This window comes from Uloborus diversus, chromosome 9 (genome assembly GCF_026930045.1).
Source record: "Uloborus diversus isolate 005 chromosome 9, Udiv.v.3.1, whole genome shotgun sequence".
Lineage (NCBI taxonomy): Eukaryota > Metazoa > Arthropoda > Arachnida > Araneae > Uloboridae > Uloborus > Uloborus diversus.
This window is the reverse complement of record NC_072739.1, coordinates 62,539,593-62,611,681: the sequence shown is the minus strand read 5'-3', so window position 1 is coordinate 62,611,681 and position 72,089 is coordinate 62,539,593.

The window sequence follows — 72,089 nt, the reverse complement described above, 5'->3', positions numbered from 1 at the left end:
AAACTATTTGCGTGAGCTAATGAAAACATTTCTTCTCACAATAAAAAGTATTAGAAAATTAACAATGATAATTGCTATATGGAGATACTAATCACGAGATTTTACTTCTATTCTATTTAGAGATATTTCGTGTTAAACTGCTGCTGTAGAAAATGTTATCAAAATTTTAAAATTTAGTTGATTCAATCAACTAAATACTAAAATTAAGAGAGAAAAATAGTTATAAAAGGCTAAAATGCACAAACTTGCAACTGTAGACATGTGTTTCGGGATTAAAAGGACCTTCCTTTTCATTGAATTTCATTTTCATTTTCATTCGAAATAAATGAGCTCAAGGATGAAAAAGCACATCCAACAAACACAAAAGCACACATTTATTTACTATTTCTTAATATTAAGAGTGTGTTGTTTGTGTGCGTGTTTGAAGAATGTTCAACTGTATGGTTACGAAAATTAAAAATAACGTTCTATTAAGCAAAACTGCCAGATTACTGCAGTACGGCATACACGTGTTTCCTCGTTACAAGGAACGCTTTTTTCAATGCAAAAGAATTGAGCTTATGGATGAAAAGATATCCGGCAAAAGCGGCTGATAACTGTTTGCAACAGGCGGTAAGATTTCACATGGTAACCATGCATCCAGAGGCGTAGCTAGACCCGACTTTCGGGGGGGGGGGGGGGTTACGTCTTTTATTTTTTATATGTATATATATATATATATATATATATATATACATATATATATATGTGTGTGTGTGTGTGAACTTTTACATACTTTGGAATGGGGTGCCCCAAGTTCGATACTTGTGTCAAACAAAACAAAATCAAAGAATTTTTTTTTTAAATTTATTTTTTGTAATGTTTTGGAAAATTTAACTTTTTTTTTTCCTTTTTCTCCATTTAATTTAAAGTGAAACTTTCTAGCAACAGGTCTAGTCAAAACCAGTCTATCCAAATCAGGGGGAAAATCAAATATCTGATGAGCGTGTTCCGTTCATTTCAGTGTGACTGCTTAATTTAGAGGCTAACACACATCTACAAAAGCTGGCATCCCTGAAAGCTAATAGATGGATCCATTTCCGCCTGTGAACTGGATGTTCGACTTTCAATCTCATCGGTGGTCAGACTATTTTTACAAACTTGGTTCGCACTAAACGCATGAAATAAAATAAAAAAAAACTTCTTGATTATAACCTGCAAAAAATGAAATGACTTTTCATATCGTTATATTTATATGTTGCTTTTTATATGTATTTACATTTATGCTAGTTCTAAAGCAATTAATAAAATTTGAATTAAAAAAGAGGGAAGAAATATAGGCGGTAGAAAGTTATTTGCACAAAGCTGCATACCATCTGTTCTCCTTTCAAGTTTTTATTTTTAATTTTATTACCTGCTTTAGAATTTATATAAATATCTATTTGAGAGAGCAACAGCAATTTTCGAGTGTTATAAACAGAAATCTTGTTTATTTTCTACTTTTTAATGCGAACCAAGCTAACAGAAATAGTACAGAACAGTCTAGATTCATTTCGTTTTTAAACATTTTATTCCTGTAATGCTATGCAGTTTTTCTTTTAAATTAAAATAAAATTTCCTTCAGAAGGGTTCGATGGAATTAATGCTGCTTCAGCACTTCGTACTCGTTTTCTTCAGAGGACGTTATCTTTCTCTTTTTAGAGCAACCATTTTCGTCATTTACATTTTTTTTGGGGGGGGGGGGGGGTTTAAAAAGCTTGTTATCGGTTTTGCTCTCTTCATTATACAACAACGTTCACTTAGAATATACTATTCTAAATAGTTGACTAAACGTTTTTAAAAGAATACGCAGTAAATATTGGCTGACATTTTCGACAAATCGATGTGATTGCGGTGGATTTTCTGGTTAGCAAAGGCCGTTTTGACTATCACAGCACAACGCCAACAAAAACCTTATGTCACGAATTCCGGCTATGCTATCATTTTCGGATTCGAAGCCCAATGATCTTCAAAGCAGCAAGCAAAAGCATTTTCTTCAACTCGAAACAGAAAGGGCTGAGGGGGCAAAAAAAAGGAGAAATGCGTTCCACGAATAGGTTTTTTAGGAAAATTAACGAAAGGACAGTCGTTTCGAGCACTTTCTTGGAAGAAGAGTAAAGGGGTGAAATTCACAGGTTGAGTATTAGTTGCATTATGGATGAGCATTTCAAGTTCATGGTTAAAGGTCATTCAAGTTAAAAGCCATTTTGCTCTGTTATCTGGTTTAGTACTGTTCTGTGATCGCTCTCTTTCTTAAAATTATGATTCCTTAAAGAAAACCAAGATTATAGGAGGGAAGTTTAAGATTTTTTCAAGTAAAGAAAAAAGGAAAATCCTAGAATATTGGCCAGGTTAGATTTGCAGCAATTGCTAACCTCAAGAGGATAAATAATTAATCAAAAAACAAGAAAAAGAAAAAATCAGGCACCAAAAAGCAATAAAAGACGTTTTCTTCAAAAAGATATGCTCAAAGTTTCTTTAAACTGGCAGTAAAGCACATAATAATGTAATAATAGAACAAAGACCTAACAAAACTAATACAGAGGAATTTTGATCAAGAGCCCATGTTCTCTATAGTATCGATTTCAAATTTTCACCATCATATTCCAAATATCTATAAAGTTTCTTAAAGCCCCCGTATCTTAAAACCTCTTTATCTCGATTTTTTTCCTTCCTGTGAAATTCGAAACGTACAGATTCAACTGTATGTAATATTCCCACTGCGCTGCTCATAAAATTAAACATACTTAACAATTTTCAGAATCTATGACGAAAAAAGACTACATATTCGTAGATTTAACAAATCAATCTCATTTCTAAAGAGAAGTGTGAAATGTCACTCAATTATCAAAAAAATGTTGCAGCACAGTGAGGAGTGAGGCGTCTTTACGCTTGAGGGTCACTCATTGAGCTGATTTTCAATGGCACTGGAGGGGGGGGAGGAGAACGAAGTGAAATTTTGACCACTGTTATTCAGGAAAAAAAAATTTTATATTTTTTTTTCTTTTCTTTTCTCTTCTCTTTTTTTTCTCTTCTCTTTTCTTTCTCTTCTCTTTTTCTTTCTTTCTCTTTCTCTCTCCTTTTTTTTGGGACAAACATTTCGGGGGGGGGGGGTTGTCCCCAAACCCCCCCCCTTAGCTACGCCCCTGCATGCATCACCAAACATAAGCAATAAAATCATATTACTTGTACAATCACGATAGTCGTGATAGCTTTTGCTTTGCATTAAAAAACGTTTTCCGTGATATTTATTGTAAATTTTAATTTCTTTAGGGAGTCTACTCATTTAGCAGATTTTTTTTTTACATGCGCCATGTGCTATAGTAACCGAATTACAGTTTTCTCTTTTAAGCATAATGAATTAATATAAGTTATTGAAACTTTAAAGTTAGAGATCAAGAAGTTTTGGTTCCTTTTAATGCTTATCATTAGTGGAGAGATAAGAATTAGTTCTCTTAGCATTGAAGATATCATTAAAACTAGAAAAAGAAATATATCAGGGGGGGGATTGAAATAAAGTTAATACATATTTCTTCAGAGTCTTTTACATTGCAGTAAAAAAAATCTTAGCGCAATAAAAGGAAGCAGATTAAAGCATATAAAATTACTATTATTGTTATTTGGTTGAAAATTGTTATTGTTGTAACAGTTCTGGATTAAAATCTCTAAGTGCCAAACTTTTGGTTCTTTAGTTTTAGAAATCTCACTAGATCGCTTGGAAATAAAAACAAGCATCTCATAGCATTTTGATAGTGTGTACAGTACATACCTTCTCCAAACAGTGAATCAATGTGTACTTTAAGAGATGTAGGCAGCATAATCATAATAATCATAATAATAATAACAGTAACAATTAAGAAAAGTGAAGAAGAACAAAATTACCGTAAAATTTGCAAGTAAAAGATAGAAGCAAAGTTAATTCCTGTGAATTATGAAAGAAAATAGGTGCATAACACAAATAAACGCCATATAGCATAGCAGTTGCAGTAAAAAAAAAAAAAAAAGTCCTATAAGAAGTAGCAAAAATATTTGAAAATTGTTATTCTGATCTGTATCACATCATGTATGATACACATTTATTTCATATGCCCTAAACTCCCCAGTTATTAAATATTTGTACTTTCTACAAAAATTTAAATTAATCACAAAAATCGTACTTTTTTATACTGTGCTTTGGGAGAGGAGATTTCGTATCACACAAAATAAATAGTACTAAAATAATTCTTCTGGCTGTTATAAAATTCACTTGCAAAATTTTCCCTAATTTATGATATACTTATATATATTCCCAGAGAAAAGAAAGATAAGTTGGAAATTCAAGATGGTTGTCAATTCATTATAGCAAGATATGAAAGAGCCCAATTTCATGTTTTCAATCTATAGAAAATAATATATGCATTGAAATAAAGTTGAATTCCAAGAATTAAACAAAGTAATTTGATTGTTTTCTTGGTCTCGTTTATTATCTGAAAATTGAGATTTTGAAAATCACAAGTTTGGGACACGTTGCAACAGATGATCAAGGATCAACCGTGAGAAAAACGCGAATACAGTAATATACTCAAGCTTCCGAACTCTGAAAAACCAAGGACATTAAGATGACACTTCACATATGGAAGTGGTGTAAATGTCAATAGACATGTCTTGGGGCGACCGCTAAAATCAAAGGAAGAAGCAAATCTCCGTTTCCCTCCCCCCTCTCGCCTCTCATTACCTTGCTCAAACCTTTTTCTTGTAAATTGGTATTTGTATATTGTGGAGAGGCAGGAAGTATTTAAAAGAGAGATAATGCCGTTCGATTAATAAAGGTAGATGCACTGCAGCCAACTTTTTTCTTTTCCCGTACTTGATATTTTTCAGTGACATTTTATTTTAATGATATAACACAAATGGTTTTTAACATTTTAAAGTGTTTTACTTCTTTAAAAATAAAAATCAAACGTTATTCATAAAATCAAGCCTAGGTAAACAATAAAATTTGTAAGGGTTGGTTTACCTCTTTTTAGAACAGTTCGTTTTTGAAACCTTATACGAATATTTTGAAGCAATAATAATAACTTCTGGAGTTATTTTTCATCTTGGACATTGGTAATAACCAAAAGTTCATTATTATTTTCTAAAAAGGGCTTTAAATTTTATTAACGATTATATTTTTTAAAAAATCACATAGGTTTCTTACTTACCTCATAATAAAGTGGGTCACCCCACTTTTATTTAAATTTAAATCAAGCATACCTGCACACCTACTAAAGTGGTAATTTTTTTTTTTGGTAAATTTAACCTTTTATGAGATATTTACTACCATTTAAACCTGTATGATGGAGAATTATAAAACGAAAAACAAAACAGTTACATCTATGAAATTTATTGAAAGCATGTAAGTATATAATTAACTTTTACATAAAAAGTGTGTTAAATGAACATAATACAGTTGATTGAGATTAATTTTTGTAAATTAGCCAAAATTAGAAGTAAAAAAAGGAATTGGAGACACTAAATGGCGACGTCTATTTAAAGTTGGATAAGCGTGCACCATTATCACTTCACCCTCAGTAATAATTTCAACGTCATTTGCATCAGGCCAATAAAAAATTTCGCTATTTTTATCCGTTCTTGTAAATTCAGCAGTATTTTTTTTTCTTTGCATAATCAACTTCCAACATTAGAGCTATATAATACTTTATGGTTTTCTTTGATGGAAGTTTCATTAAATACATGTTCATTATCTGTAGCAGTTTTTGTAGCTAAACTATCACTTCCTACTAGGTCTTCATAGTTGTTTATTATTTCATAAAGAGACTTAATTTCATCAGAATTGCTTTTGATGTCAAAATTGTCACTATTAGGGGAGGACGCACTTACCCCACAGTGAGGGGACCAGCTTACCCTTTATAGGAAAAATCACGGGGTAAGTGGGACCCCCTCCTCTCAAGTACTTATTAAAAATATTTGATGCAAAAATTCATAATGTAGAATGCATTTTAGGTTAAATTATATGCACGAAAGTTTAATGATCAAAACAATTACAAAAAGTAACAGGGAAACACTTCTTTGAAAAATGTTGCTTAAACTAACTAAAATATGTATTTGTAAGACACGTTTTTTGACATATGAGTTCTATGAGTTAGAAAAAAGTTCCATGAAGCCTAAATATATGTAAAATCAATCGTACCATGAAGCGTAAATATATGTAAAATCAATCACTGTGATGAAATGTGACATGGTAAGTGTAAAAAAATATAAAAGTCATATCTATATTTGTTTTAGGGTACCCACTTATTCCAACCAACCCTACATTTTTAAACAAAAGAATAAATACAGCGTTAATAAAGGTATCATCCATTTCTTCACAACTGAAAATGTTTATTATGATTCTAATGATCAAAAAAATTTTGAAAAAAAAATAGAACCGACTTCAAAATTGCTCTAAAAAGTGAAAAATAATTTTATTCTTTAAACACCTTCGATAATACTTTTAAACATAATTTTTGAAGTTGGCGCAAAAACGATCGATAAAATCATTCACAGCCATAACTCAACTACAAGTATAAATTTAACCAGGTCCAGTTTCTTCATTACCACATGCATTACGCATTGATGACAGCATATTTGAGTAACGATATAAATGTTTCGTTCCTAAGTTTGGATGATTTTTTGATAAAAATATGAACGAAGCATGGTTACAATGGATTTTACTTTTTGTTTTTGCGTCAACTTCAAAAATTATGTTTAAAAGTATTATCGAAGGTGTTTAAAGAATAAAATTATTTTTCACTTTTTAGAGCAATTTTGAACTCGGTTCTATTTTTTTTTTTTTTCAAAATTCTTTTATTTCATTCTTTTTAGTGTAAATGTAGATATTTCAGTAAAAGTAAGAAGTTACCTAGTAAGAAGTGCGGCTCTATATCACTGTATTGCTTTAGAAAAGCCTTTATTCAAAATTATCATTACAATTACTATTAATGTTACAGTTATATGGCACCAAACTTTTATAACAATGAGTTTCATATTGTCGCGTAGATGAAGATAGTGAAGACAATGTGAAAGCCAATTGAAGCGAATACTCGTAAGTCTCAACTCGAGATCTTTATTCAGAACCACGAATGAACGTTACATCTCCTTATATACAACTTGAAAAAGTGCTGGAACTTTCCAGACTTGAAAAGATACAGAAAATAACAGAACATTCGAGAAAATACGGGAAACAGTGGAAACGAAATTTTAGTAAAATTCACTTTGTCATAGTCGGGATTTGAACCCGGGTTGCTCGTGTGGGAGACGAGAATTCTACCACTGAGCCACCGTTATCCACGGATGAAAAGAGCGAACTTCACTACAATATGATTTTAATCATTTAATAGGGAAATTTACTGTTTTTTGCCCATAACTTTTTATCTAAAGAACAAATATGGTCAAACAAAGTAATGGGACCTAAGTTGAGCCACCCTCTATCCATTAAAAAAAGAATCATCAAAATCGGTTCACTAGGTGAGACGCTATGAGTGGAGAAACAAAAAAAAAAAAAACATACATACGGTATGAACTGATAACCGCCTCCTTTTTGAAGTCGGTTAAAAACTAAATCTTAGTCTCATTAAATCGCAAAAAATATTTTTCTTCGCGGATTCACTACAATAAAAGTAAGCTTAAACATCAATCCACTTTTTTCTTTATTATATCTTAATAACTTCCCTTAAATAATTCTTAAGACCATTACAAGAGCGGAACTTTTGACAATTGAAATTTGGAGCTTCCTCCTTTTTACATCAAGCCCTTTAATTGCAATTTCAAGCCATCTCAGCTGACGTTCGGGCTCCGTTGATCCCACACGAAATTTGTTTGAAGTTAAAATCTAACGCTACTCACTGTTTAAATTTTGCAGGCGTTGTTGTCAAACCTTTAAGAGTCATTTGCATCCCTTTGCTTCTCAGTGCCTCATGTACTTGTGATAAATATGTATCATAAAATAAGGTGTCGTCAAATTTTGCCTGGTTGCAATAAAAAGTAAATATCAAAAGTATCAATCATTTCAAATGTAATAGTAACGTAAGCAGTGGTTGGAAGTAGCGCGCTACAAGTAGCGACGCTACTGTAGTAGCTAAATTTTTGAGTAGTTTGTAGTGTAGCGCACTATATTTTTCAAAAAGTAATGTAGTGAGTAGTTAACTACAAAAAATAGTAGTTTGTAGCGATTTCTGGAAACTACTTTTAAATAAACTGAAAAAAAAAAAGGTTCAAACGAATTTGACGAGCGCAAATTTTACACAAGTACATCAGCGGATGCAATAAGAAATAAGACTCATAAAAATACGAGCTGACCTCAGGCATTTCATTTTGACGCCATACGTTCTATCTGTTTGACGCGATTAGTTTTTTTGCCGTCCCGTCATAATTTTCATATTTTACCAATATTCATATTGCAAAAAGCACTTACTTTCGCGAAATGTATATGTCGGTGATTTCGCGAGTTGAAAATTTGGTGAATTTTATATGAACAGACCGAAGATTTAAAAACAAATATTTTAGCGAGGCTTAAATTTTCGACAGTATTCACCAAAAAAAAAAAAAAGGAAGCTACTGAAAATGCTATAGAAAAGGATGAAATTGAACTGTTCTGGACTACTTAACAATAAATACGAGCATTACAGTGTGTGTGAGTATATGATAACGGACAGTTTTCTTAATGTCTTCTGATGAGCTAATTTATCAATCTTTTTTTGTTCAATCCTCTTACGGTGTGTGTGTGTGTGTGTGTGTATTACGGTGTCCTCCCCCCCCCCCCCCAAAATCGAAAGTTGATTTTTCAAGTTGCACACTGTCTTATATTTTGTCCTTCTACGTCAAAAAAAAAAAAATCATATAATTTGAACAACGGCAGCAAGTGCCGATTATGTCTGAAAGTATGAACCAGCACTTGTGTAATGCTAGGCCAAATTAAAATAAATTTTTTTTTTTATAAATTCAGAATTAAAAACCATTTAGATATCCCACACGTGCCTAACATTTATAATTTTCTTCAAAAAATTAAGTTTTTGATACATATTTTCAGAAATGTAAGATTTTACGAATTATCATGCTGAAAAATATAAACAGTAAAGTAGAAAAGTAGGTAATTAGCGTTAAATAGAAAATTTTGCTTTCCTGCAATTTTTAAGTCTCCCACATAGTACTCAAAGATCTGGTTTTTTTCCAGGTTGAGTTAAATTTTTCATTCAAAATATATTATTTTTTTATTATTCGTTTGTAATTGTTGATCTGTAAATATGTTCGGCAGTAATTTTTGAACTTGATATTCAACTTAAATTTATATGCAATGTTTTAAAAGATAACTGAATGATTGGAAAAAAAAAAATCAATTTTTTAAAGAAAATTATAAATTTTATGTCAAGTGTGGCATATCTAAATGTTTTTTAATTTGAATAAATGTTCTTGTGGCACATATGGGGTGTTGGGTACAGGGGCAACGTTTTATCAACAGAAATTTCGAGATTCTAAAAAAAGTTTTTTTTTTTCCCCCGATGTAGCCATACAAGTACTGTTTTACACTTTCAGATGCAAGTCGGTAAGGGTTGCCGTTGTGCAAATTATATGAAACTTTTTCTCACGATTGTTTTGACGCAAGAAGAAGAATACAAGAGTGTATGCGACTTGAAAAAATGACTTTCATTTTTTGAGGGACAACCAATTGTGTATGCCTTTTATTTACTTATTTTTTGAAAAGTAGCGAAGTAGCGACTACATTTCAAAAGTAGTTTGTAGTTGCTACATTTTGAAAAAAGTAGTTGTAGTTAACTACATTTGTAACAAAGTAGTTGTAGTTCGCTACAAAACAAAATGTAGTTTTTCCAACCACTGAACGTAAGCATAATGTTCAGCTTGGAGTAATATACAAGTTGTTAAAGACACTTGTATATTACTCCACACATCTACACACATTTACTCACTCCTACCAGTTTGTTTGGCACTCTTGGCTTTCTTAAGAGGTTTTCCACCTCCAGCTCAGTTAGTCCTATGCCGGGCTGATGAGTGCTAATAAGCACGAAACTGCAGTCCTCGGCTGGAATTGACTGAGCTGGCGGTGTATTTCATGTAAGATGTTAAAGTGTTTACAATTTTAAAATTCTTTTACTCTTCTTGATATTTACGCCTTTCTGTAGTGCGATATGAAATTAATTGATTTTTTAAAAATTTTCCTGCAGATTTGGTACCCCATGTGCCTATGCCTTAATCTGATTAGGTAGGGAAAGGGCGGGGAGGGGGGTGCTTATGATGGCAGCGTAAAATTTTCTTGCTACCAGTCCCTGATGTCTCTCTAGACTTGCAGAGAGGAAGGGTACATATATATGCATATGCATCAAATATTTTCCCATCGTTGAGCTACCTCTAAGTATTGTTAGAATCAAATTGCCAAAACTTGCCTGTTTTTTTTTTTTTTTTTTTTTTTTTTCACAAAAAGGAACCAAATTAGGGGGTGAGAAGACTTCAAAAATAAGCTCCACCCTGCAGTACAGTGTTATGAAAGGTTTTTTTGCTAAGAAAGCTTGGCTAAGGAAGCTTTGGCTTAAGGAAAATTGGCCAAGGAAACTGGCTAAAAATTTTATTTAATTATATTCTGAAAAATATCTAAGTTGCACTCTTGTAAAGCTGTTACAGCAGCTAATCTCATTTGTATTGTTAATAAGTTCTTCCCCATGGCTAATTACTCCACAGTCAAAACACACATACTATAATCTGCCAAATCTCAAAATCAAGTCTCTTTCAGCATCTCTAATTGATTAATATTTACGTGGTGCAGAAATGAGGTCATTCTCCGTTCTTTACGATGTACAGCAGGCTTGGAGTCAATTATGAAGGAATGTAATCGATTACGATTATGATTACGGGCACAATAAAAGGGGGATTACAATTACGATTACGATTATAATCCTCTGGCAAAACACAATTACGATTACAGCAACTATCCGATTATGTAGAAAATGTAATCGATTACGATTATAATATGCCGATTATGATTTTGATTATGATTACAGACTTATATTATAATGTATATATATCACTCATTTGCATCAACAACGTGATAGTTGAAAATTATGATTTTTGATTTGATATTAAAGAGATAATTGCAACTACCATATAGTATTAACTTAGAGATTATTTATTTTGTATTATTGCGCTGTTGCAGGGAAAGAGCAATAAATGAAAGACAAAAAAAAATTTAGGAAATTCAAATTACGTACATGACACAATGCTACAATGACTGTACAGGTATAGACACATTCTTATTCAAATCGATACACCGTGCATATTGTTTTTGACTCGGCTGTTCATTATTATTTTGCCATTGCAGTAGTTCTGCCTTAGCCCTGGCTTAAGGACAATGACTTACTGCTAAACTGCTCAACATTTTATAGCTTATTATTTCTGAAAATTGTGTGGCATTTCAGCATTGTATTCTCAATTATTTAGTATATTATCAGTTAATTTAATTTAATATGCAGCTATAAAAAAAAAAAAAACCTCATATTGATCTTCATGCAGAAAAACTGCAATGTAATAACAGAAAGTGTAACTAAAAAATACGGAACTAAACAATTAAAAATTTAAAAAAAAGAAAGAAATTAAATGCACTTAAGTGTAATTAATACTTTAAAGATGTCTGTTTTTTTTTTCTCATCTTTTGAGAAATGAAAAAATTTCCAGCAATGCTAAACAATCGTTGAACTGGAGCAGATGATGCAGAGGTGAAAAAATAATTGGGTAGTATTATTTTTAGCAAAAGGATACTTATGAGTGTTTGACCTCTACAACTCTTTTTACAGGATCAATTTTATGATCATTTGATAAGCTATTTGCATATGCTTTGATTTCATTTTTGAATCACTCACGTGCTATATAAAGTGCACTTTTAACAAGTGCTACAAGGTTTCAATTTAACACTCATAAAGAATAAGATTGGACATAACATGTTTTGCTATGATTTCCACTTTTTTGTCATACAGCTTTGTTTTTTGTTTTTGTTTTTTCATAAATGAGTATTATATAATGATATTTATACATAACAGTTTTAATGCAACAGTGAAGTGCAATTTTTCTCACTATAAAAATGTAGCTTAAAAGATAATTAAAGTTCAAAATTTGTCTTAATTCCTTGACACAATAAAACAAAAACAAATTTTATAAAATCTGTCCATGCAAACTTTTTACTTTCATACATACTCATTAATTAGAGATAATATCAGTTGTAAACATATAAACACACATTTAAGATGAGACTATGGGAGATTCTTATTCACCAGGGTTTAGATTAGATGTCATATAGCAAAAAATAAATGCAATACGTGTAAAGGCAAGAATACTTAAAAGAATCACTGAAACACAAATGCGAATTCGGCTTTCTTTTGACAAAATCTTTTTTCAGTCATTCACTACTTTCTCATAAAAGTATAAAAAAACCAAAAGCTTTTTGTTGCGCAAAACTTAGTTGTACTTTTGATATCATTGTACTTTTCTGCTAAAATACGATTTTAATGTGGCGATGTGCTTCGCTTGATTCCCTAACATTGACAGATGAAAGGGAAACTGATGAATGACCAATTGTAAGGATTTGGGAAGACAATCCTAAGAATCCCTGAAACGCAAAAGCGCCCACAGGGTACTAATTGTACTAAACACTTAAGATGGGGCTCGATTTATGACTCTCGTTTGCAAACAGGGACGAGTGGGGACGAGCACTGAATAGTTAAAGAAAGAAGTTGTTTTCAATGTTACTATTGAACTATGTTATCTTTTCATACATTAATGAAAGGGAGGCTTAAGTGCTTTCGCTTTTAGAAAGTCAAGATTACACGATTACAAGGGGAAATTACGTATTATTTTAATTAGATTACAATTACGATTACGCATGAAAATCCTGATTATGATTTCGATTACGATTATGGCAGTATCCCATCGACAGATTACGATTATGATTATGATTACACAAAAACGTAATCGATTACCCAGATTACAATTACGTAATCGGCGATTACTCCAAGCCTGATGTACAGTAATAGCATTCGAAAAATTGTTGAAAAGCATTATGTTAAAATAAATTAGAGGAAGAAAAACGGATCATATTTTTTTTTCTTTCAAACTTTAAAACATCTGCAAACAGTGAGGTCAACGCCAAAAACTGCTGTGATACTCAAACATGTCCCAAAATATTTGTGAGATGCTGGGTAATACCGCACTCTTTACCCCTGTAGAAAAAACACCTCGTATTAAAAAAATATATGTATCCTTTTCTATCAAGTGTTTCTCATTCAAAAATATATGAAGCACTTTTTCGTGAAGATCTCATTTGAAAATTTACCACGTTTCCCAACCCCTCCCCTCATTTTGATTTTGAACAGTTCCACTGAATTTCAAAACTCGGTGTTACCGTCTTTAATATAATGAAAAAAACCTGGAGGGTGCAGCATGTAATCCTTTGCTGCAATCTTTGGGTATGCCATTGCTGTCCTGTACCGACTTTTTATTTTCTTCCGCAGTTAAGTTATATTTCTTTCTGTGGTCAACTCTTTTCGGAAATCTTATTTTGCATGGGTATAATTAAACTGCTTTAGACACATTTATATGAGAAAAATAGAATAACTACTCTTAAGAATTTTTGACTACTGGAAGAGGCAGTATTCATTTTCAAGAAATGGCTTTCCATGGGTAGTCCAATTTTTCTTTTCCTTATAACATGCAAAATATTTGACAAAATAGTTTCTTCAGTTAAAAGATTCGATAAACACCTGAAAAAGACAGTAATGTACATTTTATTAAGAAAAGCACTAGCTTTTCGTATTTATTGGATTTATGGATATTTTTTTTATTTTTTATGGATTTATTATTTTATGGATTTATCTGCAACTAACGTCCCAAAAACTGACGAGAGCACTAATTACTCGCAACCATTTTTCCTATCACTCAATGCGATACAATAAAACAACACGCAGTTTTTATGTCATCATAGTCGGGGGGCTACGGGGGAAGAAACTGCAAATTGTGATAAAATTATGAAACTCGGCATGCTTATAGACATTGTATCAACAAAAAATTTAAGAAGGGGAGGCATTCCAAAATCCCCCCCAAAACCCCCCGGGCGGCCATTTTTGGTCCAAAAACAAAAACGGCGATTCTTTTTTAATTTTCGTTGTTATAATATTTTAAATCATTGGTTGTGTCATTCCATGGATGTTTATTAAATTTTTTACAATTTAAAGCTCCAAAAAATGCCTAATTTGAGAAATAACTTCACAAAAAGGGATTTTTAAAAAAAATCGACATTTTTAAATTGTGAGTTCCCTGAAATGAATTCCCCCCTCCCCATAACTGAATTACAGGTTTCTGAATTCTAAGATACATTACATTAGTGTTATATCAAAGTAGGATTCCAGTTATCCGAACTCTAGTTGCTCGAACTGTCCAATTATCCGGTCATGATGTCCCTCGTTTTAAATGACTAAGCACGCATAATTGAAACTATTTGCGAAGGGTATAATAAAATAAGGACTTGAAGAAAAAAGGGAGAAATTAATTTCAAGAAAACATAATTCTAATAGAAAGAAATTTAAAGTTGAATTTTAAATTTCTGTTCATTGTTGTTATTACTATTGTTGCTGTTGTTAATTCTCCGTCACCCAATTGATCATCAGTAAGCTTTTTCTCATTTTATAAAAAAAATAAAAAAAAGCACATATATATTAATATATATATATTAATATATATATATATATATATATATATATATATATATATATATATATATATATATATATATATATATATATATACATTTACATATATGTATATATATAAACAAATTCAAGTTTTGGAGCACCGTATTAAAGCTAGTGCTTTTAAAATTAAAGTTTATTAGATCATAGATTTCAACCATCTTTAGTATCTTTGCTGAAACTTTCAAGGAGTTAATTTTGTGTGTGTGTGTGTGTGTCGTTTTTTTTTTTTTCATTTTATTGCTATACGCTATACATATACATTGGTAACTATGCTGGATGGTTACCTGTTTTAATTCAAACAATCTTTTTCTTTAACCCACAAACCTTCCAGACGTACACAAAGCCTTTGAAAAAGAAACGTTTGTTGTAAAAAAGACAATGAACGTATTTTCTGTAATTGGATCGCACCATGCTTAGCAAAACAATGCGATAGTGAAAGGAGATGGTGGGGCTATTGGTCTTTCACAGATCCAACTGAGGTAAGAAGATGGGTGTTGGATGGTCTTCAAATTATCGATTTAATTACACAGTTTGAAAAAGTTACCTCTGCTGATTTTAAGAAACGCTGTATATGCGCAATGAAGAAATGTTAAGTTTCCAAAGCATGTTTTCAAGAAAAGTTTTGAAGAGAAATAGTTAAACATAAGAATCTATTTCTAGAGTCATCGAAAGAATTGTTCTCATTGGAGACAAATGTAGCAGTAGACGAAGAATATGTGAAACAACTGATGAAGATTGGGTAAGTTGAGGAAAAAAAAAAACAGTGCAAAAAAATTTATAGAGAAGAGAGTTGTGGCTCAAAAGTCATTTTATGTTTACGGGTAGAAAAACATAACTTTGTAGCATTTCATTTTCCCAGAAAAATAAGTCTGCTCTTTTACTGAAAATATTAAAATCCGTTACAGATTCGTTTTCAAAGTTTTTTATTATTTGCAATACCGTAAATTTCAACCTAGTTGAATTTCTCCTCTATGAAAATTAACCTCACCCTCCATCGACTTCAATAAATGGAGCTCTTTGAATTGGAAATAAGTCTGGTCAATAACATTCTTGCTCAGTGAGTTAAATTATAGTATTCCTACTGATAAAAACAACTCGAGAGAAGAAGAAAACGAGTTAATATGGGATGATGAAGATGCAAATGATGAATGCTAATTTTAAAAAAAGTGCAATGGAGATACATTGTGACGTCATTGTCTATGATGGTTCTTTCATCGTTCACATAAAACGACCTAGGACAGAAAATTTTTCGGTGGAGTATCTGCATTCTTTTCCGGATAGAACAAGTAAGAGAAATAAGAGAAATATATCATTTTAGAGAAAATGTTTTGCTTTCTAAGAACTGGTTCAGTTTCTACGAAACGCAGATAAGGCAGAATTTTTTTCCATGATTGCACTAGCTATATGATCTTATGTTTGCTCTTAATGATGTGACGGTGATTTTCATCCAATAAGACATCTCTAGTGCCATAAAATCCCTTGGAAGCTAATTTCTGGATCTTCATTCATGTTTTGCATGCTGCAATAAGAGGACACATGAGCATATTCGTTGCAACTGTTGACAACGATGCTTCCATCAGCTGTACAAAAAGGGGATAACGAAGATTTTGGAGCTGGAAAGCACTTTGGACTTATACTAGTCCAAGACTATACTAGTCCAAGACAATATATATATATATATATATATATATATATATATATATATATATATATATATATATATATATATATATATATATATATATATATAACTTTAAAAAATGCATGCCAACCTAAATAAAAATTTCAAATGTCTTAGCGATTTATTCATCTTTGCTACTACTCGTCTGCATGCAACTTGCCATCAGTAAATGAAGCTGGAAACTGTTTTTCCACCAGCGAACAATAATCAATGAATAACTTACCACCCACAGCTGAAGCCCTAAGGCAAGTTATTTAGTGCTTATCAAGGTGGACATCAGTGGGGCAGTATGTCCAAAAATTTAGCCATAACTTCAATTAATGATTGGGATTTTACAGAAGCTGATGAAAAGCACGTTCTTATTTGTTTGAGTTTGCCTAAAGTTTCAAGTTCTTTGCTGAAAGCGAATTTACGTTATGCAAGTGTAAAAAAAAACTGCTCTCAAATAACTTGTGAGTGCTTCAAAAATGGACTTATCTAAACAGCAATGTGTAAATACTGCAATGGAAAATGTTATGCACTTGTGTAAATTACTTGTAAATTCAAACGTTTTAAATTGCCTTCTATATAATCGTTGTATGCATCACTTAATTAGATTTGTATTGCAATTTAGTTGTAGTTTTTGTAGCAGCAAATTATATTTCAATAAATAACAATTTTATTAATAGTAAAAATATTGCTAGCTTTATTAACGTAGCACTAAACTTCTTAATACGCCGTAGTAATTAAATATTTCTTCCTCTTACATCGTTTAAAACATAGAACAAACGCCTCAAATCGTCTAATGAGAAAAAACTTGAAATTTGTTTGAAAGCGTTTTTGTTTATGGTTTTTAAATACTAGTTTTATTATTAGTTTTGTAATCAATTTTTATTAGTAAACTTTAAAACATAGGTTCGGATTTTCTGATGTTTCGGATTTCTGGGGTTCGGATTATTGGGTTCTACTGTAAATGGATTGATTTTCAGTAACACAGTGCTTTAAAATGCATAAAAAAGCATTTCTCAAACGTCCCCTCAAGAAATGTTAAAGACTTTGATTAGTTAAATTTTCAGTTAAAAAAATCAAATTTTTAAAATTAATTTAAAAATTAGGAGGTTTATAGATATTTTGATGACTTTTTACGCTTTCGTAAGCATAATTGAACTCCCAAAAGAAGATACAGTGGGTATTTTTCAAAAAATAAAAAAGAAAAATAGTTTGGGATTTTTGACCAAAAATGGCTGCCAGGGGGGTTTTGGGGGGATTTTGAATTGCCTCCCCTTCTAAAAATGTTTGTTAGTACATTGTCTACATGCATGCCAAGTTTCATGATTTTATCACAAAATACAGTTTTCGGCTATATTTTCTACCATAGCCCCTCTACTATCACTTTTGATCGAATGTAAAAGGAATAAGTCAAATCGATATACTGAGAAGTTTTACAGCTAGCAAAACAGAAAGTATCTAACATTTTTTAAAAACTTAACGTAGCAGCATAAAGTGGCGAAAAATGATTCGCCGTTCTGGCAATAAAATTATTTTTCTTGACTCAAAATGGAAAAAAAAAAAATGACTGGGTAACTTATGATTATTAAGAATCAACTAAAAAAAGAATAAGCAAATTCGGTTTATTCAAAGAAAAGTCTCATAATAAACTTTCATGCGGAGCTTTGCGTTATTTGTGTTAATGTTCAAGTCGTCGGGTTATCTATTATGAAAGCATTTTATGAAATTAATATACATATAAAAGACATTTGAGTTTTGAAAAAATATTTTTTGGAAAATAAAAAAAAGAACATTTAAATGTCAAAAGAAACTTTTCGGGGGGGGGGGAGGTTTGAAAACTAAGAACCCCCCCCCCCCCTCTGTATGCGACCCTGACTGGAAATAACAAGCTTGTACGAGGGTTTTAACCACAGTTAAAAAAATCTTATTGGAAAGTAACGTAAGTAAAAGAAAATGAAAAACTTACTGCTAAATGAAAAACTTCTTTTTAAAATATGGTAGGCCATCGTTTTACGCGGGGGTTAAGTTGCATGAAAATACCGCGTAAATTAAGACTTAATGGTAGCGTTAAAATAGGAGTTAGGTTCCTAGGTAATAAATAAATAAATACTTTTAGTGATAGAAACATAATAAGTTGAATGTGTGCTTATTTCGATACATATGCACAACGTGCGTAAAGATGACATGAAATAACTTAGTCTTTATAAAAAAAGAGCTATGATAGTTTTTTAGCACTCATTATTTCTCTCTGTAGATCTATGTAGGCTATTAAGGCATCCATAATCATTTGTCTCACATCCATGACTGGGTTTTTCTTCACTAAAAAATCAGAAAGATAATTTGTCGTAGTCAAAGAATGGCTCAAGATTTTTAAATATAAAGTTTTTCTTGGGTGTCAACGATGTTGGTGCCCTTGTTGGTTTCGACCTGCTTTGTCACTTCTAAAAGCTTTTCTTCCAGTGAGCTCCGAGCTGTGTGGGTTTAATAACTTTACTTCTAGAAAGAGCTCTGGAACCAATTGCCAAACGTGTTTCCAGTGACCCCAGCACGCTTCTTAGCACTCCAAAATGTAGTTTGTTGCATGTTATTTGTAATTTCAAGGAAATTTGGGTTTTGAAGGAGGGGAAGCATATGTTTCTAATGTTTCTTAATGGGAGCATATATTTCTAATTAAAACTCATCCGGTTAAAACAAAATTAAGCCGTGAAATTTTAAAGAGTGTACAGTCGAATCCGCGTTAAATGAGGGTCCATTGTAAAGCATTTTTTACCACAAATTTTCAAATAATATCCACACAAGTTTCTTGACTACATAAAACTGTTTTATCAATGATGCCAAAAGTTGCGATCTTCTAGGCTCATCACATAAGTAATCCATCATTTTTAAGTAATGGAATATAAGTAAAATAAGCTAACTAAAGTAAACGTTTAAATAAAATTATGAATCAGAATCTAAAATAAATCTAAAATGAATCAAATCAAAAATATAAAGAGTAAAGTTGAATTCCAGTGGTAACGAAAGGACAGTTTTACAAAAAAAAATCCACGCATTTCTGTCTGCGAGCCTATGAAAACAAATATTTTCACAAAAAACGATGCATAGACTTTTATGCGCATCATAATAAGTTGCTAAAAAGCCAAAGCCGAGAATTTTTTCTGAGTAACTTTTTTTTTTTTAATCAAATTTAAAAAACGGTAACGGAAGGAAATTTTTGCGATATGATTTTTAAGTTTGTCATGTTTTCCCCAAAAGATCAACTAAACTATAAAAGGGAAAATGCCTCTTTGTACGCAGCTTTCACAAAGTTCTTCATTATTCCCAGCAGAATGAGCATAAGTGTAATTAGAAATGAGTGGATCTACCAAGAGGTTCATCTTGGGCATTTCTCTTCCCAGAATTTAAATTTCTCGAAGTCCATTGCGGTTTTCATGTAGTACGATTTTCTATCAAAACCTGGGGTCGAAGTTAAGAAGACAGTCAGTCCCTTGAGGGGTGTTTCCATCTGCCAGGAAAAAAGAGCAATAGTGAGTTTACTCTCCTAGTTGGCTCTCTATCTTGAAAATTAGAGCTAATTTTAACTTTTTATGGTGATTTTCGTACTTAGCGATGCAAAATGCTTCCGAAATAGCTATTTTTTGAGCCGGATGCATTTTTGGTGATAACTAGTGTTATTAGCCTGCACGAAAATATTTTTTTACAGATTTTTTTTATTTTTTAAAGATACTTCGAAACGGGATTTTTTTTTTTTTTTTTTTTTTTTTTTTTTTTGACTGCTTACATTTCTTTTTATCGCATCTTAAGACGTCCTTTAATATGTGATCAGAATTCGACTTAGCCACGTTTTCAGAATTTTCCAGGTATTGCAGTAAGATATTCGCAAAATATGATTCTTGCTATTAGTTGGAGGTTGTAAAAAAGGCAAAAAGTAGCCCAATAAGCTACCCTGTACGCAATCTTGGAACACTTAGCTTTAAAGAGCACTATTGCAAATAAATTATCTCTCTCCATACAAGCTGATCAGCAAAAAAAATGAGTTAAAAGGAAAAAAAAACTTTTTTTTCCCGATTGGCCGCATTTTTAGCAAAAAATAAATAAATAAATAAATAAAATCAAAACTTTCGCAAAAATTTCGACTTAAGAAGAGTACATTCGAAATATAGACAACATGGTTTTGAAAACGCCGATTTATTTTGAGAATTTTGGAAAACTTCGAGATAAAGGAATATTTAAGTTATAAGGCTTCGATTTATCGTTAGTCTGCAGTAATGGGAAAATGTAGTGAATAAAGGTTTTTATGTGAAAAATTTGCAATTTATGTTTATTTCATAGCTATAAGAAAATGTGTGTTCATTTTTCGCCTTCCACATGCGTAATTTCTTAAGTATACACAAAAATCGTCTATTTAGTATGCAAATTGTAAAATAATCAGTGTAACTTCTTCATTATTATATTTGTTGAAGCATATACATTTATAAAAATATAAAATTTTATGAAAATTGTTGTGCCACACGTTATGCGTACATTACTCACATTAAACCTAGGGCATTTTTTAAAAATTTTCCTCAGTTTTGCACTTACTGTGTATCAGAGAAGTTGTCAATTTAATAAATGGCATAAATCGTATAAAGATTTTAAAAAATGGAATAATCATACTTTTAATGCATTTGAGACAGCGCTGTTGAATTCGTTTTTCTGTAAGCATAATTTTGCTTTGCAATGTGGTTTTTTTTATGCATGTCCAATGACTTTTGTTCTTCTTACTGTAACTGATATGATAAAATCTTTTTTTTTTTTGCCTGAAGAAGTCTTCTACCTCTTTTTGTTAACGAAAAAGAAGCTTCGGACATTTTTGGAGCGAAATTGAGAGCGAAGAAGTCCGTGCTTAAGCAGAACACACTACAATGCAGAACTTAAAGTGATGGCGTGATATTGAAATGGTAAAATTTTGTAAAACTGGTTAGACATTCTAGTCTTGGTCTGGAACCACTTAGACCTTTGAGATTACCTATTGGGTTTCGAAAACGTGGGTAAAATGCTAACTATATTTCTCAATGAGCGCAACTTTTAGAGCCATTTTTTAATCAGCATAACTCAACAAATTACTGTAGAATTTGAAAAAAAAAAAAAAAAACACTTATCCATGAATCAGTGCGCTTGTGGGTGAAAGAAAAAAAAATGTACCAAAAGATTTCAAGCAGAAGGTAAAAAATTAAAATCGACCACTATTCAAATCCCTACGAAAATTAGTGTAGCTCTGACGAAACTTCTTCCGTGGAAGGTCACAGACACGTGGTTTCCCCTCACTTTCACCACATCCAATTTCTTCCCAAGTTCCTCTCCCTCGAGACGTCACCTGTCAGATTAACTATTGTACGCACTTCCTTTGTCAAACGAAACAAACTTTAAAAGCAGGTACAATGTGTCCGCCATTACTGATCACGTAAAATTGTAGATCTCTTTATAGACGCTCGCCAAAAGAAGAAGAATAACAGGCCAAATTGTTGCAATCCTTCCAAAAGAAGGTCCAGTGTTCTCTCTTCGCAGTTCTCCGAAAATTCTTGGAAACCGTGAAACTGCCCTTTGCAAGTCAACGGGTGGTAGAAAAGAAATAAGAGATGAGTCACAGCATTCAGTATATAGTCGTTCTCGCTCATTTTATTTTTTAATTTAAGATTTATTTCTTAACATACCTTCTCTGTCATAATGCACGTTTTTTCGAAAAACATTACAAAATAATAGTAATTTTAAAATTAAAGTTTAGCTAATAATTTTAACAAATTAATATCGATGATTAAACTTTTCAAATGATGCAGGTTTTTGAGCTTTCTATGATTCAAATCAAATAATAAGTTCAAAAGCGCTTTTAACAGTTTTTTTTTTTTTTTTCAGTATAATTGTTAAAAATGGTTTTTGAATTCGAGCTTAAAAAGTTGCAATGTTTAGAGCAGATAATGGGAAACATAAGCTATTCTCTCTTTAAGCTATTCTCTTTCCCAGAGGCAACCGAAGATATTAATCAACAAAATTTTGCACACATACTAACAATAACATAAGGCATCTTTTACGCACTATTGGAAATTCGATATCAATAAAAAGTTTTTTTCAACGCACCATAATATGCAAAGTTATGTCACAAATTGTCGAAAGTTCCAATGTAAATGCTGGGACAGGAAGGAATGTAAATGAAATAGTATTAGGTTGTGTTGATCTTTTCTGCGTATTTTTGTTTTTATTTCTGCTTTGCTTATTTCAGGTGCATTTCTGAAATCGGCTATGTGTTTCCAGTTCACTCGCAGAGAAATACATTAATGATATTTGTTTATACACAAATTACCACATTAAGATATTCGCAATGCATTGAACTTATGTTGTACTATGAAATGTAAATAAGGCAAAACGCTTTTTAAGTTTACAATGCTATTTATGGAAGAGTTTATTGTTTAAGCAAATACGGTGCCCGCCACTTATAAAATCAGCCGCTTTGTAAAATCAAATCTGGAAGAACAGAATCATTACTATATCAAAACATGTTAGAATTATCCTTTAATAAAATCATCCTCGCCGTTTTATAAAATCAAACTTTTGGAGAGCATATGTTAATTCTTCTCTGAATAGAACCAATATTTTATTTTTTCTTTCAAGAATTTAAAACAGTGCAGCACTAATAAAATAACAAATTCCACATAAACAAACAAAAAAAAAAAAGATGAAAGTTGTACGTTTATTTTCTTATGGTGTTGAATGGAAAAAATAAAGAATGAAGCAGCCACAAGAGAGCTGTTTTAGAGCCATATATTTAATTAGTGCTGCCTGTTACCACTTCGCAGATCTGTTTCGACTTGCAGCCCTGCTCACTGACCACTGAGTTTCAATCAGCTCGTGCTCATTCAGCTATCTACAGGGATTGACTGTTAGTTCATTTTCACAATTGAGTTAAAATTGTTAGCTAGCAAGTCGTGACGACTTGAATGTGGAAGATTAATTCGAAATTTTGAATAAGTATGACAAGTTTCCTAAATGTAGTTAGTTTGATGCTGCAATTAAATTAGGGATTTCTCAATCTTTACTTTTAACCCATTAATGCCTGACATTATTTTTTTCAAAGATTTTTTGTTTACAGGTTGCAAATAGTGTTTAATAGACAGGAAAAAAAATTAAAAAAATCTAATGCAAAAAATAAATGTTTTATTAAAAACAGAAAAATCGTCCCTAAAAAGGGACGCTAGGCATCAGAGGGTACATGCTTTTTCAACGACAAATATTTTTTTTGCCGACGATTTAATACTTGGAAAAAAAAAAAACATTTTATAAGATAAAATAAGAACAGAAATTAACATAAATCGTAAATTGAGTTTAAATGACAATTAAATATTGGTTTCATTTAGTATGAAAGTCAACAAAGCATTTTGTCGTGTAAATCTAGATTGCATTTGCTGCATTTCCTATAGACTTTTTTGCCGCAATAAGCACATCTTACTTGAGTTTTGAAAAAATGTTTATTGAAACTAAATATCCTGAAAGTCTTAGCAAATACATCTTGGGGTGCTGATAAAGAGTCTCTGTTGAGAATTTACAGGGCTCTTATACGCTCAAAACTTGATTATGGATGTCAAATTTATGGCTCTGCAGCGAAGAGCTATCTGAAAGCCTTGGATCCAATACATAATCAGGCACTGCGCATTTGCACAGGAGCCTTCCGAACCTCACCTATCAACAGTCTTCATATTCTAGCACATGAACAGTCTCTTAACAATAGACGTCTCAAACTTTCTTTAAATTATTACTTCAAAACAAAACCTTACACTAATCACCCACTACACCTTCATATTTTTAATCCATCAAATGTTCTGTTATTTCTACACCGTCCTTCGATGATCCCAACATTTGGGATCCGAATGCGTCGGATGCTGTCAGACCTGCAGCTATTAGATTTCAAAACCTTCAACACATTAAAACCAATTGAACCATGGTGTGAAGTAAATACATCTACTATCAATGACCTCGCTAAATTCCCTAAAGAGACTACACCAAATACAGCTTACCAGCAAATATTTTATGACACAAAATGCAAATATTCGGAATATAAAGATATTTTTACCGATGGATCAAAAGCAAACGATCACGTCGGCTTTTCTACAATAGTTGATGGTCACGTTATGGCAGAAAAATTAAACCCATCTTGCTCTGTATTTACTTCAGAAATAAAAGCCATATTTATATCTCTTCAGTCAATAGCCCAATCCAACTACAAAAAGTGGGTGATATACACTGACTCAAAGAGTTCAGTGGAAGCAATCACTCACTGCAATAATAATAGCCACCCTATAGCCATTCAGTCCTATCATTTGTTAAAAAATCTTATGCAAAACAATTTTAAAGTCCTCTTTTGTTGGATCCCTGGTCATGTAGGCATTGTAGGCAATGAGGCAGCCGATTCGGCTGCCAGAACTGCAAGTATTCTGGTTGACGACCGTGTTCCTTACGCTGACATCAAAAACGCCATTTCTGAATCTCTTAATACGCATTGGCAGCGGTCTTGGCACTCAGAAACCCAAAACAAACTGCGTTCAATTCAGCCCTCAACTAAAGGCTTTACATCATTGCCTCTCACCAGGAGAGAACAAGTTTTATTAGATCGACTTCGCATTGGTCATACTAGGTTCACACATAAATACCTTTTATGCCGTGAACCAGCTCCAATGTGCATAACTTGTAATGTCATTCAGACAATGTTACATATTTTAAGTAACTGCCCAAATTTTAATCAAATACGTTTCAAATATTTTAATGATTTTAACCCTACTTTGAAGGAGTTGCTTGGGGACCAACCCCATCGCAATTTACACCCCTTCCTCCGGGAGATTGGTTTCTCCCTTTTAATTTAGTGTTTGTGTCGTCATTATGTGATTTCGTCCTTTTTATATTTTTCAAGATATTGTTTTATCCATTATTTCTTAATATGTTTTTAGCATTTATGTTTTTAAGGTGTTCCGTTTTTAATACTACAACTTGAAGGTTTATGCTTTTACTTCAAAAAATACTTTGTTTTACTTTTTTGATTCATTCTTAAATGAAAACTAAATAAAATATAACAAAACATCGTTTGGCGCAGTATAGCCCTTAAGGGCTGTTGCGCCATAAAAAATCAACTAACCAACCAACAACTTACTTGAGTTTTATTTACAACAACATAATGACTTTCTCCATCATATCTAACTAAATCCGGTACCCTTGAGTTTAATTTCCCTGGTTTACCAACAGGTCTTCCGGGTTTAAAATTACGATCTGCATTATATTTTTTAAAGTACGCCAAACATATTTCTCTTTGGAATTGCAGCAGCTGCAATGGGTTTACATTTGATGAAGGACAGTCTCTATACAACTGCCATGCATTCTGCACAGCAGCTTCTAAACCAAAAATGAATAGAGGCCGTCACCATTTTTTAGATCGGATGGAACAACGGTAATTGCCAATATTTTGATCCATGCGATCTGTCCCCCCCCCCCCCATGCAATGCAACGATTGTACTGGGCAATTATATTTGGTTGATCTATTTCAATTATTTTCTTTTTGCTATTTGACCATCGCTTGGCCTTTACTATAGGGTAAACACCATAAACATTCGATGCAATAGTTACGACGTTGTTGTAATTCCACCTAACCAGCATGACATTATTTTGTTTCGCATCAAACATGTATTCAAAACTTCCTTTCTTTTCCTTTTTGAACAAAGAAACTTTTGTTAATGGGCATTTTTCAATCCGATTCTTCCGTACTGTCCCGGTGACATTGAAACCTTTTTGTGACAAATGATCAATTAGTGCAGGAGAAGTAAATAAATTGTCACAGTAGAGATCAAAGTTGGAATGCTCAGGTAACTCTGAAATCAAATCTACAACAACTGAACTCCCCATCCCCAAATTTTCAATAATAGGCACAGTTCCTGCTCCTTGGTAAGGTTCAAAAAGAATATCTCAATAGAAAATCTCAATGAGTTATTGAAAATTATTAATGTCAAAAAATAACTCAGGTTTCAAATAATTTAATTTTTTGAAATAGTTAGCTTTTCAAATTTACCTAAGTATTTTTCGAAATTGCAGAAAAAATTATTACTGAAATATCTTTAAAAAAAGGTAGTTTTATTATTAATTAGTCTTTTTAATTTTTAAAAATAAAACATATTGCCTGTTTTTTAGTCTAAAAACATTTAATAACTTCTTTTGAGGCCAATTATGAATTCTAAGCAAGAAACTAGCAACGATTCAACAATGCAGCCTTTACTGCCAAACGTCCCTTTTTAGGGACGCTCTTAAATTGCTATAAAATCCATAAAATTTTTAAAATCTACAAAAATGCAAGAAAAGGTAAACTGAAATATTGATCAAAGTAAAATATGTATCAAATACAAATTGATTTACTTGTTAAAAAATTTAAAAACTTACTTTTTTGTTCTTGACATTGTGAACAATGAAATTCTTCACGAAGATCATAACAAAATGGTTACAGAACACACTTTATAACGATTATGCGCTGCCATTTGTTTGTAACGAATTGAAAGAATACTAAAGTAATAAATGAATACAATTATTGAGTTGAAATGTTTACTTTTGGGAAATTGAGACACAATTTTTGGATTGTCCCTAAAAAGGGACGCTAGACATTAATGGGTTTTTAAATTCTCTTACTCAAACAACAATAAGTCAATATTTTAAGACCCTTTTAAAATTTTAAAAATGTACCTTATGTAAGTTAAAATGTCAACTGTATTTTGCAACTGAGCTAAAAAATACAATACAACTAGACTGAAAATAAAATACAATTAATCGTAATTTATTTCTTTTTTAGAGTATTTATACTTAAAAACCTTTTCTTTTTTTCAGTGCATAAGTGCCGGTTTATAAAATCAGCAGCTTTATAAATCAAATGTCCTCAGAACGAGTGCGATTTTAATAAGCGGCGGGCACTGTATTATCGACTGAGTAAATTTACCGAACTCCGTCATCGTCAATTTAACTGTCTCTCTCATTGTCCGATCGAAGCATTTAAAATCGATTGAAACAAAAACGATGCACTGTACTAAAAGGTGGAAAACAATTAATGAAACAAAAGTTTTCTATATATAACCAACTCTCGATAGCCCTGAGTTCCAAGGGACCTGAAAAAAAAAAAAAAAAAAACCATCGAGTAATCGGTAGTTCTAGTTATTAGAAGTATCCTTCCACCAAGAATGTTTTATTTTATAAAAATAGTGCATAATGGGCAGGGTTGTTTGGTTTAAAATAAGTGGTTAAAAAAAAAACATTTTATTGTTTTCCCCCAAATGTTTTCATCAATTTGATATATTACTGCAAAGAGTGAAATCTAATTAATACAAAGTAACTAGCAAAGCTTTATAGATAAATTACAGATTTAATAAATTTAGAAACTTATATTTTTTAAGGTAATGAAAGTTTTCTGAAAGCTGAATAGTTTCCATTTTCTTATTTCTTTTTTAACCTATGTAACTTTTCTATTACTTACATAAATATACAGGGCAGACCATGTAAGTTTTTCTAAAATTACATGGGAAAAAATCCAAATAGCTCAGTTACAATTTTTATTTATCATTATTTTTCAGTCTTTTGCATTTCAGAATAGTCCAAAAAGCATATTTCAACCAAATCTTCATATACTACCTAATTTGCTTGATTACTTAAAATTTATTGAGATATGCTATGAACCATTGAGGCGATGCATAGTGTAAAAATATCTTAACAGTTGAATACTTAACAAGAGAGAAAGGATAACTATGAGAGCACTTAGAGTAGGCATAAAAATGCGCTTATACCTGCACACTTTTTGCATCCGTGATAGACGATGCAGTCAAAGCAGGAAAATAAAATGTATAAAATTACAAAAACAGAAAATATTAATGCAACTCTGTGTTATTAAAAAAAAAAAATAATGCCATATTTTCACCTTTCAAAGAACTTTTTTTTAAATCCCAATGTAATAAAAGAAGTCTCGTGTACTCAGAATGGTGGAAGAATCAATAAACATTGATTTTTATGAGTCTTCATTATTAAAATATGTTTAAAGAGTATTTTCATTTATGTTTGAGGCTTTTAATTAAGATGATTTTTTTCCTTGGTTACGTGCATTAAACCAGGAGAAATAATGTCTACAATGGAAAACATAATGATTTTCTGAAAACTTACTTGTCCTGTTTCTATAATTGTTGTTACTGATACATTAGGTAAAATCTTTAAACAAAATATGCGTTGATTTTTAAAGTTGTATGATGTACATCAGACTTATGATTCATTTGTAGATACTACAAAATACTTTCCATGTTTTAGAATGCGTGATTTTAATTTTACTTTTTTATTTATAGTAGATAGCTACGATTATGAGGATATTAATTTGCTAGAATTTATTCTTGGTTATTTGCAATTAATAATGTATGAACTATTACAGTAAATTATTAATTTGATTATTTATACGAAGACCCACTTACGTATTGTATTTTTTATAACAGTTACAGAGTTTCAAACAATATTCTCCTATAGAAATCTCCAAGTATGAGAAAATGAAATTACAGGATTTTACTCTTAATTATTTAATTAATTACATAGGAAATCAGGTACAAATATGAATATAACACATTCCTTAACAATTAATAACAAAACCTTCATGATTTTCCTAAAATAAAATTGTTTTTCTTACAAATATTAATAAAAACCAAATAAACCCGGTTTAAACCAAAAAAACCTGATTTAATCAAGTTTATTTAAGATTTGATTAAGTTTCCGAAAACTCTGATTATAAATTAGGTTCAACAAGTAACACTTAAAAAAGTAAGACTACTAGAAGGTAGAAATTTTGCTAAACATTTTACAACCTTCTAATATTTGAAAATATCTTATTACTGTTAAGAATGGGGTTGCATGGTTAGAAGATACCTTCAGCATTAATAAATAAATTAATGTTTTTGTGCAATATAGTGCTTTATAAAAGTGTTTTCCCTATATTACTGGGGGAAAAAAAACCGAAAAAAAAGGGACAAATTTTCTAAATCTCAAAGAAAAGCTGAAATTCTCAATTTTTTCGATATTTTAGGCCTGTTTCTAAATTAGAAGGTATTATTGTATTTCAACATTTCTTTTTAATTTCTGAAGGCATTCATTCATTTGCAATTTTTGTCTTAGAGCATTAAAAACATCATAGACACAAATTTTTTCAAAAATTCGAAAGAAAAACATAAAATTTTCCATTTTTCTGAATTTTTAGGCATTTTTGAAACACTGTTTAGCTAAATTTTCTGTTAAGTTTATCTGAATCTTCTAAAAATATTCCATTGTAACTCTAAGCTGTTTTTAAAGATGAATATCTCTTAATAATTTTCAGTGAAAACTACCTGAAAATGTGTTTTAATTGTGCATGACAGAATGAGCTTTCTGAATTATGTAACTATTCAAAAACAACAAACATCTACAATTTTTACCCAATGATCTTGCAAACTATAAACCTGTCTCGGATTTAAACATTTAGAAAAGTCATCCATTGATATTGAGCAAACATGTAGTTGCAGAGTACCTGTGCACCTGGAAAGTCAGTGAAAATCATCATGGATATAAAAAATGAACATGGAAACTGACAATTTGGATTTGTGGATTTTATGTTCTAGAACAAATATATGTACCGAATTTTACAGATTAGGTGTAAAAAATTAGCATCTTTGCCGTTTCATACGTTTTGAGGCGTCAATTCTGGTGTTATACGTGTTTCAAAATCTGATTGCAATTGCTTTTGTAAAACTTACTCGATTTTCTTCACTGAATGTTTCTACATTAATAATTTTGTTTTTTGCATTCTTTCACACCCTTCTTGTATGTCTTACAATATACTTAAGGACTTGTACACTTCTACCTTTTTCGAAATTTTAATTCATTTGTGTCCAAGCTGAATGACTAACCAAGTTTAATTTACAGTTTGATTTGCACATCGTTTTATTTTGAGTTAGTCCTACCTACTAACAAACTCAAAATAAAACAATGTGCTCATCAAACAGTACATCAAGCAGTTATGGCAAAAAAAAAGTGTCATATTGAGGCCTTACATTCGGAAAAATACTATGAAATGGCCCCTTTATTATTTTTTTAAAAAATATATTAATTAAAAATTTTTTAAAAGTTGAAAAAATAAAATCTGCTTAGCCATTCGCTATTTACCAGTACTTTTACTTTATTATTGCTAAAAGTTTTGAAGATTCTTTTATTTTGAAAAATCATTTTAAAATTAGAAAAGAGAAAATTTTCACGACAATTTTATGTCAGTTTTCTAATGCAGGACCAGTACACCTTGTTTCCTCTTTTGGAATGAAAATATGCAGTACAAATAATAGTTATATGTCCAGGAATTTTTCTTTTTCTAGTAGATTGAATAAATATTACGTCCGCCATTTTGAAATCGTGTGCACACGTGCTACCTATTCTTAATTTTCACACCCACTTGTTTATGGGTGGGCAACCCCTTAAGACGATAAGAAATCGCAAACTTCATTTTCAGAGGAAAAACAGTTTTGTATTCTCAAACCCCTTTCTCTGCGAGAGGCATCTGGAGTGAATCAGCTAACAATAAGCGCTTTGTTAGCTCCCCCTATTCCCCCGGGTCTGAGGAAGAAATTGGACTCCGTTTGGACGGCAGGGGAAAAAATGAGATGTCCAGCATTATCGAACTTCTGTCGCAGAAGAGTGAAGTGTATTGTGAAGGAATTTGCTTCAGGAAATGGAAACAGATACCATTAACGTAACCAGCAGATTATCAGCCACAAATCAATCAAGTGCATTGACAAAGAATTCTGTCCATTCAACTTGAAACTGAAAGTAAATAGTACCTTTAGAATTAAGAAAGAGCTCAAAACATATCTGCTTTCATTTGACAGCAGAGCCCCAGCGCCCCATCTTTTAAGAATACCTATAGAACTTTACAATACTACAAATAAGACACTCATTCCAGGAAGCAAAGAACAGAAGGGGCCCCTTGGGTTAGTCCTTGAAGGTGCGATACCGGGACGGCTTTCTTCCGTCTTGGCTTCTCGTTTTTTTTTTTTTTTTTTTTTTTTTTTTTTTTTTTTTTTTTTTTTGCGCCTCTTCCCTTTCAATTCCTCTACGTTCTTTAACGTTAGTGGCCTTAAGAAAGATCTTACCGACACACGGTGATTCAATTTTCCAAACCTAGACCTAGCTGGACCAAAATACTTAAGTTTGTCAAACCAAAGTAGTAGTTTCAATATGGTCGTTATATTGACAGTAAACATAAAACAACACAAAATAAAAGGATCAGTCACTAAAATCTTCGACATCTTCATTAGAACTACTGCTTGAGAAACTAGTCCTATAATTTGATTGTTTTTCAGTAGCAACAAAGCCAGTGGTGCAACCAAAGGGGGGGGGGCACAGGTCATCCCCTCCAGAATGTCGAGTTGAATGATTTTCAAAACTGTTCTTTATTATTGAAGAGAAGAAAATACTACTTTTTGGGGGGAAAAGTGATTTAAAATATATATATATATATATATATATATATATATATATATATATATATATATATATATATATATATATATATATATATATATATATATATACTGTCAGGGGACAAAATCTTAGCATTTCAAAAATTCAATAGTTACAGCGAAATTAGTCAGCTAAAACCAACTTTCCTCGTTCTAATGTCTTTCCTTTTTTTTTTCTAATTCGTCTGAAAATAAGAAAGTCTTCATAATGCTGCTCTTCCGGGCAGTCTCCCCCTCTCCTTCCCCCACACACCGACAGCATTATGGAGCATATGAAATTTTGTTTCCAGATTTTCAATTTTGCAAGAATTCGATGGGAAACTCCCCAAATACCTAACAACATCGAATACTGCGTTTTTGGAGCTTTAATTTCGTTGGCCCTAATGCTAATAATATATTCTTACAATCACGTTTTCAAGACTTGAGTTTCAGAAAATATTCCGAAAAAGTCCCCGCAACCGTCTTCCTCTAATGTCATATATATAAAAAAAAAAGATTTCTTATGCTACACTAACAAAAAAAAAAAAATAATAATAAATAAATAAATAAATAAATAAGTAGAATAGCCCTTAAATATAAATATTGCCCAACTTTTTAGGACCATAATTTTGAAAAAAAGAAAGAAAAAAAAACAGGGGAAGAGCTGTAGTATCCACTTCCCATAAAATATTCAAAGTTTGTCTGTAATTGAGTTTTTGAAACTTCAAATCCGGAAAATTGGAGGAAGGAGGAGAAATTGTTTACAATATATATTTTAAAAAATAATGGGGGACAGTCCCTGAGCTCCATACTTACCCTAACATCAATAAATATGGCCTATAAGCGCATAAAAGTTTCAATTTTCTCAAATTTCCCCTGAAACTCCTATACCTTTCTCCCCCTTAATATTAGTAAAAAAAGTCTAAAAATTGCGTTTTGAAAACTACAAGTTTCAGAATTTTTTTCGGAGGAGAACCCACCGGATACCCCTCTAATAAATATCAAATCAAAATTTTTCCTAAATTCTGATCTGAAGAAATCCTAAAAGAATTCCAAGCATAGAAACCAATGAATTCAATCGTTAGCAAAAAAAAAAATGAAACAGCTAAAGAAACCTTCAAATTACTACAGTAAAATCTCATTACAGCGAATAAAAATACGAATAAATATCCGTTACAACGCAGGGGCGGATCTAGAGGGGGGCCATGGCCCCTCCCAAAGCCTTGTGTGATTGTAGAAATTTTTTTAAGGAAAAAAAAAAAGAAAAAAATATTTTTAGAAGATAACAAAATTCAACACATCTATTTTACTGAAAAAGAAGTATAGCCCTTAATTGGGAGCTAAATTTATATCCCTATCCTCAAAACAAAACTAAATGGAGCTAAATTCGGCCCTGGGGAATTGGTTCAAAAATTTCGGATGGCCCCTCCCAAAACAATCGGCTGGATCCGCCACTGTTACAACGAAATAAATATTCAGTCCCGTGTTGAATTGACATTGCAGTGCGCTAGCTTTGCAAGGAAATTCCCGTCACAACGTCCAAAATTTTACGGTTCATTGATGCTCGTTGTAACGGAATTCAACAAAAACGAAATACTTTACTATCCAGTGGGTATTAATGTGTGTTTAAGGGGGCGGGATCTAAAAGTTCTTCTGGTTCGCACTTTGAGTTCGCCCATTGCGGGCAGATACAGACAAAGGGTTTACCACAGGAGACCCCAGTCCTGCAAGAGAGACCATCCGCATGAGGGGTGTTTCAAGGTTCTTTTTAGTTCAACGGGACACCCCTTTTTACCTACTTTTCTAAGTCAACTGATTTCAAAAGGTTATGGTCGACTTTAATCTCTTTGTCCACAACTGTTCAGTTAAGTTACAATTATTCAGCGTAACTTTGACTCATTCCGATTTACTTTACGCAACTTCAGATTTTTTAACAGTGAAATTCCGTAGAGCGAATTGCGAGGGACCGCGTGTTTTTTCGTTGTAAAAGGAATTTCTTTGTAACGGAATTCAGTAGAAAATTATAAATTAATTAAAAAAAAAAGCAACGTAAAATTAGTTATAGAGTTGAACCTCTCCATAGCGAACCAAGGATATAACAGGGTTGCCACTCAATTCTGGTGGAAAAATTCCCTGTATTTTCCTTGTAAGAGCATGCAGCATAACAAAGGAGCAAACTGTAAAATTTGAAAAAGAGCATTAATAACCTGATGGCTTCCTCAGGAGAGGGAATGGCGGACTAATAAACAAATAATATGATAAGAAATAAAGAATTCATTATAACTGAAATAATTTCATGGCGATTGTATTGATTTCACTTTTTAATTAAAAAAAACTTCTCTTTATCTATCATTCATTTCTTAGATCTTAAAAGATAAAAAAAAAATCAAAAATTAAGCAGAAAAATTAATATTGATCACTTATTTCATCTCTCTACAAAAAATTAATCTAAAAGTCAAGATGCATGTCAAATGAAACTATACATAATCTTCGTTTTTGTGGTAGACATTTTTATTTTTACTTAAACAAAAGAAAACACTGAACGTAAAATTACAATTTTATTACATTTTATTTATGATTTTTTGCTTTTTTTCTTTTGTAGTTCAGAAATTTCGCATTAACTTTTGCAACTTAAAAATTTAAAAAAAAAATAAATAAATAAAATTCCCTGCATTTTCCAGGTTTTCGAAGAAATTTTCAAAATTCCCTGTATTTTCCCTGTTTTTTTTTTTTTTTTTTTGTTGATTTTTGCATTCCTGGTATTTTTCCTGTTTTTTCAGGTTTCTCTGTGGCGTGGCAACGCTGTATAACGACTCCCCGGTTGTAGTGAATCTTCATAATGGACAGACAACCCTATTTTTATGCCCAATTTCATTCGCTTGTAACGATCCGATCCACATAAACTAGATAATCGGCAATAACAATACAAAAGTTTTATATTCTGAAATCCTTATGCTATGGAGTTGCTTACAGTTGCACAAAATTTGGTTGGATGGAAGACGCCATTCTTGAAAGAATGGTTCTAACTTTTCGCAAGGCATCTGAAAAGACATGAAAGCCAGCTGATCTATGAAACTGTAAAGCATGCTATCGATAATGAAACTATCATTTGCCTACCGCCTAATACGAGTCATACCATACAACCACTAGACAACGCCAGAGCTGACTAAATAAATTGAAAACCAGTCTGATCAAACTCCCATTCCCTCACCCCCCACCCCTAAGCTTATGTTCAAGTACAATATCTACAGGAGATTGGGTGCCAGTTGAATACAGTGTTAAGAAATTTAAAAAGTATTTCATTGCTCAAGTTCCAGAACCTTTATATACATGTGCTTATGTTGTAAAAATTTTTAAGAAATCTTTGATGGAAATTTTTTTACCTTCTCCAATAAAGTGAAAATGAAGATTGAAGAAGAACAGATGTTCAAAACGTATGTTAGCCAATCCTCAATAAATGTGGACATTATACCTTTAATTGCAGTGAAATTACAGACAAATAGATTTTTACCCTTATATTAATATATTTTTGTGAAAAAATAAAAAATAAATTCATGTTTTCACTCTGAAATTTTAGTTTAAAACAATACTACCCATTTCACTCCACCCCATGGGGTGGAATGGGTATAAAAACAGACTTTGAAATAATAACTTTTTTATTAAATGATAAAATTATTTCAGTAACTATAACTATGGATATGTGAAATGTATTGATGAAATGCAAAAACTCAGTTGAGGTTTTTTAATTGTTGGATATCAAATTTGAAGAGTGTAATAATGATTTCAAAAATATCCATTTTTATACCCATTCCACCCCACATTCACCCTACTGGTTTCTTGAGTGATTGACGTTCGTTTTCTTTTTTATATTATTAATATTTATAAATTGTTTTCTTCTAATATTAAGTTTCGCTGTGGGGGGGGGGGGGGATGAAAATGAGTTACGAGCGAAAAAGGCTGAATGATTTTAAATAAAAGAAACATGCTAAATTAAAAACCAAAGGACGAAAAAGAGTCTTTAAAAATTTTTTCAACGTGATATATTTTTATTTTTTCAAAATGATTTTGTGCCTCCTTTATACATTTAATTATGTAAATAAATATACACATTGTAAAAATTAATTAAATTGGTCTTATGTGAATCGTTTAATAACCTGCCCAAGAGCAGTATTTTAGCCATGATCCCCCGATGTACAAAATTAAGTAATATAAACAGAGGCGCATCGAACCAAAACTTTTGAGAGGTGAAAATTCTAATTTTACCAAATGATAAAACACGAGCTTACTCGCGTATCATACATCCGTACATAATATTTAATAAGAGGGAATGTTAGGCATCATTAAAAAACAATTAAAAAAAGAAAGAATCTCTTTGTTGCTATCTCCAAACTTGCCAAACCTTCAGCACAATTCGTCGAATAAGGAATTTTTTAGGAGATCACTGTGACCTTTTATCGAGGCACCTTTGAATGTGAAACGTCATCATTTATTCATAAGCTTTACAGTTTAAATTTCGGGAACAATTTTTGCGTGTTTTTGAGTCCAGGAAATTTCGCTTCTTAAATGGGGGAAGGGGCGGCAGATTTCAAATCTGCCTAGGGTGGCATAGTAGCGCTAAATCGACCCTGTTCATGAGCTACTACGCAAACCATTTTCAACACAGATGATTAAATAAAATTATGCATAAAAAATAAGAAAATAAAATCAATTTTTACATATTTGGTGAATTTTCAAGGGCCTGACCGGGAGTCTAAATATGTTTTGATTCCCCAAAAAAATTTTAATACAAAAAACAGATGTCATTACATAACTTTTTGCACCACACAGGCGATTTAAAAGAATTATACATTAGAATATTTTCAATTTTTTTAAAATGTCGAATGGGGAAAAAAAATCTTAAATTTTATTTTCAAGTAGAAAAAAAAAGACTACTCGAAAATGTTGTTACCCCTAAAAATTTGCCGTCCTCATTTGGAAATTCGGCCCTGTTTTTCAGGAGTTATTAGATTTCGCGCACACTATGCATGCAGAGTCATATAGAACTAAATCAAACCCGCAACATATAATTAATATGCGGGATTAACAGTCATTCTTCGACAATGCCCCCCAAATACTTGCAGTTCTTTTCAACATTAATGCAATCGGTAATTTCGATGTAATATTTTGTGCTTTAAGTAGTACTAAAACATAAAACATTTACGTTAAACTAAAAGCATGCATGGGTTTATGCATTTTTTCCTAAAAAAGCTGTAAATTTTACTAGCTGCAAAATGCTGGTATTCAGCATTACGTTTATTACGTCAAGGTAGTTGAATTATCTTTATTTTTATATTATTATTGATTTTTATTTAAATGCATTCTCATTTAAGTTTCAACAATGAAATAATTACAGCAGTTTTTTAATTGCATATCAGATCTCAAATCTATCAATTGCTCTTAAGCAGAAAATGAATTATAAGCATCTAATGTTTTAAAGCTCTTTTTTTGGTTGACATACTGTGCAACTTTTCTTTATAAAGTAAAAACTGTACATAAAAATATAGTTTTGGAATACAAGTGTAAAAAAAAGATAAAAAAGATTTCATCACTTAATCTTGGCACAAATGTCGTATCTACACTTTTTGCGAAAATTGAGTTATTGTCATCAGGTGGTTCTTTCTCACATATTTTACGCGAATACAATATTTTATGGTCATTTGTGGATAGGAAACATTTTTTTTTTAAATTCTGATCTCTTACAGTGTGTGGTACACATTTTTAAAAATTTTTGACAACAGTGCATAAAATGCATAAAACATCATTTTCCCATTCTAAATACATTGAAATATTTTGCAAAAAGATCGTTCTTTTTGATTAAAATGAAGAGTACTTTGTATAAACTATTTTAATGCTTCATTTTGAGCTATATTGAAACATTTTTTAAACAGCCTACTAAAAAGAAATAAAATATTCCATTTCAGGTAAAACACGAACTTATGTTATGTTTATTTATCAAGCCAAACAGACTGAAAACTTTTTGACACTGTAAATGCCTTGAATTGTAATAATTTAATCAGTTTTACAAAACTGTTTCGGTAATGTTTTCTGTAGGTTCTTTCTTTCAAGGATTCTGAGTTATTTATTTTTTTTTTACGAACTTATTTCGTAATTATTTACTTATATATCTTCTTCAAACATAAAAATTAAAACTTTATTAATTTTCCTCCCTTTTCATTATTTATTTAAGGTGTTTAAATAATGATTCGAAAGGGAAAAAAATGGAGTAAATCGGTTCATTAAACAAATAGTTATGAAATCAAGATGCATTTTTGTGCGAACCTCAGAGGGATATTATTTTAAATATTGGAGTTCTTTTTACATTAATAAACTCCTCGGTATCTTGAGCAAAGCAGAGTCCCCTAACCTGATTGTCTTGCCGTCTAGACTCCTGTCAAACGGTGAGGAGGAATAAAAGAGCTTTTTTCGGACTGCGCGTTTTCAATGTTCCTCGGCCTCCTGCCGTTCATGCGTTTTTTTCGCTTCTAAGTTTTTAATTTTATCGCTGATAATCCTGTGAACTTCGCAGTAACCATGGCTAGACTGGGTAAGCGAAATTCGTTTTCTGTACAGGAAAGAGTTTAAGGTATGTTCGGTAATTGGAAAGCGTGCAAAAGTCAATCTTCTCAATTTGCTGGGAATTTTCCCTTCCTAAAAATCTACTCTGTGTGAAAGAGTTGTTATTCCATCAAAAAAGAAAAGAAAAAGAAAACCAACATTTTATTTTTTATACTTTGCTTATTATTAAGCAAAATATAATTGCAGCCAATATTTCACTCCTTTGCCATGATTACTAATAGAAATATCGTGTGAGGGAAGGTGTTCATTATAGAAGTCTTTTGTGGAACTCTGTGTTTCTTTTTAAAAATCTGCTGTTTTTTCTAGACAACCCGTTGATGCGTTAGATCAGCGGTTCCCAATCGGTGGTTCGCGAACTCCGGGGGGTTCGCGAAAAAAACATTGTAATGGCGGAGTTTTAACATGCCTGTTTCAGATGAAATCTCATGTTCAAGCGGTTTCAAGAAAATTATGCTCCTTTTTTATTCGTTTAGGTTTCACACATTCGATACTCTTAGCATGAAAATATTTGCATACTTTCTGACATATTTTACATTTAAAGAATTTAAGCCTGTCATTGCAAAGCGCTTTCATTGAGGATGATAGTCCAGAATAAGTCATGCTGTAAAACTTTACTTGTGAATATAATGTCCTCAGATGAAAGAATTTGAAAGCGTTCATTTCCTCAGAAGTTTTTGATCGGAAAAGTTGATTAAACTTGATGAAAACATTACATGGAGCATATGCAAGCGTCTCGAATACTTTGAAGTTTAGTTTCTTAACTATTTGAGTCCGACGAAGAGTTATCGCTCTTCCTGTGTGTTGAGTGAAAAATACAAAGATGTGATTAAGCTGTTTGTTGCTATGAATTTCTTCAATACATAGACTACAATTTTTTTCCAGCTTTATTGTCGGAAAAGAAAAAGAATGGCTTGCAACCACGCGAAGTATAGAAAATTAATTACTTCAGAAAAATGTCGTGGCTGAAAGTTTGGTAGTGTGAGGTTTTGGAGTAAAAATAAAATCAACGGAATTTAACCATGCAACTTAATTTGCGCTATATTTAATCAAGAAATTTATGAGATTTGTGCAGAAAATTTCACTTGTAATAAGTGAGCTTAAAATATTTGTTTAGTTAAAATTTACCTTTTGCGCAAAAATTAGAGTAAATGCGAAAATTTGAAAAAAAAAATAGACGCTTCGATTATTTTTCAATATACGCATTTTACTCTGCACTTATAGCGTGGTTACAAGAAAAATCTTCAGCAGTCAAACGATTAATGTGCGCAGTATATCCTTATCAAACAGCTAGACTCGTAGTTCTTTCCAAGAAAACTTAAACCTAGAGATCTTTCTCATTTTATCGGAAGAAAAAGTTCATTTAGTTAATCTGAGACCCCTGGATGGTATTTTAAAGATCATTCTTTATTCACTTCTGATTTAGTGATAGAGATAAATATTCCTGCAGGCCGCCTCAAAGTCGGCGAGGGGGTGTACCTGGGCGGAACGGGTGAAGAACGTCGGGAGAGTAATCTCCTGGTAGGGTCACCCAAGGCGTGAAGGCCGTTCCATTTAAAGCCTTTTAGCCATTCCATTTAAAGGCTTTAGTTCCATTATGCTCAGCTAAGGTTTGCAGGCAAAGGAGCAAAGCCAGACTTCTACCCTTGGGTGCTCCGGGTTCCTAGTACTAACAGGGGCTGCTCTCTACCTTCTTCATGACCGGATAACTGTTCGGTATTCAGAAGTGAATTAATCGCCATAAATGAAGAATTAAATACCATCCTTCACGACACTAAATATGGTGACATTTGGATCCTTACTGATAGTCGGAGCTCGATTCAATACCTACAGAACTGGAGCAGTGTGTGCGACCTTGTGGGTATTCAGAATATCACCCATCTCAAAAATCTAACCAAGGGAAGGGAAGTCCACTTTCAGTGGATTCCCTCTCATGTAAACATCCATGGCAATGAAGCCTCAGACATCTTGGCGAAAAGAGGTTGTTCAGAGTTGCCCAACAAGGACTTCACATTAACTTATAAGGAAATTTTCTCTATGAAGAAACAAGGAGACAGGCAAGTCTAGATCACCCCTCCCGCCCATCCCTGGTACTGCAGGAAGAACCCGGGAGGCTCGTTAGATTTCGAGGGTGACAGACATGATCAAACGGTCGTCTCGAGACTCATTAAGTGGTTATCTGAAGAACATGATTTTCGACTCTGTGTGTAAGATCTTCTCTTTGTGCAGCAAATGCAATCTGAAACCGGCATCCCCCGACCACATCCTTGATTGTTTGGGGTTCACTCTGGCAGATGTCTGTGCTAGCCCACTACTGGTGCTTGACTTCGCTAGGGTTCATGGCATCATGAATGTGATCTAGCTGTCGCTGGATCAATGAAGGATTGTAAACAACAACAACAACAACAGATAAATATACCCTTGTGTTAGAAAAATTTCAGTCAAACTTTGAGCCTCTTTGTACCACAAATATTCCATTAAAAATATTTTTCAAAGTTGATTAAAGCTCAACACCAAATAATCACTGTGTTTATTTTTTGGTGAATTCGTTTTGTATTCATGTTTTATGATCATTTCAGTTCGTAGCAATATTTGTAATTCTGTATTTTGCAATTATGTTTTCGTTCTTGTTATAAAGTATAATCAAGGAGTAAAGCAGTATCAAACTAAAAAAAATTCCCAAGTGTCATCCGCAAGTGCATAGTTTACTGATTCATGGATAAGTGTTTTTTTTTTTTTTTTTTTTTTCAATTTATACAGTTAGTTTTTGAGTTATGCCGATTTAAAAATGGCTCTAAAAGTAGCGCTCATTGAGAAATACAGTAAGCATTTCACACACGTTTTCGAAACAAAGTAAATAGAAGCAAAGTAGAGTTCCTTACACTGAATGGAAATGTCTCTATTTTTTTCTCTTTCCTTTTATAGTGCAAGATAGTTTTTTTTTACTAATTCATTTACTATATCACGCCTACTGGAAATGAATAAAATATAAAATTTCTGAAAATGGTGTTAAAAGTTTTAAAAGGTAACGTATTTCAAACTAATTTTTAGCCTATCTTTCTCGTAAAAGTTTTCTTTTTTTTTTTGTTTAAGAAAATTAATGAAATGAATAAAGTTTTTCATCTACTGTAAAAACAACCATAAAAACACAAAGGAAATTCTCAAAATAAATAAATTGAATGATGGGGGAGGGGGGGGGGGACTTTAGAACGAAGAACTGCAATTTTTCCTCCCAAATTTGGGTGTTTAAACCTTGTTTATAGTTTTACTTTTCAGCAAAAGGTTTTTCTTTTTATTTTTTTTCAAATTCGATTGTTGAATAACAGAGAAAATTTTAGAAATTCTAAACATTTTTAATACTATGTGTTCGGAATTCGAAAAAAGTTCTTTGTGAAATCCGGACTGTAATTTTCCATCGACTTCACAAGTTAGAGGCTGGCTGATTTTAGAGAAGTGCATTCATTGCGCACATAATTTTTTTGCGTGTAAAAGCGGTTGGTGAAATAGAAAAAGTGTTAATATTGTTTTATCGGACAGAGAAAAAAAAAATGGTTTTGATAAAATAATTTTGATTATTTTATCAAACATTAACAATTATTTTATCAAATTATCCTCTACCCTCCAATATAAATGCAATAAGGCATGTTGAAGAGTCGAAATCTCTCGTGGAATAGAGACATATAGGAAGAAAACGCCAAAATTCTAAATAGTCGGGGGGCTACGGAGAAGAAACTGCAAATTGTGATAAAATTATGAAACTCGGCATGCTTGTAGAAATTGTATAAAAAAAAGTTTTAGGAAGGGGAGGCATTCCAGAATCCTCCCCAAAACTCCCCCCTGGCAGCCATTTTTGGTCCAAAACTAAAAACGGCGATCCTTTTTAAATTTTCGTTATTATAATTTTTTAAATCATTGGTGGTGTCATTCCATGGATGTTTATTACATTTTTTACTATTGAAAACTCTAAAAAATGTTTAATTTCAGAAATAACTTCACAAAAAGTGGTTTTTTAAAAAAAAATCGATATTTTTAAATTGTGAGCTCCCTGAAGTGAATTTTCCCCCCATAACAGAATTACAGGTTTCTGAATTTGAAGATACATTACATTAGTGTTATATCAAAGTAAGGTTCCAGTTATCCGAACTCTAATTGCCCGAACTGTCCAATTATCCGGTCATGATGCCCCTCCTTTTAAATGACTGAGCACGCATAATTGAAGCTATTTGCGAAGAGTATAATAGAATAAGGACTTGAAGAAAAAAGGGAGAAATTAATTTCAAGACAACATAATTATAATAGAAAGAAATTTAAAGTTGAATTTTAAATTTCTGTTCATTATTATTATTACTATTGTTGCTGTTGTTAATTCTCCGTCACCCAATTAATCATCAGTAAGCTTTTTCTCATTTTATATATAAAAATAAATAAATAAATAAATACATAAAAAAAACATTTATATAAACAAATTCAAGTTTTGGAGCACCGTATTAAATCTGGTGCTTTTAAAATTAAAGTTTATTAGATCATAGATTTCAACCAACTTTAGTATCTTTGCTGAAACTTTGAAGGAGTTGATTTTGTGTGTGTGTGGTTTTTTTTCATTTTATTGCTATGCATATACTTTAGTAACTATGCTGGATGGTTACCAGTTATTATTCAAAATCTTTTTCTTTAACCCACAAACCTTCCAGACGTACACAAAGCCTTTGAAAAAGTAACGTTTGTTGTAAAAAAGACAATGAACGTGTTTTTTGTAATTGAATAGGACCATGCTTAGCAAAACAATGCGATAGTGAAAGGAGATGGTGGGACTATTGATCTTTCACAGATCCAACTGCGTTAAGAAGATGGGAGTTGGCTGGTCTTCAAATTATCGATTTAATTACACAGTTTGAAAAAGTTACCTCTGCTGATTTAAAGAAATGCTGTATATGCGCAATGAAGAAATGTTAAGTTTCCAAATCATGTTTTCAAGAAAGGTCTTGAAGAGAAATAGCTAAACATGAGAAACCATTTTTAGAGTCATCGAAAGAATTGTTCTCATTGGAGACGAATGTAGCAGTGGACGAAGAATATGTGGAGCAACTGATAAAGATTGGGCAAGTTGAGGAAAAAAAACAGTGCAACAAATTTATAGAGAAAAGAGTTGTGACTCAAAAGTCACTTTATGTTCACGGGTAGAAAAACAATAACTTTTTAGCATTTCATTTTTCCAGAAAAATCAGTTAAGTCTGCTCTTTTACTGAAAAGATTAAAATCCGTTACAGATTCGTTTTCAAAATTTTCATTATTCGCAATACCGTAAATTTCAACCTAGTTGAATTTCTCCTCTATGAAAATCAACCTCACCCTCCATCGATTTCAATAAATGGAGCTCTTTGAACGGGAAATAAGTCTGGTCAATAACATTCTTGCTCAGTGAGTTAAATTATAGTATTCCTACTGATAAAAACAACTCGAGAGAAGAAGAAAACGAGTTAAGATGGGATGATGAAGATGCAAATGATGAATGGTAATTTTAAAATAAATGCAATGGAGATACATTGTGACGCCATTGTCTATGATAGTTCTTTCATCGTTCACATAAAACGACCTAGGACAGAAAATTTTTCGGTGGAGTATCGGCATTCTTTTCAAGATACAACAAGTAAGACATATAAGAGGAATAAGAGAAAGATATCATTTTAGAGAAAATGGTTTGCTTTCTAAGAACTGGTTCAGTTTCTACGAAACGCAGATAAGACAGAATTGTTTTCCATGATTGCACTAGCTATATGATCTTATGTTTGCTCTTAATGATGTGACGGTGATTTTCATCGAATAAGACATCTCTAGTGTCATAAATGAAGCTAATTTCTGGATCTTCGTTCATGTTTTGCATGCTACAATAAGAGGACACATGAGCATATTCGTTGGAACTGTTGACAACGATGCTTCCATCAGCTGTACAAAAAGGGTATAAAGAAGATTTTGGAGCTGGAACACACTTTCGATTTATACTAGTCTAAGACTTAGCGTACAAATTCGGTCATCAAAAATCAGTTGTTCTAAGAGAATTCCACTCATTCTCAGCGGAACTCTCATGGTTACCTCTTTTCTTGCAGGTCGGAAAAAAGGGACGATGTGTAAATGATGAAAGACTATCCCGATGTTATTGATGTATTTTCATATATATATCCTAACCTAAAAAATGCACACCTAATTAAAAATTTCAAATATCTTAGCGATTCATTAATCTTTGCTACTACTCGCCTGCATGCAACTTGCCGTCCGTAAATGAAGCTGGAAACTTTTTCCACCAGCGAACAATGATCAATTAATAACTTACCACCCACAGCTGAAGCCCTAAAGCAAGTTATTTAGTGCTCATCAAGGTGGACATCAGTGGGGCAGTATGTCCAAAAATTTAGCCTTAACTTCAATTTATGATTGGGGTTTTACAGTAACTGATGAAAAGCACGTTCTTATTTGTTTGCGTTTGCCCGAAGTTTCAAGTTCTTGCTGAAAGCGAATTTACGTTATGCAAGTGTAAAAAAAAACTCCTCTCAAATAACTTGTGGGTGCTTCAAAAATGGACTTACCTAAACACCTATGTGTAAATACTGCAATGGAAAATGTTATGCACTTGTGTAAATTACTTGTAAATTCAAACGTTTTAAATTGCCTTCTATATAATCGTTGTATGCATCACTTAAACAGATTTGTATTTCCATTTAGTTGTAGTTTTTGTAACAGTGAATTATATTTCAATAAATAACAATTTTATTAATAGTAAAAATATTGCTAGCTTTATTAACGTAGCACTAAACTTCTTAATACGCCGTAGTAATTAAATATTTCTTCCTCTTACATCGTTTAAAACATAGAACAAACGCCTCAAATCGTCTAATGAGAAAAAACTTGAAATTTGTTTGAAAGCGTTTGATAATAATAAAGATTGGAGTTCTGTAAAAATAACGTCCGTGCACCCTCCCCCTTATTTCAAGTGCACATATGACTGATAAAACTGCAGAATGTGAGTGAAACTTCCAAAAAATTGCGTACTTCATTTCCAAGTGTTTGAAAAGTTTTTTTTTTTTTTTCTCCCACCGATAATGAAAATTGATTTCGTTTTAACTAATCAAAGTGCTGCATTTATTCTTAAACAACAATTCAAATGTTTGTTTCAAGTTTTGAAAAATTACTAGCTTCGTTTATGGTTTTCAATTTCTCGTTTTATTCTTAGTTTTGTAATCAATTTTTAATAGTAAACTTTAAAACATAGGCTCAGATTTTCTGATGTTTCGGATTTCTGGGGTTCGGATTATTGGGTTCTATTGTAAATGAATTGATTTTCCATTAAACAGTGCTTTAAAATGCATAAAAAAACATTTCTCAAACGACCCCTCAAGAAATGTTAAAGACTTTGATTAATTAAAGTTTTGTTTAAAAAAAATCAAGTTTTTAAAATTAATTTTAAAATTATGAGGTTTAGAGATATTTTGATGACTTTTTACGCTTTAGTAAGCATAATAGAACTCCCAAAAGAAGATACAGTGGGTATTTCTCAAAGAATAAAAAAGAGAAGTAGTTTTAGATTTTTTACCAAAAATGGCTGCCAGGGAGGTTTTGGGGGGGGGGGGGGGCGGATTTTGAATTGCCTCTCCCTCCAAAAATGTTTGTTAGTACATTGTCTACATGCATGCCAAGTTTCATGATTTTATCACAAAATGCAGTTTTCGGCTATATTTTCTACCATAGTCCCCTCTACTAAAAGGTCGTAGTCACGGTACACGCCGCACAGCGGAGTATTTGACTGAAAATCCCTGAACTCCAAAACTAGTTGGAAATTTTCACTCTTCTGAAGGCAACTCCCTTCTGTGTGTTTGTGCGCTATACGGCGAAGCTATTCCACTTAAAGACACGAAACTTTGTATACAAGTTGTCTGAAAGCCTGATGTTACTATTTGAAGCTCGATTTTTAAAATTTGAATTAAAAAAAGGAAATATTTAATGTTTTATCCACGATCTAGACTTTTGCATGTTTACGACCATAAAAACGATCCTAGTGAACGTAGAAAAAAAAAAAAAAAAACAATGCATCACACAATAGGAAAAATAATTTTCTTTGAAAATATGATTTGTTTGAAGTTTTAACGTAATTAACCGAATTTCTAGGAATTTACAAAGGGAGGTCACTTTTTCGACTTTTGTCAATTATTCAATCAAATGATGTGAACTAAAATTCCTGCATCCGGTATTCTAATAATGTTATGGCTCTGAAACTTTTTAAGGAAATAATATAAACACCTTATCTTTATTTAAAGCAAAAAACGGTTAAGTTATGTTGTTTCACTGATTTATAATGAATTTTTTTTTAATGAGTTGAAATAAAAATTTTCAATAATTTTCACTCGATCCGAAATGGATGCAGCAGTTAGCTGTTTGCCAATAACGCTTTAACAAGTGATAAGTAAACATGTTTAATGCGATATGGCTGTTTTTCCCCCATCATTTTCCTCGAAGACGTGTAATTAAGAAAAAAAAAATAAATAAAAAAAGCGGTTAAAAAATCCTAGTGTTCTGTACAAAACACTAATTTGAAACCAAAAAAAAAGCAATTTTATTCTTTTCGTTTGGTTTCAATCATTAAAACCCTGAATTAATCATGCACAAAAGGAATTGAAGACAAGGGTTTCGGAGTGACAAAGTACCTTTTATCTATTGTAAAAAAAAAAAAGAAAAAGAAAGAAAAATGAACTAGGAAGTTATTACTGTAAAAAGACTCGAAAATGGATATTCAAAAGCTCTTTGTTTTTGAATTTTATATATTGTACATATACCCGTACCTCGTGTTGATTCTTAGTTTTACATAGCGTCATGTGTCCCGTTAAAAATTGTGTGAACAAAAACTTGGAACTAAAATTTAATACAACTTCAATTTCACAATGAGTAGGTAAAATGTCTTAAATGTGGATAAGCTCGCTAACGTTAGGAGAAAATTACAAATATACTACGTATAAGGGGGAAAAGATCCCCCCCCCCTTCCCCCGGCACATGATTTGCAACAATAATCTGAAAAAATATAAATATTTATTTATTTTATTTAAAATCTATCCCAATTTTAAGGAAGAAAAAATTTTCTTAGCGAGATCACAAAGTAATATAATTTATTACCTCATTAACGTACATGAGAAAATTAACATAATTAAGCGCAAACACATGTTTTAGGGGTGCAATGAATTCCTTTAGCGAAGCATAAAGGCTAGCATTTTCAAAATTAATTCGATGATTCTCATTCCATAGCTTACACTTTTATACATTCATGAAGCGATTTCTCGTAACCCTGAAACTCGTGTCGGAAATTTTATTGATGTTTGTGCGCTTAAATATGTTGATTTTTTCATTCAGTAGTACGTTTGATAACTTTTTACAAATTTATTAAATCTTTGTAGGTAAATTCAGTTTAAAATCATGACTTGTCACAAAACGATCGGATTATGCAATTTTTTAAAAAAAATCATTAAAAAAAGGGCAGTTGTAGGCGGAAGATTTTTTAGCAGAAATTAGCACTAGGGACTTTGCCAAATACGATGCAGCTTTCAAAACAGCCCGACCGAGCCTGACACCCGTTTAAAAAGCTTTCTCTAGTTATAAATTAAGGCGAAAAGCCTTTAAAAATCTTCCGTACCAAGTTTTCTTTATTTTTTTTACAAGAACAAAATAAAAATATTTACTTTAATTTATAATTAGCACAAAGCCCGGACATTTCTTTATCACGTAAAATTCATTTGGGTCAATTCCATTCATTTATAAAGCCACAAAAAAATCTACATTGAAACGTAATAATTAAGCTGAAACTTAACAAAAAAGCGAAAATTCTTATAGAAATCTCATCTTTTACCGAGGCTATGAGTAATTGTACGTGACTCAGGTTTTCAAAACAGGTGCCGATCGATGCACCAGTAAGTCAACTATCATAGAATAAATTTTCATAAAAATCGGGTAAATTTTTAATTTTGGACTTTTGGCTAGGATTTTCAGTCAAATACTCCATTGTGCGCCGGTGAAATTAAATGATGTTTAATTATATGATGTTTCCCTCGGGAGATAAAACCTGTCGCCCTTACTCCTGCTTCAGCGCATTCAATAACGAATGAATGGAAGGCTTCGTCTATCTCTCAATAGTCTAAGGTTGATATGTGCTGTTGAGGATGCTAAGGCAGCCCGGTTATGACATCCTCAGACTGCAATTTCTTTCTTATTAGAACTCATCCGTCTGGATTAGTGAATAACCGAGCTGGAGGTAGATGCCATCTCATTGAAGCTGAGTGCCAGCAAACTGGTACATAAAGAAAGTTTATCTCACCAGCGAGGGCCCGTAGCATGATGCTGTTCGACTCGTGAATTTAAGCTCGGTTATTCACTAATCCAGACTGATGAGTTCTTATAAGAACGAAACAGCAGTCTCAGGAAGTGATTACCGGGCTGTCTGGTATATTGCATGTAATCCATTAATAGTTCGTTATATATGGGTTTGACTTTATTTTTATAGGATTGAAGAATTGACTCAGCACTATTGCACTTATCTTAAAATCATGCAACAAAAACTTCTTTATTACTAATAATAAATCTGAAAGTCTCTCTGTCTGTGGGATATCTGGATCTCGGTGACGCGCATAGCGCCTAGACCGTTCAGCCGATTTTCATGAAATTTGGCACTCAGTTTGTAGCATGGGGGTGTGCACCTCGAAGCGATTTTTGGAAAATTCGATTTTGTTCTTTTTCTATTCCAATTTTAAAAACATTTTCCCGAGCAAAATTATCAAAACGATAATTTGGAAAAGTAAATTACCAAATTATCGTAACGTGGAACCGTAAAAAAAACCGTTTTGCCCATTTCTGTACTTGTATTGTTGTTTTTATATTTTAATCTTAAAATGTTCACCAACTGGTAGGGGGGTTCAGGGGTTCTCTCAAGAAAAATTTTGAAATTGTAGTACTAAGAACTGTTCTACGCGGTCTCTGATAAGGTTACACGGGGAGAAAAGGTTCGGGGGGGGGGGGATCTTCGATAAAAATTTTTAGAAATTGAAGTTTTAAAAAGCGATAGTTGTTGACTGTAAGGTAAGAAATGGGACTTTTTGGGGCTTACCCCGATAGATTTTTTTTTTTTTTTTTGTATAATAGATCTAAATCGATCACCCCTCCGCCCGATATTTCGGAATTGAAGTTCCAAAAACGCAGTTACAGACAAACTTTGATGATGTTACGAACAGTGGAGTTCTGGGGCTCTTCCCAAAAAATATTTCGAAACTGAAGTCTCAGGAAACGAAGTTTTTAAGCAATATTAGTGACGAAGAATTAAACGCTCTCCTCCCTCTCAGATTTTTCGAAATTGTAATGTTTTTCATTTTTAGATTTCCAACGAGAGCATTCGGGCCCTTGTCTGGAAATTTTCGTAATTGTCGTCTTAAAAACGTGATTGTAGACCATATTCGTTAGGGGTAAGGCTATTTTTCAAATTTGAAGCTCCAAAAAAGCAATATTAAACGACTCTCGACGTTTTCAGAATGCGAGGTGTCAGGTAGTCCTCCCCTGGAAATTTTTCGAAATTGAAGACCTGAAAATGAAATTTGAGGATCGCTTAAAAGGTTTTGGTGGGGGAAAGGATACTTTTAGAGCATAGCATTATGAAGACTTTCTTATTTTTAAACCGAATAGGAAAAATGAAGAAAAAAAAAGGAAGGAGGATAAAAGAAATAGGAGGTGCGAGATGTAATTAACTGATCAATAATCCGCCACGATTGAAAATTTTCCAGGTTCTTTTCACTAGAAATTTAGATTATTTTCGCGATATTTTCCCCCTCTTATTAAAATAATTTCGTTTTCCCCAGGTAAGTTCTATTCTTCCCTTTAATTATAATAAATGTTTTTAAAAACATTCTAATCTGCCCTCTGTGGCGGTCCCCCCCCCCCCCCCTCTGGTTGCGCCACTAAATTGTGGAAGCTTTGCATATAATGATACTCTACACCAAATAAATACAAAAGACAGTTTAAACAGGTTTGTGTTCAAAAAGACTTCTTTAAAAGATTAGTACTGGAAAACAAATGAAAAATTTTACTCCACTCTTGTTTTAAAAAATTTTAGGTACACGTGGGATTTTTTTGAGGAGAGGGGAACATTTCCCCAGTTCCCTTCCGAGGATCCGCTACCGTTATTGTCTAATCGCTTTTCCTGAAGCCTTTCGTCAAGGTCTAAAAAACAAAAAACAAAAAAGTCCTGTACTCTGTTTTCTGAACAGTCTTAGGATCATTTGGGATTTTTTTGAAGGAAAAGGGGAACATTCCCTAGTTCCCCTCCTGGGATCCGCTTTTGCAATTTTCTCTTCACTTTCCTTGTGCCTTTCTTCAAGCTCAAGTTCTAAAGAACAGAATAATTTTGCTGTACTCTGTTGTGAAAATTTTTAGGTACACATGAGATTTTGGGGAGATTGAAACATTCCTCCAGTTTCCCTCCGTTTACCCGCTTTTGCTATTTACTAATCGCTTTTCTTCAAGTCTTTCGTCTTTTTCGTCTTTCTTCAAGTTCAAGTTCTATAAAACAGAAGAATTTTCCTGCACTCTGTTATGAATTTTTTTAGGTATCTCTGAGATTTCGGGGGGGGGGGGAGCATTCCCCCTGTTCCCTTTCGTGGATCCACTTCTGCTGTTGTCTAATTGCTTTTCCTGGTTCCTTAGTTCACGTTCTAAAAAACGGAAATTTTTTCCTGTACTCTGTTTTCTGAACAGTTTTAGGTATTACTGGGATTTTTTTTTTTTTTTAAAGGGAGATGGGGATGGGAGAACTTCCCGCAGTTATCCCCTCTTTGGATCCGCTTTTACAGTTCTCTTTTCGTTTTTCCTGGTGCCTTTCTTCATATTCAAGTTTTAAAAAACGGAGGATTTTTCCTGTATTCTATTCTGAAAAATTTTAGGTACACTTTGCATTTTGGAGGGGGAACGTTCCCCCAGTTCCCCTCCCGTGGATCCGCACCTGTGCAGATCATCTACAACTGAGTGCTTCTCCAAAAACCTGACATTTTCAATCAAAAATATTTTTTAAATAAAAATGATTCAAAAAATCTGAAAACTTATTATGGGGAAAATAGAGGGAACTCACTTTAACTATCCTATGCCCCTCAAAACTGGGGGTCAAATTTTCACACACCAGGAGAGTGACAAGCAGTACGTTTCTTCGAAGGTTATCAAAAATTTAATTATAGTAATAGGAAGTAACTGTAACCGAAACCAAAAAGCATGTTATTGCATGACAAAACAAAATCTATGTAAAACCTCCCTTAACAGACACTCCCTAATAACGAACATTTCTTCGAGTCCCGGTCCCTTTATATAGGTTTTTCCATATATTTGCTCTGAATATCTTACATCCCTAATAATAGACAGTTTTTTTAAGAAAAAAAAATTCAATTGATATGCTAAAATTCTAAACCAGGAAATTAATAACTATTTTCTCATTGAGTTCTAGTGTTAGTTATTTCGAATTCTCTAGTTTGGAAAAGTATTTACCAAATTCTAGAAAGTTGTATGCTAATTTATCTAAGTTATAAATTTAAAGCAACTTCATTTACTTATTCGAGCAACATTAAAATTTAAAAAATGTATAACCAAGAAATCTAATTTTTAAAGTTCGTCTTGCTACATTTTTTATTTATCGTTTGCTAAATTCAGTTTTTTTTTTTAAATCATTCCCTTATTTTCTAAATAATGGTTTTGAAATAAATTCTATTCTACTAAATGTACTACAAGTGCGTTATAAATAATACTAGGAGAGTTTTTTTTTCCTCCCAGGAGAGTGACTTTTTTTTTTTTTTTTTTTTTTGCTCCTGGACAATAACATTTTCCTTGTAATTTGCTTGTTACGTAGGCCCAGGATTATAATTAAGGTAAATAATATTATTTTTCTATTTCAACCTCTCAATTCGACTACACATTATGGGGAGAAATTTTTTTTTCGTCTCTTTAACATAGAAATGTTGTCCAGAAGAATTACAGCAAAAATATGTTACATACCCATTTATGAACTTCAAAGTTTTAGTAAGAGCAACAGACAGATCATATTAACAAAATACTCAAAGAATTCAACAAAATGGCAGATTAAAATTCCTTTTTTTAAATCGATAATAATTGATCTTATTCCTAGAACTGGAGAAAGACATGAAAACCTGCAGAAAAACTTAAAAATGATGTTCCTCGATTATTTAAATAATTAAATTTACTTAAAGAATGTTATTTTACACCTTTAAGTATACGTAATTTAGTACTACAAATTAAGTTTGTGATATGTTGATGTAAAATTTTTAGATAATTTAAGTGTATCGTAAAACCGTACAACTTTAGACAACTTTATATGTGAATTTTTCTTCATATTTTCAGCATTATTTGCCAAAAAAGGTTGAGCATTTAACCAAGGGCGTTCAAATGGGGGGGGGGGGGCAAGAGGGGCTCAAGCCCCTTTTGAAATTAGAACTTCTTTGCTTTTAGTACTTTTTTATTTGCGCAAATGTAAAATCATTTCTTCTCCAGCAATTAATGAATAAGTTATTAAAAATGCCAAATTTTAATAACTCCATTCTGTACTGAAATTGGTTTCTATGGGGAAAATATCCTGCTAAACCATGAGGAAAATATCTGAGCCCCCCCCCCCTTAAAATTTTGCATATGTGCGCCCTTGCATTTAACCGTACACTACCATACATTTCAGCTGTAGTGTGACGTTTCGAAAAAAAAATTCTAAATTACACACAAAGGTAGGGGGAATATTTTGTATATCGGTATAAAGTTTGCACATGGTGGGGACAACTTTAGACCACCTCATATTTTCCTTGATATGCACCGCTAAACTACTCCGGTCTAAAGTTACAATGCATAGATCGTTCTGTTCCAATCTTCCAATCTCGTACACTGCAAAAATTGCAAAAAAAAAAAAAAAAAATTGTACTTACTTTTTCCGATTTATAAATTGTTTTATACTTTTTGAGTCAATATCAGGTTCTCTTAAATAAAATCAATTGTGAAAAATACAATTGTTCATTCAGATACATAAATATGAACGTTAGATAGTATGAAAAGCAATTATTAGGTACCTACTGATGGATTTTATTATTTTTTTTACCAGAGCATTTTTGTTTATAATTTTTTATAAGGACTTGGTTCAAATTTTTGTCCCAATTGAGTAGGTTTTTTCGTTGTTGCTCTAATCCTTTTTTTTCTTTTTTTTGTATCAAATGACATCCGGGAGATGAGGCCAACACCAAAATTTACCCTTTTTTGTTTTCCTTGTTGAAATTTGGTTGTTCCTATTTCGTGGATCACCTTTTCCATCAAATCAGGCGAATAGTTGAAGTAAGGACGGCCGCCTATCTTCTTTCTTTTCCCTGGATTAATGTCTAAAACCAAAGAAAACTCAAAAACTAAAAAAACTGCTCAAGACTATACAAAATTGTTCACAAAATATTGACAAACGATAGTAAAAATGGGAGGTCTAAAGTTGCAACTCGAATTCCCGGATTTTATTTACTTCGAAACGATAGGTAAACAAAACAACATCAGGATTCGCCAATAAGGCTAAATCATCTTAAATATCTAAGTAATAAAGTAATAAACTTACATCCGGAGAATTCAATCGGCAAATATAGGTTTCGAAGGAGACTTTGAGAGCTGAAGCAAAAATTTCAAAAATCCTCCCAACACCCAAATGAATGTTGACACGAGAATGATAACACTGGAGCTTGGGGTAAACAACATGAACTTCTCTGGACAACACGTGCGAACCGACTGATTTTTTTTAAGTCTTTAGCTTTGCTCCAACGACCACTACATGGCACATACTACCAGATTCCTTCAATAGTCTAAAGTTGCAACCCTGGTCTAATGTTGTACGGTTTTACGGTATTTGAGAGACGAATGAGGACACGCCAAAAGAGTGACTTTCTGGGTGTTCAAAAAATTTTGTTGGGAGAAATAAATGAGTTATTGTTTTAATAAGAATGGAATAACATCGCAAAAAATATTTCCAACTATTAAAAAAAAAAATCTAGATCAAACAATCCTTGTGTTCAGCTCCTAGGACATAATATTGTTAGGATTTCGGAGAATCACTTAACTGCGTGTTTGAAATTTTAGGTTCAAAAAATTGTCGGGCCCATAACCTCTCCTCTCACGAACAGTGCAAAGACATTCTAAAACTGGGCTTTTGAAACTAGTTTCGGAAAAATTCCGGGAAGAGACTATCAGAAAACTCCTCCATTCAATTTCGAAATCCTTTCAGATTCCTATTTCAAAACATTTCCGGAGGAGGGCCTCCAAATCTCTTTTCCCCAAATACCATCAAAGATTGTTTGAAACTGCGTTTTTAGAACTACAATTTCGAAAATTTTCCGATAGAGATCCCTAACTTTCAACCTAGTTTCAACTTCGAAAATATACGAGCGAGGGCTCTCGAACTCACCCCCTCTCCCCCCAACACACGCACACACACACTAGTTTAAAGATTGTCCAAAACGGCGTTTATAAAACTATAATTTCGGAAACTTCCTGGGGGAGAAATCCCCCAGCTCCCTATGTCTAACATTTCAGTCTTGCAATGACAACCTCTTAAACCAGAAGCTGAAATCTTTCTCGCCCTCTCTCTCTCTCTCTGTTAAAATTGGTTAAAAATTGACGTACCACCAAACTCATACACTCCCCTTGTTTTGACCTTGCGACCTGCATTCATTTTATTGCTCTTTTTCCTACCATTTTCAAACACCCCTTAAACTTGCAAGATTGTGTACATGGGGGGGGGGGGGGTAGACTTATCCCTGAGATAAGGGCCGGTTTTGTGTAAACACCCGGGCCGTTTTAACGGTCCAGTCCGGCCCTGGGAGGGCGTGAAAAATAAATAAATGAATAAAATGCATAGAACTATTAATTGTTTTAATTAATATATCGTTTCTAAATGAAATGGAACTGGGGCATTCCACAGTATTTTTGACATTATGTAGAGTCCGTAACGTGACCTTTTTTTCCATAACTTTTTAATTTACCATTTGATTTGCAAATTATTTTAATTTTAGCTGGTGTGTTGGTAGGAAAAGATCAAAATAAAATAATATGCTAATCAAACAGCAAATTAAAAAGTTATGGCAAAAAAGGTCACTTTACGGACTCTACATAAATGTCAAAAATACCGTGGAATGCCCCAACTATTATTTCTTCAATTTAATGTATACATTTCTAAATAAAGAAGGACTAGAATAGTTGTATCTAATTTATTCGTTTAATATAATAGTTCTTTGCCGAGTTTCTCGCTATTGCTTGCCGTAACTTGATGTCGCTGGTTTATTTCAAGAAATTCAGACAAATTCCTTGCAGTTGTATTTTAAAAATGAATTTAGTCTTTTTGAATTAATTTTTCTCTTCTTTTAATTTTCTTTCCACTATCATATCACATCGTTTATTGGTGAAAATGGTTTTTGCTTTGATTGCAATGATTTTTAAAAGTTTTTTCTTAGAAAACTATTATTATACAATCTAAAATTTAAATTTGATTGAAGAAAGTTCAATTCCAATTTACAGACTTTTTAAATATTCTTAATATAATTTAAATATTCTTAATATAATTATAATTTTTTTCCTCCTTACAGTACATAACTTACATAACGTCGTTTCAACCTAGCAAATGATGTAAATAAATAAGTAAATACTAAATAGATGCATTCATTAATACCCATAAATGTTCAAATAGATTGATTGCATTTAACCATTCTTTAATTACTTCGAAGCACGTATTACACGAGCAAAAGAACTTACCAATAAACTGATTGAAAAATAAAAATGAATAAACATATTTGTAATTTGCTCATCAAAGTGACATGAAAGTTACATTGAAAAAATGATATTTTTTAGTGCGAAACAATATTGAACAATTACATACTTAAATGAATTTGAGGAACAAACAAAATCATTTTATTTTCCGCCATCTCTTTTAAAGGAAATTAGTTACACATTAAGATTTTAAATTACACGACAAATTTTCCGTCATGGCTTGCACTTAAATATGAAATTTTAATTTTACATTTAAGGAAACAGTGTCTAATTAGCATTAGTAAAGGCATGTACTTGTGCGCATAAGGAGTACAACATTCATAGCTTCACAAATTTCAGGAATATTACTTTTAATTCAGAAACAGGTTATTTTTCTTCTATGGTAAATATCAACTAATATCAGTTTAGAAATATTGAATTAATGAAATATAATCCTTCAAAATCTTGGTTATGTATCAAAATTATCACAAACTGTTGGCAGTGGCGGAGCCATGGGAGGGGGGGGGGGGTAAGAGGACTATAGCCTCTCGCCTTGAGGTATGATCTTACAATAGATAAAATCGAAATTTTAGAGATTTTTAATACTGCAATACTTTTGCGAATTTAAGTTTGTATTACATTTAAATAAATATCTACACTATATATAGCGGCGGATTAATGGGGGAAGGGGAGAAAGGGTCAGTAGCCCTTTCTCCCATACAGTCAAAACTTACAATAGATTAAATTGTGATCTTCAATGGTATGAAAAGGCTTGGGAAAAAACTGTTTCGCTCCGCGATGGAATTTTTTAAATCTGAAAGCTATTGCTTTCATATTAAGGCAGTTATAAATATTTATTTCGTTTCCAGGATTAGGGGCTATAGCCTCTCCTCCCCCCATGAGGTCTGAATTTACACTAGATAAAACTGAAATTTCGGAGATTTTAAATACTTCAATACTTTTGCGAATTTAAATATCCATTATATTAAAATAAATGTATACCCTATATATAATGGTGAATTAATGGTGGGCTGGGGGAAGGAGGGGGGGGGGGCTGAAGGGACAGTAGCCCTTTCTCCCATTAGGTCAAAACTTACAACAGATTGCAATGTAATTTGTAATAGCAGGGAAATGATTGGAGGAATTAGTTTCGTTCTGCTATCGCGGTTTTCCAATCGGAAGTTATTACTTTCAAATTAACACAGTCATATTCGTTTTACTGCGTTCTCAGAATAAGGGGGCTATAGCCCCCCCCTCACACGAGGTCAGAACTTACACTGGAAAAAACCTCAATTTCGGAGATTTTAAATACTGCAATACTTTCCGACTTTAAATTTGTAATATATTTAAATAAATATATACACTATACGTATATAGCGGTGTATTGATGGTGCGTTGGAGGAGGGGGAGGGGGTCATAAATATAAAGTTTCTGTCTATAAATAAAATCACTGTTATTTAAAAAATAAGAAATGGACTTCAGTTCGAAACCAAAAGAATAAAATATTGTAAAAAACGAAAATTAAAAATGTACACACAATAATTCGATAAGCTGTTCTTCGAGAGTTGACTGTTTTTTTTTCTTTCATTTGGTGGATTTTAGTGGAAAAGTTGAGTATTTTAGCCTGCATGTAGTGAGACAAAGAGCAGTAAAGTAGTGAGACAAAGAGTATAGTCTGATCACAGATTTTGTGAAAAGGTGTTTCTAAGTTGATCCCCAACCCCTTTCCTCTTGCTTTACCTGGTTTAAATCTCATCCATCCATGTTCAAGAGTGTGTCAAGTAACACAAACAGAGGATTAAAGAGAAGGACGACAGGTGTGTTGTGATTGTCACGCACGTTTACGATGAGAGGGCCCCCTACTGATGACGATACCTGTCGATCTACCTATGCTTGAAATTTCTCTGCAGGCGATGTTTGTTTTCCCCCCTAAACTGTTGGAAATTGGCCAAAAAACTATTCAATCCTAGAAATGGAACATGATGGTAAAAAGGTGTCCTCTAGCCACGATCTGTGGACCAACAAATGGTTTTATCGAATCGGGTTACTATCACAAAAGTTATTTAGTGGGACGACGGCAGTGCTACACGAAGAGCGGGACAATTTACCCGGGCACCAAGATACAGGGAGGAGGGGGGGGGGGCATAAACTAAGCTTTTGCTTCATTTTATTTTTTTAGCATTATTCATTTTCAAAAATAGTTTTTTAATCTAAAACATTAGATTTCTTTACATATATCTTAGATCTATCTTTTATGATACACATAGGTTTCAGATTACATATTCAATTTTGTAATAATTAATGTAAAAATATCCGGTACTTTTGTAGTATACGCCTACCGTTCTGTGCGGTTAAGGGGATGGTCGGAAAATATATTCGCAGCGGTTGCCGTCATTTCTGAGGTTGGCCCCGAAAGACAAACAAACCGTCTTACTTTTAAAAATTTGATCAATTAATTTATTGTTCAATTAAAAAAAAAAAAGAATTTTAGTGATAATTTTAAGAAGCATCAGACAATTTTTCATGTTTTTTTTTACTTTTGCGGAAAAGTGAGCTAAGAGCTAAAAGCGGATTTCAGAGGGGCACAAGGGGTTCGTTCTCTTCCAAATGGATAAAACTAATATAACTATTTGATTAAATATTTTAATGCATTTATCCATAACATTAATCAAATTTTTAAACCATTAATTGAAAAATCACACAAAGTTTAATTAAATAAAATCACTTTTGTTTTCTGAAGGAGTAATATCGGAATCGGAAGTTGGCATAAAAGAACACAATTAACACACTTTACTCATTAACGTTTTCAAAGAGAAGTATATGTGTACGTAGAAGTGACATTTCAATCAAGGATTCAAGGAAGCTAATTGTAAGAGAAACAACAGCTTTCATCTTCAACTTATAATAAATGAAAAATGAAAGAATCCATGTTACTTTCATAGAAGATCCATAATATTAATGGAAACGGAATCTAGCAATAAAATATAAATTTAACTGTATTAAGATTTTACAAACAGAACTGTAACTGCTTCCAAATTCGCCAAGGAATTATTTCTAGATACATCCATAAAACCTACTTGTATATGCATAAAGCTATTATTTTCTCCATAACGCAATATTTTATAGTCTACTCTGACCCACTCCCTGTCAAAGTGGAGAAGGGTGGGGGGGGGGGGGGGAGGGATTATCTTCACAAATTTACCTTTTCAACATATATTGAAATCATTCTCTCAATTTTTAATTTAGAGGATTTACACACTTTCTTTTTCGTTTTTTAAAAACTTATGCAAAAATGTTCTCGCTTTATTCAGCAAAATTTTATTATCGTTTTATTAAAATTAGAAGAAAATAGCTTCTATTTCTGGAAGGGGTAACAACCTGGTTGGGCATCCCTCCTGTAAAATCGCCTCTGGTTGCCTAAATTAGAGTCGAACGAAAGGACAGTGTAAATATAAAAAAAAATGCGTTTGCTGAATTTTCTTTACTAATAATTAAGCTGAAAGTCTGGTTCTTTGTCTGGAGGTCTGTGACATAGCGCCTAGACCATTCGACCAATTTTCATGAAATTTGGCAGAAAATTAGTTTGTAGCATGGGAGTGCCTCGATGCGATTTTTCGAAAATTCGATTTTGTTCTTTTCTATTCCAATTTTAAAAACATTTTACGTAGCAAATTATCATAACACGGAGGAGCAAATTACCATAAAGTGGACGAGCAAGCTACCATCTACCATGCTACCATGGGCGAGGATATTAACGTAGCAAATTGGAGATAAATTCATCATCCATTATTTAAATATACAGGCGAACCAAATGACCTTTTAATTTTCTACATCGGGAAAAACCGTGAGGTTACCGAAAGTACAAAATAAAATATTTCGTAATTCTTTGCACTTTAATAATCCCTTACACTAAATAGTGTTTTGCATTAATTAATTTTGGGATATAATGATTGAATTCTATATTTTCTCATTTGACGACAATAACGATAGTACATCCAATATGAGAGACTCGTACAGTGGTACGGCTGCATGATTTTCACAATAAAATTCCTTGTTATTTTACATTATTTGTTACGCTCATATTTTAAATGTATGTTTAGTTAATGAGCATTCATCGCTTTTTTCGTTTAGAACACATTTCATCTGCTTAATGCATAACATACTTCAATAGATACTTCTTAACAATACATGCTATTGTTGAAAAAAAAAACATCGCACATTAAAAAATACCTTTTCTGGAGACTCTTGTGTGTGTTCTTTTTCATGCGAGATGATTCATATTAAAGAAACTCGACCCCCCAAATGAAATTTTGAAATGCCGCTCCTGTATTAAGGTGAATCTCGAGGGCCGGAATAAATATTAAATTTTATAATATTGCTTAATTTTTTTCTAGATAGCATGGAAAAACAAAGATTTACAATTCAATTAATACAATACAAGGAAAGGCAATTACAAACCAAACATTGCTGTCATCATTGCTACATGCTTATTTTGTTGATATGATCTTTGCATCTATTTTTTAGAAACCAATTTATGACTATCTGCAGGGATGATTACCGTACAGGCCAACTAGGCCTGGCTTGGGGCCTCATCTTCCTAAAGGCCCCTAATGTTTAAAAACAACTGTGCATAGAATTAAAGAATCATATATTTTCAAGAAAATAATGAAAGATTAATGATTTATTAATTGCTAAAGACTATTGATACATTCTTTTGAATATTAGTCTTTGAGAGAGGGAGCAATATACTCTTCACTATTTTATTACGCTATAAAAGTATTAAGTTGTGAAATCGATATAAAAAAAGCAGTGGCGGTGCTAGGCGTGCATAGCCAGGCAAACAGTGCAACTGCACTGAGCCTCGAGGCCCTATGAACAAGGGCTCCGCAACAGCATCCCCCTTTTTTTAACACAAACTAAACATTATTTTGCGATGACTTAAAGTAGTAGAACAGAGAGGGTCCTCCCCCCTCCTAGTCCCTAACTCACATTTACTGTTTTTGGGAATAAGTGTTTTAAATTTCAGAAAATAGTTTTCTTGTTTTCGAAGGTTTATCTCCAATTTCTCCGACATTTAAAATTTCTTTCCCCTTAAAATATATCAAAAGTTATTGAAACTGCAACACAGGGGGAAGGAAATTTCGTGTCGGCGAAACTGGGGGGGGGGACATCATTTCAACAAGCTAATTAGCTAATTATCAGCGCAAACAACAAAATCAACAGTTGAAAGATAATCGGGGAGGTTGGATATTGGTTACAATAGTGACCTTACGTATGTAAATTACCATAATAAGAAACGTGAGTTAAAACCAATTGATTTGGGAGCGGGGAACTCCCCTTTCTCTTCTCCCTTGTAGCCTTGCTGTGCTCGCGATTGAGATTAATTGTTAAATAGCTTTGAGAAATGTTAAATTATAACGAAACGAGTAGAAAAGTTCATGTGTCAGCAGACAGCATTTTGATACACTTAGTATCATTTCTCCTTCGATAAATATAAGCAAAAATTAAACTAAAAAATAAAATAATAGTTTAAAAAACTAAAAAACCACGCTTTCGTAGCAAGATGAACTAAAAAGTGAAAAATAATCTTTGGATGATAGTAGTTGACCAATCACTTAATTTTAATGTAATACAAAAAAGCGTGGGGTGCTGTCTATTTACATGTTTGCTTGGACAACAAATGGAAGAAATTCAAGACAACTGATAAGAAGACCCCCACGCTTTTTTATATTACATTAAAATTAAGTGATTGGTCAACTACTATCATCCAAAGATTATTTTTCACTTTTTAGTTCATCTTGCTACGAAAGCGTGGTTTTTTAGTTTTTTAAACTATTATTTTATTTTTCTGTTTTTTAGTCTTACGTTGGAGAATTATCAGGCGACGAAATTATTTATAAAACGAGTGCGAGGTAATATCTTAAAGTTAAGACAAGGGCACCCCGATGGGAAGCTACTGTGAGTCATCGATGTACGTTTGCGGAAATCATATTTATATTACTTTGAAAATTTGAGATGCATTTGAATAAAAGTTTTGTTCAACAATGGTCTGATCAGCAATGAATTTCCAATTGAAGGCTCACCTAAATTTTAACATGAAATTTGTTAAAAACAATTGTATTTCATGTTCTAATCACCTTGGAACATTGGAACAAATTTTGTCTGATGCAGAAAAATTAAAGGTTTTTGTAGATATTTTTAAATAATTTTTGCGAGCATTTTTTAATGTATTTTTTATAATTTTCCTTTTTTACATTGTTGGATTTATGCCAAAATATTGATTAAAATTGGAGGAAACTAACAATTAAAAGAGTTAATTAATTAATTTGATTATAGAATATTGCATTGTCATCGGGTCTGAGGTCGCGTGCCAAATTTCAAAAGAATCCGATCGCAGGAAGTGGGCGAAATTTGAGCTGCAAGATTCCGTTACCAGATACATACATACATACATACATACATACATACAGATGAAACTAATAAAAACGTGTTAATAAGTGAAAAAAGCACATAGAAAAATTCCCTCGAAAGTCTTAGAAGCCAAACGAAAAAAAAAAAAAAAAACAGATGGAGAAAGAGAGAAGAGTTAGAGAGAGAGAGAGATACATGTTTTAAACAAAAGGAATCTTCCTTTTCATTTCAAAGAGGGGGGCAACATGCTAACACGACGGGGATAAATTTTCCTAGAATGAAACTGAATGAGGCGCCGGTACCTTTTAAGCAAAGTACAGCTTCTACGCATGTCCAAAGTAACTTATCAACCAATCAGAGGTGGGTGAGACTAAGGGGTTGGATTGTAGCACTACGCGTAAAAAGTTGCATTTTATTAAAGTACTCTGAAAACATACTCACACTTGGCAAGCTGCAACATGGATGCATTAAGCTCCCGTGGCCGGCCAAGTGCCGGTACCGTATATACCCTACAGACTATAGGGGCTAAAAGTAGAAGTAAGTTTCAGTGTGGAGTATGTAGACGCATATTTCAAACGAACAAATCCCTAAAAACCCATCATCGCATCCACACGGGTAAGTGCATGTAATTTCATTTTATAATTTTTTAAATGTATAATATTTTATCTGCATATAGTGCATTAAATGTAACCTTCTTTTAAAATTTAAATAGCGAATTGGCGATAACGCTGAAAGTTAGTTTACGCGAAACTCAATTACTTAATTAACGTGAAATTAATGCTCTTTGAAAAAAATTTAAACGTACTTGTTAGGCTATACTCCTATAGTCTAAAATTTTTGTCGAGTGATTTTCGACTGATTTCATGGAGACTATAACAAATTTATATCAAATGTACTTTTAAAAATTTATTTTGCTTCATGTACGTTCAAAACTTTTCACTGAGTGAACCGACTCAGGCTAAATCTTTTTTTTTTTTTTTTTTTTTTTTAATAGTAGTCTGACTAGTCTGACCTAGGTTCCATAGCTATGTTTTGCTATATACTATATATTCTTTAGGAAGGTACAAAATATAGGTGGAAATTTGAATTAATAATTTTTATGTAAATTAGGAAGACTTATATTTCCTTATTAAATTAAAAAATAGATGAAGAACGAATTGTTTAAAAGTTATTAGCCATAAGTATTAGCTGTAGTTAGAGTTCTATAAATAAAGATTTATCTGAGACAATCCCCCCCCCCCCCCTGTCTCTGCTCTTTTTCAATAGGTATTTTCACTCTTTATTCATACCAATAACGTTAGTGTTTGGAAAATGACTACGAAAGGGGGAAAGAAAATGGAGTTTAAACTCTATAAGTTCAAGAAAAAGAAGTTCTTTTGATTTACAAATATCTTTCATAATAGCATTTTTAATATACAACAGTAACTTAATTTTTCTGTTAAAAATAAATATTTGCTCTTAATCACCGTTCCGATCGGAGAATCAAAAAAGGTTCTAAGATAAACAGATTTCTACAGACTTTAACGTCTGTAAGAGTTAAGTCATCTTTTTTAAAATGTAGCTTAGTTAGAAGAAGATTTGATCGTTCTGCAACAAGAAACGGAGTCTGAAAATTGACATTAGAAGACTGATTATTACTGAGAATTATAAATCATTTTAACACATTTTTCAAATATTATAGATGTTTCATTTAAACTGTGTTCTTACTCTATATTTTGACCCTGATTGTCAAAAAAATTGGAAAATTCTGAGAAAATAATGCTAAAATACTTTTTTAAACATCAAACATAAAGTACCAACATATGTTATTGCTTAAAAAAACTAGGTTGAATTTTAAAACAATAGATGAGTGCTCCCAAAGAGCACATTATACTTCAAACTTGGTACACAATGTAGTATTAGCTCTTTTAATAACGTTATAGCAAATCTCCCTTACCCCCTCCCCCTCGCAATATTAACGTTATTAATTTTACACCGTGTAACTTTAAACTGTATTGGAATGATTATAATAGAAAAGGGGGGAAAACGATCTCCTCCGTAAAGTGCCTGCATGAGATACTAGTTTTCCTGTTTCAATAAGATATACAAACTGTGAAACAGTTGCAGTAAAGAGCTCCCCAATCCATACAGGGGGGCATCCCCGGGGGGTGGATTCGGCAACTTCTGAACAGTAAATTACCCTCTGCCATTCATCATTGTTTACATCTGATGATGAGCAGAGATCTGAGAGGGCGCCATAAACTAAACCTTTTCTGCATTCTAAATAATTTTTTTTTTTTTAATTTCAGTCTTTTTAAAGAAATGGTTTTAGAATGCAAATACATATATTAGATTTAATTCCTGTTTTAATGGTGCACATATTACACATTTGGATAATAGATTACATTTTCAATTATGCAATAATTAATGTAAAGCTGTTCGGTACTTTTTCTACTATTCTGTGTGAAAAAGGAGAGGAAGGGTGGTGCCTCCAGCACCGGAGAGTATTCGCCCCTGACGTCGGCCTTCGGGGCTGTCCAAAAAGGGGCGATCGCCCTGGACGCCAACATATGAGAGAGAGAGGGCGCTATAAACTAAGCTTTCGCTGCATTACATTTTTTTTTGTACATTTTCTTCTTATAAAAAAAGAAGATGCTTTTAAAAAGCTAAAATGTTACATTTTACACGCGTTTTATGGTATACATAGGCTTCGGATAACATGTTCAATTATCTAATAATTGATATGAAAATGTTCGGTACTTTTCCCACCTCTTTGTGTGAGGGAAGGGGGTGCCAGAAAATGGTCGCCTCAGAAGTCGTTATTTCTTAGGACAGCCCTGAGCAAGACCAGTCGAGGAAGGGGGAGGGGGTGCCGTAAACTTAGCATTGTTGCATTACAATCAATTAGTTAATTTTTTAATTTTGTTCTTTTTCTAAAATTCTTTTTAGAATGCAAATTGACCAATTTAATTAAGTAGATATAATTCCTGTCTTTATGGCACACATAAATTTCGGATTTCATGTTCAATTATCTAATAATTTATATAAAAATGTTCGGTACTTTTCTCCCGATTCTGTGTGAGGTGATGGGGCGCCATAAAATATTCACCCATAGGAAGCCATCATTTCTGAGGTTTTGTGAAGTAATCTAATAGTTAATAGCACTATATTTGACATATGGTCATTTTCCCCCATTTTGTCGATGTTTTGTTATGTAATTAGCTAATAATATCTTTCTAAGTTTTTCTTAATTGTTTATTTATTTATTTTCATGAATTAAATTGTTTACCTGCGTTATCGTATAGTTCAGCTTTAATTAACACTCTAGATTTCGAGGTCTCAATGTTAAAAAGTTATTTTTCAAACACGCGTCAATTTGCGGTCACTTATTAGTTTGTGATTATTTTGTATATTACTATGCTTATAAAAATGCTCAGTCATTAATACTGTCATTATGAGAATGAATAAAATTTTAGGATGAATTTGTGAAACCAGTTTAGAAATGGAACGTCAAACGTAATTAAAGTCTGATTCATGAACGTTTCGGTTTTGTTACTGATAGTGTTTTGGTAGAATACTAAGTTTATTTTTGCGAAGTTTGTGAAAGTAATCTCTGTAATAACACAATATTTTACCTATGGTCATTATTTCCCAGTTCATTGATTTTTTTGTTATGTAATTAGCTGAGGTTAATAACTTTCTTAGCTTTATTATTTTTATTATTATTATTATATATACATATATTTTTCATGTTTTAATTGTTGTTGTATAGAGTTTGTTGTTGTATAGTCCACATTCGAAGTCTCAGTAGTAAAAAAATTATTTTTAAATACGTTTTCAATTTGCGGTCACTTATTGCATTGTGATTAAAGTTGCATATTATCATGCTTATAAAAATGCTCTGTCATCAATACTGTTTTTCTAAGAATCAGGGCCAAATTTACCTATTAGCTAAACAAGCTATAGTTTAGAGTCCCTGATTTGTAGGGGATTTCCAACTCCCGAAAAAAATGCATGATTCGTCCCTAAAAAGTGAAAAGTAGAAAAGAAAAATTTCATTTAAAATGCTTGAAAACCTTGAAAATTCGAAAACGTTTGGCTACAAACCTTAAACTTTAAAATTTCTATCAAATGGGAGGGGGGGGAGAGGAAGAAGGAGAAAATATATTAAATTCATCTAATTGCTACATCTTGCATCAAAAATGTAAAAATCATGGTTCTCACGTCTGTTACATATAACTGGAGAAAAATATTTTGTGACGCACGTGTGTTTCATATCTTGCTATTTATTTCATTCCGAATGGGCAAATGCAGTATTTTAGAAATTCTTTTTAACCCCCGACACATAAAGGAAGGGGGTTATAAGTTTGACGTGTGTGTGTGTGTGTGTCTGTGTATCTGTCTGGGGCATTCTAGCGGCTAAACGGGTGAACTGATTGATTTTGGGGAAAAAAATGTTACAAAGGAGAGTTGATATCGAGAGTGTTCTTAGCTAGGTTGCATCTGCGGATGACATTAAATATTTAAGATAATAATTAAAAACCTCAAAGGTTTTTCGCGATTTTTGCAGTGAAAACGTATTTAAAAACTTAGTACCAAAATAACGAGTATATTTTTCTGCATCTGATAGAATGTGTTTGGAACTTCCATGTTACATAGAATTCGAATTATAACGCTTTTTAAATCTGATTTTAAATACAGCTAAGCCTTTATTCACGTGATCGCTAACCGAACTCGTTGTTGGCCGACAATGAAAGAGAGAGAGAGAGAAAAAAAAAATAATTTGAATTCTAAAATTTGGACTTAAAATTATGTTTTTCGCAATCACGAGTTGCGACAGGACCCTACTCATTGGAGTTATTGTTTCTAGAAACGGCTCCTGTCCTACCAAGCCTGCCCCTCCTCTTGGCCGGTTACGTGTGAATAACTGTGCTCTTTCCTCCCCCCGAATGTCGAACGATCTCAATTTCAGCGGGGTTGACATCTCTGTCGCTTTATCAGTAAAAGTTTTGTTGGCGAAAAGAAATGAAACAATTGACTTTTATTGCTCTTTTCCCCATTTTCTTGATTTCGTTTATTTTATTTGAAATTTTTGGAAAAATTTAAAAAATTGCAAATATTACAGAATTAAAGCGTTAATTAAAAGTTTAGTTTTAATTAAAATTTGATAAAGCGGTAAAATAATAAATTTTACCGCTATTAGTATGATGAACATATGAAACATAACAATTTTCACCTAATATCACTGATGCGTTTTTAACAATTTTTATCTCATGATCAAATTATGTAGGGTGGCGGGGGGGGGGGGGGTTCTGTTCCCTGGGTCCTCTAATACCCAGGGAACAGAAGTGACACATTTTGAAAATTTGAAAAATATTCTAATCATTGATTTAAAATCTAAATTTAATGCACTTTTTTGCCACAAAATTCGCAAGGTGTCTGGTGACGTATAAACGGTATCAGCAGTGACACGCTATTAAAATTTCGTACTCTAAGGATAAGACTGCTCGTACTTTAACTATACAATATTAATTTAGACTAAAAAAAACAGAAAATGCGCATATTTCAGTATTTGAGAATAAATCAGTTAACAGTAGCATTACGTACAACCTTGGTTTTCTCCTAAACTGATCCCCCCCCCATTATCTCAATTTTCTTTTCGGAAAGCGATATAAGTAAGAGTATGAATGTTTGTGTGTATAACCTAACATTTTTTTCCCCTTGATCTTCACAATATTGAAGGAACATGGGGTTACTAATCCAGTTCTGAATAATATACTATAGGACAAGCAAGTTGAACTAGAAACAATTATGATGGACTAAGTGGTGCATCTAATTCCCCCAATTCTTGTATGCACATACATTCTTTAAAAGATTTTTCGAGTTGGAAAAAGGTTTGTGCTCGGAAACTATACGTTGCTTCCTGGAAATGTTTTTACAAAGAGCTTCATGCATTTTCATCTGTCTTTTAGAAGCATTCCAACTTTAGTTCTCTAAGTAATACTATTGCATAAAGCTACCTCCCCCTTGGTGGCATTGATAAGGCTCCCATGCCCCTACTTACAAACCTCTTGATTTAACTACTCACTATGAGTAGAAATTTTTTTTCTTTTATTTAGAGCAAAAATGATGTCTAGAAGAATGACATCAAAAATGTTATAGACCCATTTCTGAACTTTTGAAGTTTTAATAAGAACAGAAGACAAATCATATCAACAAAATACTCAAGGAATTCGACAAAATGGTGATGATAAACAGTGTTGTAGTATAGCAGATAAAAAAAAATCCCCCCTTTTTTTAATGAACAATAATTAAACTCGTTCCTCTTCTTTTTCCATTTTTACAATGAAAGAAATATTTAAAGAACTTCTACATTTTAAATAGTTTTTACATTGTGCATTTCAATAGCTTTAGCAGAATGCAGCTTTAAATTCACGAAAATTTGTAAGAATGAAGTTAAAAACTTGTTTCAATTGATTGAGATGAAACTGATGTCGTCAAAGGAAAGTAAACGAAAAGAAAATATTTCACTCACAACTAATTATTTTTTTTAATTTTTAATATTGCTTTTTTATTTTTTATTTTCGCATAATTCATTTGATTACTTTTTCTTTCCGACAGTGACTTATGATTCATGTAATTCCGAAGTATATTTTCATTTTTATACAGAACACATTTCAAATTGAATTCTAAATTTGTCAACGCTTCTACAAATAGTGGGTGGGAAAATTTAACGGAGATATTTAAGGTGTAGGTTGTTCCTCTTTAAATATAAGTCTGTGATAGTTAAAATTTAAATTTTTCGCTTGTGTTAAATTCGTTTTAGTATTGATGCTTAAGATTTTCTTGAAATCGAATCCAATAAGATTATTTCGAAATCATGTGGATACGATACAATGTGTTGAAAATTTTGGTTACTATATATAATATTGTTGTTCTCTACTTTTTTTCTTATATATTGGTTGAATTTAAATATATATATTAACCAAAAATAGAATGTTCTTATGTTATGCCAAAGGTAACTTTATCATGTTGTTCGGACTGAAATTATGTTAATATTAATAATAAATTTAAATAATCATACCATACACTAAGAAAAAGAAAAACGTAAACGAATGTAATCGATAATATACTATTTAAGAAATGAAAATTGTTGTATGTGTTCATTAGAGTGTTTCTTGGGGTGGGGGGGGGGGGGAGTGAGAAAGCGCCTTGACTTAGGATATAGACTTTTGTTTTCTCCTCCTATCTGTGTTAATATGTTTGGTGAATTACTGCTCTCAGAATAAGAGTTAAAAGACATACAGTGGTTCCCAAAAGTGTTCGTACACCTACGACTTTCAATGAAATAGGACTCTATCCATTGGTTAGAATTAATATTTCGGAATAGGTATTTAATTATAGGATCTATGATCAATTTTCAACAAAACTACACACGAGTTTTTTTTTTTTAAAGTACTAAAACTTAATTTTTTAAAAATCAAAAACCAAAAAGTGCAGGAAATTTTCTCTCCCAAAAGTCTTCGTACATTTTAAAAAATGTCTATATATTATTGAATAATCTAACTTTTCATTAAGTTATTATTTATTAGAATATAATGCAGTATCAACAACACCTTTTAAACGTCTGGGAATAGATTTCATTCTTTTTTCTTTCCTTTTTTTGCATAATTTCTGAGTAAATGTTCAAACACACTCCGAGAGTCTTACTTTTTCTAGCTCTATTTTCGTTTCAAAGCCGTATTTTCGTAATAAAGCCTTCAGATATCTCTAAATATGTTGCATTAAGTTCAAATCTGGAGATTGAAGGGGTGTTTTCTAAACGGTAGGACAATTTTTAAGGCACTATACGCAACGTTGAAAACCGTGTGCTTCTTATCGCTATTTTGATTTAAAAAAAAAACAAAGTTGTTTCCGATAACCAAATTTTCGGCTAAGAGTTTAAAATTCGCTTTAAAATATTTGAATGGACAGCATGATTCATTATTTCATGAAAAAATTCCAAAATACCAAGTCCTGGTGCTGATATGCACCCTCACACAAGAGCACCTTCACCATCATGAATAACTGCTCCAACTAAGTTCTAAAGATTATGTTTCTAATTTTTCCTTCTATTTACAATTATACAAAAATTTAACCAAAAATGTTGAATTCATTTCTATCTGTAAGTAAAACGTAATTCCAAAACGTTTTGAGCTTATTTATCATTGATTTTGCGACGAAAAGCAAAAGCTTTCTGTTTTTCTCACGACCAAGAAAATTTCTACGGGAGGAGGTCCCATTTAATCCAGCTAATCAGAGAACTTGTCGAACACTTTTAGGTGAAAATTAAGTGTAAACATTTTCATTTAACTCTGTAGAATCTTTTACAGCAATCAAATGTGTATGTTTCATAAATTTTTTAACTGTAAATCTCCGATCACGCTTTGTCAACTTCGTCGGTGGAATTTTTCTCACCTTGTTTTCGGTCCGATTTTTTTCTTTAAAGCATTTTATCAAGCACTTTACTATAGAATGGAATAAATTAACTAATTTAGAGACATTTCAAGCCAATTTACCTCTAATGTGAGAAAAAATTCAAATTTCGAATGTATGATGTTTGTGGTTTTTTACAAATATTAGTCATTTTAAAGTAATAAGCACAATATTAAGGAATAAATAAACAAAAAATTAAAGTCAAATGACTTTTAAAGGTCAACGCAATGCAAAAATAATAAAAAAACGACAGATGATAAATTTTAATCATGAATTTATTTGAAAATATTTCAGTGTACGAAGACTTTTGTGGCGTATTATTTCTCTGTCTCTTCGTTTTCTGATCCACTTCAAAAAGAAGATCCGTCAATATTTTGAAAAAAAACTACAGGGTTTTATTTAGAATGACATAGGAGTGATGTGAAAAAATATTGGACTTCATATTCGAATTTAGTTTTGCGTTATTTCGATTTTACAAAAAAAGTTCAAAGTGTACGAACACTTTTGGGAGCCACTGTAAATATAACGATTTTCATCGGGAAGTTTCCTCTCCGTCGGCTTCTTTCTGTCACTTGACAGAACCAGTGACGAGGTCTTCTTTCGGGGGGGGGGGGGGGGGGGTAGAGAAAGTTCAATCTTTTTCCGTTTTAGTTATTAAAGCATTTGTAACAGAGGGTGAGTGCCAAGAAAAAGTTACAGTAGAATACATTCCTTTTGTTTACATTTTTCCTTTTGATTTTTAATGAGAGGGAAGGGGGATGGGAGGGGGGAGAAGGATCGGGGATGCTCTCTAAATTT